Source organism: Trichomycterus rosablanca, chromosome 6, assembly GCF_030014385.1.
Source record: "Trichomycterus rosablanca isolate fTriRos1 chromosome 6, fTriRos1.hap1, whole genome shotgun sequence".
NCBI lineage: Eukaryota > Metazoa > Chordata > Actinopteri > Siluriformes > Trichomycteridae > Trichomycterus > Trichomycterus rosablanca.
Window position 1 is genome coordinate 33,185,651 of NC_085993.1, and position 72,089 is coordinate 33,257,739.

The window sequence follows — 72,089 nt, forward strand, 5'->3', positions numbered from 1 at the left end:
ATACCCTCTATCCCAATCCAGACCCCTGACCATGATCAGAAAAAAGTTGTTGCTTAAAATAAATACATTTATATGTATACACCGATCAGCCATAACATTAAAACCACCTCCTTGTTTCTACACACATTGTCCATTTTATTGGCTTCACTTACCATAAAAAAGCACTTTGTAGTTCCACAATTACTGACTGTAGTCCATCTGTTTCTCTGCATGCTTTGTTAGCCCTCTTTAATGCTGTTCTTTAATGGCCAGGACTCTCCCAGGACTACAGAGTAGGTATTATTTGGGTGATGGGTCATTTTCAGCCCTGCAATGACACTGACGTGGTGGTGGTTTTAACAGTTTTAACGTTATGGCTGATCCTTGTATAATTTGGTGTTTAATTAGGGTCAAAGGAGTATGGCTATTCCTAGATTGTTCTTGTGTTTAGTAGGTAATTTAGAATTCAACTTTAATACATTTATGTGTGAGTGTGTAATGCACTGCTATTGACTGATACCAGAAACACACCTCAGGACACAGGGCCATTCCATCCTAGGGCAGTGCATACTAACCTGTTTTCTCATTTACTCATTCTATGAGCCGTTTAAATGGGTATTTTAGCCAATTCACCTTTTGCATAATTTAAGAGATGGAAAAGTCCATGGAAAACCCACACTGATACAGCAAAGACAAGCTGTAAAACCAGCAAGAATCAAATCAAGGAGTTATGTGTGGCACCCACCTAGCCATCTAAAGATGGATGCATGATTAATATGTAAGTGAATAAATAAATGAATGAATGAAAATGACCTGTTTATGGGGTGATTTAAATCCATTTTCAATTTTCTGTCCTTACCTATCAGAATGTATCTTTAACCTGAGGTGAAGCATTAAAAAATGCAGCTAATATTACTTACGCAGGCTGGCTGTGTAAGTCTACCAGCGATTGCTATTTGCTGACAGCAAAGAGCATTTTAAGCCGACCCATAAACCGAGCAAGCTTTTTAGCCACATTATTCATCCCCCTTGCTGGGTTACCATCACAAGATGCCTAACACACAACATTCACTTTTAACAGTTATAATTGACATTTCCCTTCACTCCCTTCAGCTATGATATATCAAAGGGGGCATCACCCAGCGCAAGAGCAAAACATTAACGGGATTAATAAAGGGGAGGGACGCATCGCAGGAATATAGATTACGAGCTTGGCAAGATCAGTAAAATAAGATCTGTCAAGCAGCCATGCAAACAGATTGTATTTTTCCATGCATGAAAAGCAAGAGGGGAACACAGTGGTTATATTTTCCAAGATAAGCTTTCAACTTGAAAGCCTGCCTTTGTTTTGGAAGACATTTATTCATTTATTTTTTATAGCTGGTTTATCCTGGTTAGGGTCTCAATGAGTCCAGCACCACACTAAAAATGAGTGCACACTATCATGACCCAGAAAATGGTTGTTGTCTTTAAAACTATTCACTGTTTAATCTTTTTTTCCATATTTAACTAATAATCATTTGTATCAGTTTAAATGTATTTATTTATTAAGATTTTAATGTCATGTTTTACACACTTTGGTTACATTCATGACAGGACAGGTAATTACTGGTTACACATTCATCAGTTCAAGTCTTTTAATGTCAAACACAGTCATGGACAATTTAGTATCTCCAGTTCACCTCACTTGCATGACTTTGGACTGTGTGAGGAAACCAGAGATCGCAGAGAAAACCTATGTGGACACGAGGAGAACATGCACACTTCACACAGAAAGGACCCTGACTGCTCAGGGTTTAAATGAACACTGTCAGACTCTCATTATGACCAAAATAAAGAAAACTGTAAATACCTAAAAAAGAAAGAATTTATCACACGTTTAGTACTAGGTGAAATCATTTTGGCAGCAGTAACAGCCAGTAGTCTTAATGGATATGTTTCAAAAAAATATCTTCAATGCAACTGAGCAATTTTAGCTCATTCCTCTTTACAAAACAACATGCAAAGATTTGTTGATAACTGCTGGTGTATATTATTTGCTTCTGTATCACTGCAGATGTTTAATGGGGTCTAGATAAGGACTCTTTGCTTTGGGTCATTAGGTTTCGAAAGACAAACTTACGGCAAATGGGGAAAGGTTTTAATCCACACCTACTGCTAAAATGTGTATAACATCAAATGTATAAAATAATTAATGCTTTCAACTTTGTGACAGCAGTTTAGAAAAGACAATTTTCTTTTTATCATGACTGTGCCACTGTGCACAATAAATGTTCATAAAGGTTTGAGGATGGATGGATGAATGAATGTGTGAATAGATAGATAGATAGATAGATAGATAGATAGATAGATAGATAGATAGATAGATAGATAGATAGATAGATAGATAGATAGATAGATAGATAGATAGATAGATAGATAGATAGATAGATGGCTGCTGCTCGCAACGGTGCATAGTGTAACATCACTTTAAGATAAATTAGAAAAATGCCTGTGAGCCAGGCATTCTTGTCCATCTGTGATTCACCTCACAAATGCTCTTTTGACTGAATAGGCACAAATTCCCACAGTCACAATCTACAATCTAGTGAGGGGTCTTCACAGAAAACTAAAGGCTGCAACAGCCTGGAAAATGGGGGGAGTTATATTAATTGTACTAGGTTTCAGAATGTGTAATAGGATTATGGTCAGGTGTTTACATATTTTTGACTATACAGTTTATATTCGGTATACTTTTTAGATGGTCTTGCATATTTCCACATTGGTGCTCCTCTATTATTAAATCCTTGACTTTCTTTATAAGCTCCTTCAGTTTTTTTTTTTACTTCTGTGGAAATATCTACACAGTGATAGACTTAAAAGTGAGATGATTCTTACCAACTTGGCAGGGTAATGTGTTAAATGAGATTAAAGCTAGACTTGCAGGTGTAAGGATTATGCATACTTTTAAAATGTCAATTTTTAATAAAAATTTTTTAATTTGACACAATGTGAACAGTTACCGTATATAGAAGAACAGAAAAATGAAACAATTAAACATAAACATAGTTCAGACTACATCATTTTCCAAGGCATTCTAGTTGCAACATTGCAGATGATGCTTTTAAAAACAAAGCTTAGAATTATTGTGCAAATACTTTTCTCTCTTATACCTGACATGCCTTTCCAGTCAGTGCATGATTGTGTACGAGTTCACCTTTAAATAGAACAGTTCATGGCATCGTCATTGCTTGTAAAAGAAACTAGAGCATAAATGAAACAAGGCTCATGATGTAGTGTGCTGTAGAGCAGCGTCTCATTTTAAACACACACTTTAGCCATTATCATTAGGCTTGTGTGCAGCAGCCCACTCCTCCTCCATCTACCTAAAGATAGCTCAGCTTATGTATCAGTTGTGGCTTTAGGCTCTTTCGATTTAGAGATGTCCCATAGCTAGAAAGAATAAAGGGAAATGTGAGAACGTTCTGCTGTGGAGGAGTGGCGCTTCATACAATTTACCTGCCTGAAGACTAAACAGAGAGGATCTTTGTGTTTTATTAAATGAGAAATAAGAATTACAGTATATGGATGGTATTGTCACTGCACTTAAATCACTTTAAATAAATAAATCACGTTAGCTGTTTATTAACAGGAGTGATTAGAGACATTTATACCTGTGGCAAAACCGTCACAATCCAAAAGCCACAGTTTTATCACTTATTTTAATTAATTAACTAAAAAGGAAAATATGGGTAGAGTGGCGTACAGCTTAAAACTGATGTTACTGTTTTATTTTATTTTATTTTATTCACAACTTTAAGCCAATTACAGCTGAGATACAAATACAAATGATTATAGAATAAGTAGGTTATTGGAATCTAGAGAGCAAGTTAATTGGTGTGAGTTAACTAGCCTGGACACTGCTACATGTGTGCCAACATTCATTCCATCATCTTTTGTAATTAATTTAACCCTAGATTAAATTCTAGTACACTGCAGAGCATCATTTACTTAACCATGCAATTATTTACACTAACAAGCTGATTTAAACTAGCAAATAGAACAGTGTAACAACAAGGCTGCGAGCTCTGACACAACAATACAACAACAATAATAACAACAATGACACTAACTATAGTAATAATAGGGCGGCACGGTAGCGCAGTGGGCAGCGCTGTCACCCCCAAGCCCCCCCAGTGAGATGGGCCTGAGTCCCTTTTGTGTGGAGTTGTTTTCTTTGCATCCACATGGGTTTCTTCCAGATGCAGCCAGGCCAGTTGGAGTGAAATTGCCCTAAGTGTGTGTGTGTGTGTGTCTGCCCTGTGATGGACTGGCAACCTGTCTAGGGTGTTTCCTGCCTTTTGCTCAGTGAATCAGACCCACCGTGACCCTGACCAGAATAAAGCAGTAATAATACTAATAGTAATAATGATGATGATGATTAAGAAATGGTAATGAACCAGGATTGGGTTTGGAAAAACATTTTAATAAAATTATTTACAATTAATAACAGATTAAAACACATTGTGATTGCTACAAATACTATAAAAAATTATAATAATAACAATAACAATAATAATAATAATAATAATAATAATAATGTGCGCCCAGGTGGCGCAGCGGGATATTCCGCTAGCACACCAGCACCAAGTTTTTGAACTCCTCAGTTCGAAACTCCGTGTTGCCACTGGTCAGCTGGGCGCCATCTGGCGGGCATAATTGGCAGTGCCTGTAGCAGATACTAATTGGCCACCGTATCTGCAGGGTGGGGGCCGGACTATGTGTGGGTGGGTGGGTCTTCATACACTGTGTAAGGACCCTGATAGGTGGAAGAGATGCCTGTGCAGAATGCAGGGGCGAGAAGAGGAGGGCTGTACACGTGTCGGAAGAGGCGTATTTAGGGACATGCTCTCCTTGGATGCAATCTGGTATCTCTCAGCAGCGGAGGACAAAATTGAGTGTGCTTTGTAGCCTACGTTGTAGCCTAGTGGTTAAGGTACTGGACTAGTAATCAGAAGGTCACCGGTTCAAGCCCCACCACTGCCAGGTTGCTGCTGTTGGGCCCTTGAGCAAGGCCCTTAACCCTCAATTGCTCAGACTGTACTGTACACACTGTCACACTAATGTAAGTCGCTTTGGATAAAGGCGTCTGCTAAATGTCGAAAATGTAAATGTAAATGTAAATCGGGAGGAAAATGGAGAGAAAATGCATAAAAAAAAAATAATAATAATAATAATACAAAAAACAATAATAATAATGCATTTAATGACACTGTAAATAGAAAAGGTTGGACACGTAGATTTTTAAACTAGTTTAAAAATAGTTACTATTATTTTATTAAATATATTAATACTAATTCATCAACTACTGTAGACAACACTACAAATTTCCTGCAGCAAATAAAAACTTGGATATTAAAATTTCTCTTACATATACCAATTAGTAACACAAGCTAGTTTATTAACATGCATCCTAATTTTGAACAAACTGGGTGGCATTGTTTAATCATTTTGTACATTAAACAACGATGAATAAGTGTCATACAGTGCAATTCATTGAGCTCTGTATAAGGTGAATGACTGCATTGCATATAGTGTTTCTAAGTGGCACCAAACATGATTATTATTAATAAAAAGATTATTAAAAAAATCGGTTTAAAATAACCAGCCGAGTTGCACTTAATAATGTGTGTAATAAAATATATAACACAGCTGCAAAATGCAGAAAAATGTATCGCCATTAGTCTCTCCTCACACATCTCTTGAATTTAAATGTTCACACCAACTGTCAGCTTCTATTAGTGCTCTCTTTACACAAAGCCAGTGTCGGCTTTAATTAGGAGTTTCAGGTCAGTGCAGTCTGTGCTCAAGGCAGCAGGCGTAGCCAGACATTTGCAGGAGCCTCCATATTGCTCGATCAAAAAGAAAAAATAGGCCATCGAGGAGAATGGCCATGTCTCGACACCCCACCAACAACATGTGCGGCTATGTGTTTGTGTGTGTGGTTATTCCCTGTGAGCCATCCATCTCCCCACAGCGGGTGGTTTTGGGTGGAGCGCACATAATCACAGCAGTCACTGTGCACCTGGAGGTCTGAAAAGTACTAACCAGCATTCAGGTGTCGGCGTCCCTGTGTGTTTTGATGTGAGAGTGCTGTGCCTTTTATAAGACTGGAAGAAAACAACATGAATGCTATTCATAGAAATGTAATGAAATGCTAATAAAGCAAAAGGCAGGAAAACATGCACTGTTGACAGTAAGCAAATGCCAGCATGCACTCTTGTAGGCTAATTAACAGATTAGTATCAATAACCACAGATGTGCTTTGGCTAATTATTTGTGTTATTTGTGTTTTACTAGTTTGGATTGAAATGGAAATTTAGTTTAATTCCTTATGTATGCTGGCAAATGAGCACTATTTATATCTTGTTGAGCACATATTGTAGCTCGTGTTTGCTTCAGATTCAGCTAACAGTAGTTTTTTATTAGGATTTTAACGTCATGTTTTACACACTTTGGTTACATTCATGACAGGACAGGTAGTTACTCATTACACAAGATTCATCAGTTCACAAGTTTAATGTAAAAACAGTCATGGACAATTTTGAATCTCGAATTCACCTCACTTGCATGTGAGGACTGTGGGAGGAAACCGGAGCTCCCGGAGGAAACCCACACAGACACAGACCGCACCACCTGGGGAGCTAACAGTAGCAGGCAATATGGCACTAATCCACTATATGTGGACACCCCTTGTAATTACCGTCTTCTGGTGTTCCAAACACTCTCATATAAAAATCAATTATATAAAAACATTTTATGCTTCCAACTTTGTGGCCACAGTTTGGATAAGGCCCTTTATTTTTCCAGTATGACTGTGATCCTGTGCCCTAAGTGAGGTCCATAAAACATGGTTTGACAAGTTTGGTAGGAAGAACTTCAGTGGCCTCCGCACACATTCAAACCAGCATCCAATCTGACTTCATGTTTTTGAAGGAGGAAAAAACTGCAGTACTTGGAATTAACCCACACAAAACTTTTCAAAGGCAAGGATAGAACCTTGGTCCCCACAACCCATGTTGCTGTGCGACAAAGAAGTCAGATATTTAATATATTGTCACCCCCTGTGAACAAGCTGTTTTGGAAATTTCCAAAATTACAATAAAGTATGTGGGGATTTTTGCTGTACTGTACTCAGATCTATTTTGGTATACTGGTTCCAGGCAATCACAGGACACACCACCAGTCAGACTGTGGCATTATTGTGCAGTCTACAAGTGCATGGCCTGCTACAGAGGAACAGGACAATTTAAAGACCTGGGGGAAAGCGTGGGAAAGCTTAAGTGAGGGAGTGTGGCAGTGGAAAAGCAAAGTGGGCTCCAGGCATTCCTCTGTGATTACCACATCTGTGAAAAAGCAGGCCAGACATTCTTTCTGCCATATCTGAAGCCTACTGACTTCTACCCCCGATCCCTCCATCTCCCCCTCTTCATTAGAAGAAAAGGAACCTTTTCTTCTAGCTTTCAATGTTGTGTGGGCTGAGGCTCTGTAGCGTTCTTCAAAGCATGTGTTCCTGCAGCTTAGCTCAGTCTTGAACACCTACAAGTTTTCATGCTTGCTTGATCTTGGATAATCCTGATGCAGTGTTGCCAACAGAAAATACGCAACAAAAAAGCAACCTATACCATATTAGAAAATCATTCAATTCAATGTCCAGCGACATTCAAAATGACAATAGACAGCCAAAATGTGCAAAGCCTAGTTTGCTTTAGTTTGTATTTTTGTTCTACCCTATTTCTGGAAAGGCTTCAAGCTCCAAGATGGCACTGCATGAGAAACTGTCATGATAATGTGATGAATATAGCAACATGGACTTCGGAAAACTGTTGTTACTTGACACTGTCTGTCGAAATGCTACTTGAAACTCTATTACACAAATATAAAGCAGAAACCTGTGCTGTGGCCAGATGAGTCCACTGACATTTACATTTTCGGCTTTTAACAGCTGCTTTTATCCTAAGCGACTTACATTAAAGACAGTATACAATCGAAGCAATTAAGGGTTAAGGGCCTTGCTCAAGGGCCCAACAGTGGCAACCTGGCAGTGGCAGGGCTTGAACCAGCAACCTTCTGATTACTGGTTCAGTACCTTAACCACTAGGCTACAGCTGCACTTGTTTTGTGCTGTGGCCAGATGAGTCCGCATTTCAACATTTCACACACACAGTCTAAACTAATGCTTATATTACAACCCATACGTCTTTTTCTTTTCACTCTCTGAATCAATTTTGTCTATTGCACATATCTTATTTTGTATTGTTGTTTGTAAATGTTTTATTTGAAAAAGAAAAAAAACAATCCCTTTTCTTGTCATCTCATCTTCAATCCATTTCCTATTAATTCATTTTAATAAGATTTGTGGTGGTAGCAGCCTGAGTAGATTCTTCAGGTCCAGACTTCTCTATCCCTGCCATAGATTTTAGCTTTTTCTCAGAGGTCCTCAAGAATTCCCCAGTCATGTGTGATATAAAATCTTTCCACCAGATCATGGGTCTGCCATCTACATTTTTGTGAAATGTTTAAACCACTTTTACTCTGCCAAGGCTTTCATCTCCACCTAATTTTTGCCACTTGTAGCTGCAACTTTATATTTTTAAACACTTCCCACAGACCATGACCATGGGTAAGGATGGTGATGCAGATAAAGCTTCTGCTAATTTCAGCTACAATTGTGCTACCACTGATTCAATGATGTACCAAAAAGAGTTAGAAAGGCTCACTGTGACATGATAAATGAATGATTTAAAATATTGGTTTGTTCAAATTAATTTATGTAAGGTCACAATGTTCCATGCACTCATGTTTTATAGAGTTGCCCTCTACAATCAAATTTTATATTAATTTAAAGCAGTACAATAAAGCAAATAATGTAGTTGAAAACAGGGCCTCGTTGTCTTTGTTCGGCGAAAATCAGGAATGTATGAAGCACTGTGACTATACTATAAACCTTACAGGAAAAAAAACAACAGCAAAAACAAAATGCCTGGGGCAGCAAGTTGGCTTCAGAAGGTAACCAGGCTTATCTGCTCAGGCTTCATTTGGTTTAATGGTTTAACTAAATTTGAATGTTGGTTGAGTTAGTTGTAGTTGGCTAGGCCTAAAAATCTGCTTGAAAACTAGCTAAACCAATACCAACTTACATGGGAAAAACATTTATTTTAAATTGGTTAAAGCTGTTTAAGCTGCAGATAATTACTTAAGAGAGCTACTGTAAATGTTTATAAGAATACAGTATGTGGCAATGCAATTTACAGTTTTAACAACAAAACTGAATACAGAATACTGTAACTATGGACAAATATTACCACAATTTAGGGAGAAAACAAGTTACTTTTTGATATCTCATTATTGAAATATCAAAATTATATAATATATGTATATATGATATATTGTTAATATTATATATAAACTTATATAAACTATATGTAAAAATATACCATATATCAATGAAGTGGAAAATGTGACTATCCACATTTACAACAATGAGAAATAGCACTGTATGCTAAACTCAAACAGAATCAAAACAGCTTACAACAGCAATACCCATTCGTATACATACGATGTTAATACCACATTAACATGTTTATTAGCATTACTGCTTTGGCTTGTAGTACATAAATCAAATAGTGCTGTTTTATTTGAATTAATCTTTCATTATCATATTTACAGCATTAGTAATTAGCTTAGTGATATGATAAACACCATGTGGCTTTTTTAAAAGTGCAATTCAGGGTGAATAAATGATTTCATGCCGCACAGCGCCCACCACTGGCACATTGTACAAATTACACAAACCTTTCTGTTTACCAGTTATTGTGTTAAGTACATTTACATTTTAAATTAAACAGTACATTTTTTATCAATTATTTTATATAGAGGTCAATATACACTATACAAACAAAAATGTGAATTAAACCTTATTTAAACCTTTATTTAACCTTAACCTTTATTTAACTGACAAAAGTACAAAAATGTATTTCCAATGTTTTGGGAAAAAAATAATATACAGGGGAGAATAAGAGTGAAAAGTTTATAGAATATTTAAGTTACACCATTACACAATTCTGAAACATTACACAGTAAGCAGGGGAACTGTTGTAACCTAACTCAGTTTTTTGCTGCATCAAGTCATGCAAGCTACAACTCTATTACACGAAGAGAAGGATGTACATCAAATACATTCAGAAATGCCACCAAGGTTTCTGGGCCTGAGCTCATTTCAGATAGACAGAAAGACTTTGGACACATGTGGTGTGGTCAGATGTGTCTATGCTTCAAAATAAAACTGAAAAAAGAGGATGGATGTGAAGTTTTCTATGCCAAAGACAAAAAGGACCATGCAGATATCAGTGTAGGACAAGAATCAAAATCTGTCATGGTTTGACAGGATAGATGGCTTTCATACATGTGTGCAAGCAAGAAGACGTCATTTCCCTGTTAATTCGCCAGTTCATCATAGGGCAAACACATGCACCAATTAACCTGACTGCACGTCTTTGGACTTGTGGCAGGAAATCAGAGCACTTGGAGGAAACTCACACAGACACAGAAAGAACTCTACACAGAAAGGACCCAAACCACTTTACCTGGGAATTGAACCCAGGACCTTCTTGTTGTAAGGTGTCAGTATGGTAACAGGTGACAGTGCTACCCACCGTGCTGACATATATATTTCTTCTATTTCTGAAAATGTTACACTTATATGTTTTAGGTCACCAAACTACATTTAACATTAAACAAAGATAACCCAGTATGCTTTTTTAATTATGATTTTATTTATTGAAGGGGATAATGCTTTTCAGCCCTACCTGGCCCTAAGTGTAAATAGTTACTGCCCTCTTAGCTACAAACATTAACCGGTTAACCAAATTCAATCAAATTGGGTTGAACTTCACTAGCCACACCCAGGCATGATTACTGCCTGTGGAATCTAAACATCACTTAAAAAGAACAACTGGCAATGTGAAGCAGGCTAAAAGGTCTTAAAAAAGTAGCACATGATGCCACATTCTAAAAGATTAAAATTCAGATGTGAAACATTTAAATCTACTGGAAAGGGTTCCAAAGCCATTGCTTAGTTTCTGGGACACCAGTGAACCACAATGTCATTATCCACAAATGAAAAAAAAACTTTAAACACTGGTAAACCTTCCCAGGAGTGGCTGGCCTTACAAAATGTATCAAGAATGTAAGGATACCTTTTATACAGATACATTTGTGGGTATACAAATACTGATTGTTGCTAATCTGTTCTCTATACACTTTGTATTTTTAAATACTCTGTGAACTTACTGGCCTTTTAATTGGAAACACATACCCTATTAGCAAGCAATTGCTGTAGACAAGAGATGTTTTTTCTTGCTTTAATCTTTTCCCAGGATGCATTATGTCCAGTTCAATAAAATCTATGAGAATTTATGCACTTTTGCCTAAGACAGTGACTTAAGGTAATGTTCAAACCCAAGTTTCAGGGACCTGGAGCACCCACACCATCTGCTGCACTACTATGCCAACCTACACCAACATGAAAAATAACACGAATAACAACAATAAACTTCAGCATTAACATCTCGTCATTGCACCTTTTTAATGCCATAGAGAAACATGATTATGTATTTGATACTGCACGTTTGGTCGGTCAACATTAGTGACTGTGACTCTTTTCAGTGAGTCATTTTAGCTGATTCAGCTAAGAGCCGACTCTTAGAGCTCTTTACTGGTTTGTTGTTCTTCTACAGACTTAGGCGATTTAAACCATATTAGAAAATCAGATAATTGTTTGTTTTGTAAAACTATAACTTTTTACCTAACAAAACAACATTGAGTGTGTTTGCTATTGCCTGATCCCTTATTTAGGAGTCGCCACAGCGGTTCATTCTGCTCTGTACACCTGATTTGGCACAATTTTTACTTCCTTCCTGATGGAACCCTCTTATTTTTATTCAGGCTTGTGACCTGCACTGAGAGTGCACTGACAAGTGCACCTTCCAACGGCTAAACTGTTCGCCACCCCCTCTACCCAGGACAGAGCGAATCATGCAATTAAATATGAACACACCAAGAAGCCACAGTACCTATAACCATAGTTATAATAATAAAAGGCCACACAGCAGAGCTTTCTAACGCACTCTGTGGACTATTTGCAATGGAAAAGCCTTGATATATAAATTAGAGCAATGGGTCATTACTGCAAACTGTTTTTTATGTTATATTTATTTTTAAGTTAAAAAGAAAAACTAAGTATGTTTTTAAATACTGTGGAAATATAAGGTTTATTGCAATATATGTATATATATATATATATATATATATATATATATATATATATATGTACAGTATATACAGCTACTGTTAAAACTCATACGGTCAAGGTCTCAGTGCTAAATATAATACTGCAGTACTAACTTGTATGTCACAGTAGTACTTCAGCAATGGTGTTGTTAATGCTTTTTAAACATGTTATTTATTGTGTGTTTTGATATGCGGCCCTCTCCGGAGGAAACCCACGCAGATATGGGAGAACATGCAAACTCCACAAAGAAAGGACCTGGATATATATATATATATATACTGTATATGGTATGACTTATGATTGATTTTTAATGTTTAGATTGACATTAGACATCTGAACATTTGTTATAAATTTATGGCTTGTCATGAAATCACTGTTTTCATCTTTCAACAAAATTTCATTGAATTTTTTATCAAATTGTTTTATGTTTTTATCAGTTTTAGGTTTTACCACTGTCCTATCCTGGTTAGGGTTTTGGTGAGTCTGATTTCTCCAGAATTACTGGGCACAATGCAGTAACACACCCCAGACAGGACAACAATCCATTGCGGGCCTCAAGCCACTATAGTCATAGATCATGTCTATATGTATCAACAGAGTGCCTTTTAACAACATTAATTATGTTATTTACTCCATGACATTATTTTTCTTTTGTAATAAATATTGAATTTTATGACTTTTATGTTGTATATTTTTTTATTATGTTTTAACATCATGCTTTATGCTTTGGGCATATTCATGACAGGACAGGTGGTTACACGTGTTTTATTATTTCAAGTTGTATTTGTAGTAACATTTAATTAAAAATGAAAAAAAAGAAAAAAAAAATGTTTTATGATGTATATATTTCATTTTATATTAGCCTTTCTGAAATTAGATTGTAATATGTGTATGATTTGTATGCTTTACATGAGAATGTTCTTGTTTTCCAAAGAGTCGATTCAAGGAACCGACTCATTCAGGACGAGACATCAGTAGTTTACAGATCACATGACATGCTCTATATCAACACACGGAGCGCCGTTAGTGGTAATAGCAGCACAGAACATAATATCAGGTGAGCCACTTTACTTTCTGTAGTAATGACACTAGCCACGTTACAAATTCCAATTATAAAATACTAATGTATAATGTGTGGTGGAATATTTAAAAAAGGAAAATGTTAAACGAAGTTGCTAGCAAGCTTTATTAAATAGTGTTTTGCTGGCTGCAAAAAGTGGCAGTTTGTAGCTAACGTTTAAAGCTACTGTTAAAACTCATACGGTCAAGGTCTCGGTGCTAAATATAATACTGCCGCATTAAATTGTATGTCACTTACAGTAGTACTTCAGCAATGGTGTTGTTAATGCTTTTTAAACATGCTATTTATCGTGTGTTTTGATATGCGGCCCTCACTGGGCCTAAAGTTTTCGCTAGCAAATGCACTAGCATAACACAACCGTGTGCAGTTTATAGAAATATATAAAGAGTAATGTAGGGTTTGTTCGACGTCTGGGTTTTAATCAGTCCAGTGTGTTATTTTTAAATTGTGTAACGTTAGTTAGATTGTAATTTTGGTATATTTTGATGTTCGTACACTCTTTGAGTTCGCACGCTACCAACTGTATTTATAGTCCCTTAAGCAGTTGGATTTTGTTCCAACAATGCATTTGGTGTGCAACCCCGGACCTAAACATGTTACCTACAGGCCAGAGGAATATACACTTAATGGACATTTTATAAAGGTTACTTATTTGTCTGCTTGATGTCCACGTTAATGACACACATCTACCAGAAGATCAAGACTTTGCCTTTGACTTTTAAACAAGGTTGCTGTGCAGATCCTGATAATCCCAACTGATTGGCACTTGTTAGCCCAAGGTGTTTCAGCTTTAGCTGTACTAGAAGAACAGGATGAACTATTTTCTTACAAAAACAACTTTATCAAAACATAAGGGTGTGTATCAGTGCAGACATGCTGTGTCAAACTCTGCAACTTTATTTTAAGTATATTAACAAAAATGCTAAGTTTTACCATCATATGTGCATGAACACTGTCACTACTAGCTACTAACTGGTTTATGGAAAAATAGAAGTACCAGTCTGTTACAAAGCCCAATAAAAGAGCTTCAACTAGATCAAGCAATATTATGATTGGATGATACCACATTTTGATGACTTGAGATAATTATACAATTTGTTTGTGTCACTGGATAAAGGATAAATCCAATATTGAACAAGGTGATTCATTAACTTTTAAAATACTTACTGAATGTATTTAAGTCTGTATATATATATATATATATATATATATATATATATATAGATATATAGATATATAGATAGATAGATAGATAGATTAATAACTTGACTATAATGGCTATAATGGCTTATTATTTAAGAAAAGTAGTATATTTTTATACTTTTGTTTCTGAATTGTGGTAAACAAGAGGTAAGGGTGCCCTATGCACCTGGAGTATAAATTTCAATTGCACCCTAACAGTTTCATTAATTAGATACAAATACTTTAAATAATTAGATAAGTAATGTGTTCTTTTTAATAAGTGATTATAACTGCATGATAAAGTTATTGTTTATTGTGAAATATGTACATCATGGACATTGTTGTCAATACATATGTATTTGTAAACATGGACAGTCCTTTTGCAGAAATAATTATTGGGTTATATTGCAGAAATACTGGTGCTATTGATACTTTTACGTCTTGATGAAAAGATGGACATTTGGGTGCCACATTTCAAGATTGCAAAAGTAAAATCAATTTTAAAGAGAGGTGTAATCATGGACTGACCTCTTCTAGAAAGCCCTAAGTAATATAAAACACAAGAGAATCTTCCAGAAGAATACAAGAGCTAATCAGTTCACTTTGATCTAGTTGGTTTGGTAGTTAATAGAGTTTATGTAAAGTTTATTAACTTTGTAGTTTGTTTCAGTGCAATATTGGGGCTGTGTTATTGCTCTGCAGTTTAAGGTTAAATAGCAGCAGGCTTGTTTGTCGACTGAGAGTTGAAACTAGTGAGGGACTGGCAGCCCATAACTTGAACCACTCCAGCAAAGCTATTTTGATACTGGACTCTAGATATATTTATAGAGCAGCTGATGGTGGGTTTGTTTTGCTGAGTCTGTTCACAGGAGAGGAAATATAACCAACGTATGAGTTTTCAGAAAAGTTTGCACTATGTAAGAAGTCAAGGTTAAATGTGTGGTTAACTATCCACTGAACAAAATGTTCAGGTAATTTAAAAATGCTGGTGCCTTGTGGTGTGGATGTTATACATCCAAATCCAGAACTATCCATTCTGTTCCTAATTGTCCCTGTCTAGTTGCTCAAGTGACTGTAGTGGCGTTCTCTTCCAGACGCAGAGAGAAATATGGCATGCTAAGCAATAGCAATTGTAACTAGATCATTTTTTGTTTGTTGTGCTGCAGTTGTTGTGGTCTCAATTTTCTTTCTTTCTGTTTATTTTTTTATTTAATTTTTTTTAAACGGCTCAAGTTCATAAATTCTGCTGCAGTTGGGTTTTAAATATGTTGCTTGTATCGTCTCACTTGATCCTGTGATGTTTACATTTGCACTCCACCCATGCAGCCCACTTTTGTATGCTTGACCCTTGATCAAGAAGGACCCAAATTACGTGCAAGTACTTTTTGTTCTAGTATGAATAACTTGGCATTGGAAACAATTCCAAAATATGCGATCACAGGTTTGCAAAATGTACCATACCGTAAGGCACATACAGTGCCTTGCAAAAGTATTCGTCCCCCTTGAACTTTTCAACCTTTTGCCACATTTCAGGCTTCAAACATAACGATATGAAATTGTAATTTTTTGTGAAGAATCAACAAGTGTGACACAATCGTGAAGTGGAACGAAATGTATTGGATATTTTAAACTTTTTTTAGAAATAAAAAACCAAAAAGTGGGGCGTGCAATATTATTCAGCCCCTTTACTTTCAGTGCAGCAAACTCACTCCAGAAGTTCAGTGAGGATCTCTGAATGATCCAATGTTGACCTAAATGACTGATGGTGATAAATAGAATCCACCTGTGTGTAATCAAGTCTCCGTATAAATGCACCTGCTCTGTGATAGTCTCAGAGTTCTGTTTAAAGCGCAGAGAGCATCATGAAGACCAAGGAACACACCAGGCAGGTCCGAGATACTGTTGTGGAGAAGTTTAAAGCCGGATTTGGATACAAAAAGATTTCCCAAGCTTTAAACATCTCAAGGAGCACTGTGCAAGCGATCATATTGAAATGGAAGGAGTATCAGACCACTGCAAATCTACCAAGACCTGGCCGTCCCTCTAAACTTTCAGCTCAAACAAGGAGAAGACTGATCAGAGATGCAGCCAAGAGGCCCATGATCACTCTGAATGAACTGCAGAGATCTACAGCTGAGGTGGGAGACTCTGTCCATAGGATACAATCAGTCGTACACTGCACAAATCTGGCCTTTATGGAAGAGTGGCAAGAAGAAAGCCATTTCTCAAAGATATCCATAAAAAGTCTCGTTTAAAGTTTGCCACAAGCCACCTGGGAGACACACCAAACATGTGGAAGAAGGTGCTCTGGTCAGATGAAACCAAAATCGAACTTTTTGGCCACAATGCAAAACGTTATGTTTGGCGTAAAAGCAACACAGCTCATCACTGTCAAACATGGTGGTGGCAGCATCATGGTTTGGGCCTGCTTTTCTTCAGCAGGGACAGGGAAGATGGTTAAAATTGATGGGAAGATGGATGGAGCCAAATACAGGACCATTCTGGAAGAAAACCTGTTGCAGTCTGCAAAAGACCTGAGACTGGGACGGAGATTTATCTTCCAACAAGACAATGAACCAAAACATAAAGCAAAATCTACAATGGAATGGTTCACAAATAAACGTATCCAGGTGTTAGAATGGCCAAGTCAAAGTCCAGACCTGAATCCCATCGAGAATCTGTGGAAAGAGCTGAAAACTGCTGTTCACAAACGCTCTCCATCCAACCTCACTGAGCTCGAGCTGTTTTGCAAGGAAGAATGGGCAAAAATTTCTGTCTCTCGATGTGCAAAACTGATAGAGACATACCCCAAGCGACTTGCAGCTGTAATCGCAGCAAAAGGTGGCGCTACAAAGTATTAACGCAAGGGGGCTGAATAATATTGCACGCCCCACTTTTCAGTTTTTTATTTCTAAAAAAAGTTTAAAATATCCAATAAATTTCGTTCCACTTCACGATTGTGTCCCACTTGTTGTTGATTCTTCACAAAAAAATTACAATTTCATATCGTTATGTTTGAAGCCTGAAATGTGGCAAAAGGTTGAAAAGTTCAAGGGGGCCGAATACTTTTGCAAGGCACTGTATACGTAATCGCTGTGTGGCCAGTTAATGGGTTGCTTAAGCTAGTGCAGTAAATCTAGGAACAAATAGTGATCTTTAAATAGATGTGTTAATGCAGGCTTTAGTGTGTAGACACAATAGCATGTATCTTTTGAGGATATTAATAATCCAGTTTCTTTTTAAACTAAGAAACTATATGAACTGCATTCAGTCCCTGCTTCTGCTATCTTGTTGAAGGCTCTTCTGAAGGTTAAACACAGCTGTGTAAAAGTAATCAGTAACCAATCTGAAGCAGTCTGTATTTCAGGCACGTTAAGAGGAACTAATTCAGACAGTTAAGACAGTTATGCTTGCAAGAGTTGACAGTAAAAGAGGAACCAACAAGATAGATGGATGCAATTATAGGCACTATATAAGAGCCAACAAGAAGCTTCGATTCCCAAACAGAGAACAGAATACTTTAGAGAAACACTGTCCATATGATCGTCAAGGGGTCGGACTTGACTTGGCAAAACTTGTAGCACCTGAACTATAGTCTACAAAACTACCACAAACTGTCATGTTTTTGTTAAACATTTATTTATTATGCAAAGAGTTCATTACACAAAATAGTTATGTGACTATGCCACTTTAAATACAGGTGTATTCACTAGAAATATTTGGTTATCATAGTTTTTATAAGGATTTTGACTGACTACAATGCATAACTTTTCCATTTTTGCATAATTTGCAAGATTATCACAAATGTCTGACCAGCCAGGTTGCAAAGTTGGTGATAAAATTGTGGCATTATCATGGTGGGTTTTTTTTTTGGTACATAACTTGCAAGCTTTATTTATTGAATCGTTACTCCTGTATGGTTGCTTTGATTTTTAAAACTCTTCTTTACTAGCTGCTACGACTTTTACTTCACAATTCCTTCTGCGTTTTTGTTCTCCTACAGTGCCCTTAGCAATGGATTCAAAGCCTCGTCGACTGCCGTTCACAGTCTCTAGTTCTTCCTCCATCTCTTCAACTTCATCCTTCTCCTCTTCAGCCTCAGCTCTCAGTGCCGGTCGACTTTATGGCAGAGGGACTGTGTTGGGTAGTGATCGCTTCAGCAGAGGAGCCACAGGAAAGTTAGACTCAGACTACCAGGTACTAAAACCAGTATCAGCTTCTTGGGTTGTTTTATCATTTAAGGTTTGCTCATACCAACCTCTAAAATGGCAAATCAGTCTACTAAATTAGCTAGGGTCATTTAACAAATTCTAGAAAAAAAGTTGTTTTTGACAAAATGTGGTAGCTGCTGCTTTGTTTTGTACACACTTCAGTCGATCCGTTATATTCCGTGCATAGTAATTTATTATTCCATAAGCGACATCCACAAATTCAATAAAACGTATTATTTTTGGTTCATACCAGTCACACTAATCGGCCTCCTTTTCCTCATTATCTAACAGAGCTTGCACAGATTTGTGTAAAGCAGTGAACTCGGGGTGAGATAAGTACTAAACAGTGCAACATGTTTATCTATTGTTTCTTTATCTTCACCAGCTTCAAAAAGAGCGTTTATTTCATTTCGTTTTCTCGTTAAAACACCAAGCTTCCCCCTTCGCTTAGTGATTAACTTTAAAAGTTTCCTTTCCTCCTCAACCACTTATTTGGAAACCTCTTTCATTTCAGTTTTAAACAAGTCCACTTTAAACCGTGGTTACTATGCACTCTACATCAAACCACGCGAGCGCGGCGGCTCGTTCTTCGTGTTTACCCGTTTACTCACGATTTTCTGTATCTATTGTCCAGCGTGCCGTAATCCATCCAAAGCGATCAGTTTAGACTTTAAAAGTGGTAGCTGCTGCTTTGTTTTGTACACACTTCAGTCGACGCGTTATATTTCGTGCATAGTAATTTATTATTCCATAAGAGACATCCACAAAATAAATGATCATCTTTATAGGTTCCAGTACGTTGCGAAGTGGTCTAAACTGTTATGTTCCCACAGCGTGACCCACATTTAGCACCCCATAAACACCTTTCTGCCCCTTTTATCACGTGCTCTACGTGCAGGTGTGTAATGTGTAAAACACGCCCCCCAACTTACGTAATAAATCTATGTACACAAAATCAATAATAAATACAAAATAATAACCTCAACTTAGTTTAACCCTTTTTTTTTTTAAACTACTAACGGCTACCACACAAACTGTCAGTCTATGAAATTAGATGCAAAAACAAGTGCAACCACTGTGTGATGTGACTCAGTAACCTTTCCTGCCGAAACAGACATGTAGTTCCTAGAAAAATACATTGTCTTGACTGCAGCATATGCCTCTCCAAAATACCTCTGCATAAATGGTACCTTCACATATATTCAGATCACCCATGCCACATTTTTGGTTTTTTGCCTTCTGATGGTCTTTTTTCATCTTTGGCCTGTAGAGTCCAACTTTGGTTTTTCCTATAAACAAGCTGAATTATGGCCTCAGAACATGTTTCCAGAGTGTTTTGATTCACAGGTTGCAATTCTTAATTCAGCGGTGGACTGTTACATGACGATGAGTTTCTAAAGTACTCCAGAGCTTTCACAGTTATATCATGGTAGCATGACTGTTTTTCAAACAATGCCACCTGAGGGCTTGATGGTCACTGACATTCAGCAGCAGAGTCCACCTTTGGCTCTTGCCCACAAAGATTTTCTTTTGCTTCCTAAATCATTTTATGATATTATAGCCTGTATATGGTGAATTACCTAAATTATTTGCAATCTTGTGCTGGTAAACGTGCCAAACTTTGAAATGACTGAAAATTCTCTCACAAAGGTAAAGTGGTGAACCATGACCCACCCTTGCTTGCAATGGTTATATTTCCAGTTAAACTGCTAATTATGGAACCTTCCACAACAGTGTTAGTTGTATGAGCCCAATCTTATTTTGCCCCTCTTCCGACTTTGTGTTGCAGGTGAGTAGTAATGGTTTTTTTTTTTTTATATATATATATATATATATATATTTACAAAACAGTCAGTGAAAGACATCTCTTTATACTTTTAGTTAAATAAAAGTTCCACCAATTTAACAAATTACAGTTTTTAGTGTCCCAACTTCTTTGGAAACAGGGTGTGTACATGTCTGTCATTTCTACTGACTCTACTGTAATAGTGTAACCGGTTAATTACCAGGTATGACACAGAAGGTTATTTGCTCCCAGTTCATTTGGAGCGTTGTGCTTTTCTTTCCACACAGTCCAAGTAAACACCTGTCGGCTATTTTTGGTGTTAGTGTGAACTCCTTGAACTTGCTGTTCTTTGCATGAGCGGTTCACAGGGTGTTACCTAGGCCACTGACTTGTTTGGTATTCTTTGTAAAATGTATTACTCGTTTGTATTGTGTGGTCATTTATGCCTCAGTTTCTTTTTCAGCAGTTATTACACTGAATATGTTATGAATCTTAATAATAAAGGGTAAAAAGGGTAAAACGCCTTCCCAGACCTTACAGGTTTTTTTTGTTTTGTTTTTTACCAGGGGTAACGGTGTGTACTGTTCATTTAAATTGCTCTGTTAGCAAGTGTTGTAACACTAAGTATTTTTGAGCCTTAATTTTTTATGTTCCTCTTTTAGTAGGTGTTTGTTTTCCTGTCACTTTTCTGTCTGTTTTGTAACATACTAATACACACATGCAGGTTGCTTCTTGTTTGCTTGGTAGGGTCTACTAAAGTGATCAAGGAGCATTTTGCGGCGGTCAGACTGTTGTTCATTCAGATACTGTAATTAATTTGTTGCTTGCATAGTACTAAAGCACCTCTTAGACATACAGGGGTTGGACAAAATAACTGAAACACCTGGTTTTAGAGCACAATAATTTATTAGTATGGTGTAGGGCCTCCTTTTGCGGCCAATACAGCGTCAATTCGTCTTGGAAATGACATATACAAGTCCTGCACAGTGGTCAGAGGGATTTTAAGCCATTCTTCTTGCAGGATAGTGGCCAGGTCACTACGTGATGCTGGTGGAGGAAAACGTTTCCTGACTCGCTTCTCCAAAACACCCCAAAGTGGCTCAATAATATTTAGATCTGGTGACTGTGCAGGCCATGGGAGATGTTCAACTTCACTTTCATGTTCATCAAACCAATCTTTCACCAGTCTTGCTGTGTGTATTGGTGCATTGTCATCCAGATACACGGCACCGCCTTCAGGATACAATGTTTGAACCATTGGATGCACATGGTCCTCCAGAATGGTTCGGTAGTCCTTGGCAGTGACGCGCCCATCTAGCACAAGTATTGGGCCAAGGGAATGCCATGATATGGCAGCCCAAACCATCACTGATCCACCCCCATGCTTCACTCTGGGCATGCAACAGTCTGGGTGGTACGCTTCTTTGGGGCTTCTCCACACCGTAACTCTCCCGGATGTGGGGAAAACAGTAAAGGTGGACTCATCAGAGAACAATACATGTTTCACATTGTCCACAGCCCAAGATTTGCGCTCCTTGCACCATTGAAACCGACGTTTGGCATTGGCACGAGTGACCAAAGGTTTGGCTATAGCAGCCCGGCCGTGTATATTGACCCTGTGGAGCTCCCGACGGACAGTTCTGGTGGAAACAGGAGAGTTGAGGTGCACATTTAATTCTGCCGTGATTTGGGCAGCCGTGGTTTTATGTTTTTTGGATACAATCCGGGTTAGCACCCGAACATCCCTTTCAGACAGCTTCCTCTTGCGTCCACAGTTAATCCTGTTGGATGTGGTTTGTCCTTCTTGGTGGTATGCTGACATTACCCTGGATACCATGGCTCTTGATACATCACAAAGACTTGCTGTCTTGGTCACAGATGCGCCAGCAAGACGTGCACCAACAATTTGTCCTCTTTTGAACTCTGGTATGTCACCCATAATGTTGTGTGCATTGCAATATTTTGAGCAAAACTGTGCTCTTACCCTGCTAATTGAACCTTCACACTCTGCTCTTACTGGTGCAATGTGCAATTAATGAAGATTGGCCACCAGACTGGTCCAATTTAGCCATGAAACCTCCCACACTAAAATGACAGGTGTTTCAGTTATTTTGTCCAACCCCTGTATGTCAACATATTTTCAGACAGAGAAAAGCTGAACGAAAAGACAAAACTCGAAGTGTCTTAGAAACTGATTGTTCTGCCATGTTTTAAGGATGAAAACCACTGTTAAATGCATGTGACTATGAAGCCCTTAGGTGGCATTGCATGAGAAATTGCTTTTGTAATAAATCTAGCCACAGAATGCAAGTACTCTGGAAAACCTTTTTTAGCAAGGAATGCAACCTGGAAATCTGTTACACTAGAGGCAAAGAGATCAATTCTAAAGTGACTAATTTACAAACCCCATTCCTAGAAAAGTGTATTTTAATTAACTGTTTTAATGTTAATTATCTTGAAACTTTATAAAGAATTAACATGTATATAAAGAATTAACATGTATAAAAAAAACTTTCACTAATGGACTTCATTATATTTTGTAAATATAAACAAATGTAGAATTTTATGCCTGTGACTAGCTCCAAAAAAGATAGGTAGATGGGTCAGTCAAGTCATATACACTTGAGGACAAAATTATTAGCCCCCCTATGAAAAATTCATTGTTTTAAATGTATTTCCCAAGTACTGTTAAATAGAGCAAATAACTTTTAACACAGCCTTTTCAAACATCCCAGTTTTATTTTGAATGATTAAATCATTTTACTTTGCCCACAGAAATTAAATTATTTCACAAAATCAAAAACTACCACGGCCAAAATTATTAGCCTCCCTGATGCTAATAGTCAGTTGTGTATCCTTTTTGCTGGATAACAGCCTGCAGTCGTTTACTGTAGTTTTCAACAAGTCTCTGACACATCTCCTGAGGAATCCCAGCCCATTCTTCTTTGGCAAATCTCCCTAGCTCCTCCAGATTTGATGGCCTTCTGGCATGAATCTTCTTCTTCAGTTCACCCCACAGATTTTCAATGGGATTCAAGTCAGGGCTTTGTGCAGGCCAGTCAATAACGTTCACTTTGGTCTTCTGGAGGTAGTTCTTCACCAGGAGCGATGTATGTTTTGGGTCGTTGTCATGTTGGAAGAGAAAGCGACGACCCAGACCAAGTTTTGCTGCTGACTGCTTAAGGTTTTCTTTCAAAATATTCACATATCCTTCTTTCCTCATGATTCCTTCCACCTTGACAAGATTCCCAGGTCCAGATGCACTGAAACATCCCCACAGCATAATACTCCCACCACCGTGTTTCACTGTGGGGACGGTGTTCTTTGGGTGATAAGCCTCCCCCTTTTTCCTCCAAACATAAGCAATGTCTCTATGGCCAAAGAGCTCTACTTTTGTCTCATCTGACCAAAGGACATGCTTCCAGTATGCATAATCTTTCTCCAGGTTGTCCTTAGCATACTTCAGTCTGGCTTGAAGGTGTCTTTTCTGCAGGAGTGGAGTTTTTCTTGGTCTGCAACCTCGCAATTCATTCCTGTGCAGGGCTCTAGTGATTGTCTTTTTTGAGACAATTATTCCTGACCTGGCTAAGTCGTTCACTAGTGTCTTGGCAGTTGTTCTGGGGTCTTTAGACACATCTCTCACTAGTTTTCTTTCCAGGGTCTTTGATATCTTGCGCTTCCTACCTCTGCCAGGCTTGTTCTGAATTGTGTGGCTCTCTTTGAATTTTTTAATAATACTTCTCACTCCAGTTCTTGACACTTGGAAACGCTGTGATAACTTTGTATATCCTTCTGCTGCTTTGTAAGCATCGATGATTGTTTTTCTCAAGTCTAAACTGATTTCTTTTGTTTTTGGCATGATGCTTTCTCAAGTGACAGCTCAAATGCTTACTGAAGCTTTTATACTGTGTGTAAATTGGGAGATAACCCTCAGCTGTGACTTGATTTAACGAGCTTTTATCATTACAAAGTTAAAGCACACCATTGCACAGCAGTGGTTTGTGCTATGGCTCAATAAAAAAGTCAGTTCTTAAGGGGGCTAATAATATTGACCCCGGTGATTTTTGTTTCTTTTGAAATAGTTCTGTTATAGTAAGCAAATAAAAATAATTTATGCTTTCTAAAGAAAACTAGTATGTTTAGAAATGCTATATTAAAAAATCCCTGCTCTGTTATAAAATGACTTTGGGAAATTTGTAAATAACTTTAAATTTCATAGGGGGGCTAATAATTTTGTCCTCAAGTGTATGCCACCATGTCAGTGGAACCTTTACTCATATGTAAATCATCTATGCCGGTGCTGTTTGTTTTGACTTATGTTCTTCTTTGTTGATACATAGCATGTTTTTGTAACTCTGTGTTCCAGAGCTCTCGTATTCCAGGATCCTCCAGGGATTACAGCTCCTCCGAAAGCTACCACTCTAGATGGAAGCTGTCCATGCCACTCTCTTCTTCCTCCTCCTCGTCTACATTTACTTCGTCTGATCGGCCATGGGCAGAGTCCTCCTATGGAGGAAGAAGCAAACCTGTACGTAATGGACCTTGTTTTGTTGGCTTTATGCAAATGTGCATGCTTTACATCCTCTGGCTTATTGGCTCATTTATCTTTACAGGTTGAGTCAGAGAGAGGGTTTGTATCATACTCCAACCTTCTTGGCACAACTCAAGATGATGAATCCAAAAGAGCCAAACTGTCGTACACAAATCGACAATCCTACAGCAGACACTCAACCACATCTACTCCCAGCAGCACATACTCAAGCCTGGGAGGAGGCATGTCAGGTACTTATCAACTAAACCTTGGATCTAGGCTAGTTTTATGATGGCTGTACAAGGTCACTATGCCATTCATATGAATCATGACTATAATTATATGATTATTATATAAATTATATTACTACAGACAGTCTGAAGCAATTTTTAGTATGTAGACATGCATTCAAATTCATTGTATTTTTAGGTCTTGCACTAATTTTTTTTTAACTTAAATGACTATTTTACATCCAATGTGTGTGATCGGAATCAATAGCTATAGTCATTAGCTAGTCTTCAAGCTATATTGTATAGCTGCTGTGTTGTGTGGGTGAAATTAGTTTTTTCTAATGATCTAAAATATCTCAAGCCCATCTCAAGCCCATTACAAATACTAGTGCTTTAGAAAACTGTTGCCACCTAATGAAGTGTGCCAATACAACCTGAAAATGTTACCTAAAAAAATTATACATAAATTTTGTGCAGAAATGCTAGTTATCTGGGTTCCTTCTGATCTTAGATTGACTAAAAGACAGTGGAAACGTGTGCTCTGGTCACATTTCATGGTTCATCCCCCCTCATCATCCATCATGGTATAAGGTGCATCAGTGCCCACAGCTTAGGTGTTTTGTATATGTGTAAAGGTAGAAATTGCACTGACTCTTTAGCAGCTGTTGTATTAAGCAAGAATGGGCAAACATTTCACTTGCAAACAAAAATTTGCAATTGCAAAGTGCAATTAATAGCAAAGGTGATGTAACTTAGTGGAAAACATGTCTGTTCCAATGTTTGAAGTTGATGCAAGCATCAAATTTTAATTTTGTTTATTTTTACTAATTATAATTTGGCTGGTCAGTAAAAGCTTTGAAAAAAAAATTCTATTTTTTCAGTGATTCAGGTAAAATGAAGATTGAAGAAAAAAAACAGAATTACAAATTACAAAATGTCTAACTTTTTGGAAATGTAAGAAATGTTTGTATTTTTGTCAAATTGCTTTTGTTTTAATTAACCAATAATATTTCACTGTACACTTATGTGGGCCCCCCTATTTGCAGCTGGGTATATTAACAATGTTTGTCTACTTTGTATTTTTCTGATATGCAGGTGAATAATAAATTGACCTTGTGTTTAGATTCTCTGTGGAAATCGAGCCTTAGCCCACTGTCCAGGTCTTCTTCATCCTCATCATCTTCATCGGATGATCTGTGGGCTCGCCGAGACGTAGACAAGAGGACAGACTCTGGTCTGGGAGAGGCCAGCTATAGACCCACATCACTGTCGTCCTCACTGTGTGGGTGTAACTTTAAAATCTAAGCTTTGAAGTGAAAGGGCTCTGAGAGACCTGCCTCTGGCAAGTGAAAAGAAGTGGTTGGTGGCTTCTGTTTCAGAGGGGGCTTGTGATGGTGTGTGTCCCTCCTTGATCATTGCTGCAGCAGTGGGAGAAATTGGATACAGCTATATTGGTAAAAAATTGAATAAATATTATTGTAGGTTTACTGTTTGAAACAATGTCTATATATTCCATAACAGATATTGATTAAACTTGTCAAACCTAATTGAGGAGATTGTGCCCACACTCGGTGGCTTTGTGGCATCACAGACCTACCTTCTCGTAACAGTAAATTCTGTTTGCTCCCACAGTGGCACATGGTTCTGCTTATTATTAATGTGTAGCTCAATCTAAATCTACACACAAAGGTTTTCTTTTTTTTTTTAATTCTCAATTTGCATTGTGTTTTAGATCGCCCTGAACGTGTGACCTCCACTTATGCCCAGGGAGCCAGACCTAAGGAAAGCCTGTATTCCTCATCCCGCAGAGAGAATAACTCATCCAGCCGTCGTCTTTCCTCCGATTATGTACCATCCTCACACAGGCTGTCTTCTGACTACCATCCCAGTCCTCGTCTTTCACTGAACTCTGCCCGAAACTCCTCATCCCTCTCTGACCCATCCTCTCTCTCCTCCTGGAGCTCTTCCCCTTACACACCCCTGGCATCACGTAGCTCCAGCCCCCCTCCATCTAGCCCTGCCACTGTGCCTAGCCCCACTTCTGAGAGTGGAGACTCAGACGGTAGGAGCACAACTCGGCGTCTGTTGTCCCGCCTCTTTTCTAGACGGCCCAGCCAAGAATCAAGCTCTGCCTCTGTTTCCAGTTCAGCTTCAAGATCTTTTGACTCTGCTCTTCAGGAGGCTTCTCCATCAGATGCCCAGAGCACTCCGGGCAGGGAAAGCACAGACACTGAGCTAAGGAGCTCCTGGCTCAACTGGAACCGTTGCAACCCACTGTTTTCACGACGCAGAAGAGAGGGTCGGGACGAGAGCGCTCGAATGGAGGCTCACCCCACACTAATCCCCCTCAGCAGCCCTGAAGAGAGAAAAACAACCAGTCAGGACACAAGTCGTGGTGAAGGGGAAGACGAGGAGGAAGAGGAGGAGGATGAACTGTCTGAGGGTGCAACAGCTGCTTCACCCCCCAGAGCCTCGGGACTCTCTTCCCTCTTGCAGGAAGCTGCCCGTCTTCCAGGGCAAAATCCTGGCATTGCCAGGGTGATGACTAGCCCTCTCTTCCGTATGCCCCAGAATGTGATTATTGGATTGAATGCTGCCGTGGATGGGCAAAGTCAGGCTGAGGTTAAGGAGAATGAGAGGCCAGCCCCCTCCAGAGATCCGGAAAGACTTAAAAAGATTCAGGAGAGGTGAGGTGGTTCTTTACACATGATCCAAAATTTTCAGTTTACACAGATTCACGATATGGAGCTGAAAAGAATTTGTAGAAATTGATTTTCTTGCTTAAAGCTAGACATTAGCAACACTATCTATAAAATACAGTGCCTAGCAAAAGTATTCGGCCCCCTTGAACTTTTCAACCTTTTGCCACATTTCAGGCTTCAAACATAAAGATATGAAATTGTAATTTTTTGTGAAGAATCAACAACAAGTGCAACACAATCGTGAAGTGGAACGAAATTTATTGGATATTTTAAACTTTTTTTAGAAAGAAAAAACTGAAAAGTGGGGCGTGCAATATTATTCAGCCCCTTTACTTTCAGTGCAGCAAACTCACTCCAGAAGTTCAGTGAGGATCTCTGAATGATCCAATGTTGACCTAAATGACTGATGGCGATAAATAGAATCCACCTGTGTGTAATCAAGTCTCCGTATAAATGCACCTGCTCTGTGATAGTCTCAGAGTTCTGTTTAAAGCGCAGAGAGCATCATGAAGACCAAGGAACACACCAGGCAGGTCCGAGATACTGTTGTGGAGAAGTTTAAAGCCGGATTTGGATACAAAAAGATTTCCCAAGCTTTAAGCATCTCAAGGAGCACTGTGCAAGCGATCATATTGAAATGGAAGGAGTATCAGACCACTGCAAATCTACCAAGACCTGGCCGTCCCTCTAAACTTTCAGCTCAAACAAGGAGAAGACTGATCAGAGATGCAGCCAAGAGGCCCATGATCACTCTGAATGAACTGCAGAGATCTACAGCTGAGGTGGGAGACTGTCCATAGGACACAATCAGTCGTACACTGCACAAATCTGGCCTTTATGGAAGAGTGGCAAGAAGAAAGCCATTTCTCAAAGATATCTATAAAAAGTCACCTGGGAGACACACCAAGCATGTGGAAGAAGGTGCTCTGGTCAGATGAAACCAAAATCGAACTTTTTGGCCACAATGCAAAACGTTATGTTTGGCGTAAAAGCAACACAGCTCATCACCCTGAACACACCATCCCCACTGTCAAACATGGTGGTGGCAGCATCATGGTTTGGGCCTGCTTTTCTTCAGCAGGGACAGGGAAGATGGTTAAAATTGATGGGAAGATGGATGGAGCCAAATACAGGACCATTCTGGAAGAAAACCTGTTGCAGTCTGCAAAAGACCTGAGACTGGGACGGAGATTAATCTTCCAACAAGACAATGATCCAAAACATAAAGCAAAATCTACAATGGAATGGTTCAGAAATAAACGTATCCAGGTGTTAGAATGGCCAAGTCAAAGTCCAGACCTGAATCCCATCGAGAATCTGTGGAAAGAGCTGAAAACTGCTGTTCACAAACGCTCTCCATCCAACCTCACTGAGCTCGAGCTGTTTTGCAAGGAAGAATGGGCAAAAATTTCTGTCTCTCGATGTGCAAAACTGATAGAGACATACCCCAAGCGACTTGCAGCTGTAATCGCAGCAAAAGGTGGCGCTACAAAGTATTAACGCAAGGGGGCCGAATAATATTGCACGCCCCACTTTTCAGTTTTTTATTTCTAAAAAAAGTTTAAAATATCCAATAAATTTCGTTCCACTTCACGATTGTGTCCCACTTGTTGTTGATTCTTCACAAAAAATTACAATTTCATATCGTTATGTTTGAAGCCTGAAATGTGGCAAAAGGTTGAAAAGTTCAAGGGGGCCGAATACTTTTGCTAGGCACTGTAAATACCATAATTAGTATGGGCTTATGCAAATAAATCACTTTAATAATTGATGCATTGTCTAAGTAAATTATTTACTCTGCAGTACCTTAGCCCAGTGCACACGTCTTCAAATACACTATTAATGTGTTTTTAATTTATCAGGATATGTTTCTTGTTAATTATTATCACACATGTGAAAACATTGTGTTATAAAAGCAAACACATTTTAGTGATGTAATGCAACACCAGTAAAGAGGGGCTGAGATTTGGCAAAACTACTAAGTGGATATCAGCATCAAATTCGTATCAGTTTTGACAGATGCTTGGACCACTAATATCTAGATTGGAACTTGGAAAAAATATGCAGTGGATATGTGCTTTTAATTTTTTGTAGTTATACAACCTCACAGACTCAGGTCCCACCCAAAACAATCAAAGAATTCTAATTTCTCTATTTCAAGTTTTATATACTTTTAAGATTCCAAATTTCTGCCAAAGCCAGTATTTACTTTAACATTGTCTTAATATCATGTCTAATATGTCTAATATACACTCCCCTCCAAAAGTATTGGAACAGTGAGGCTAATTCCTTTATTTTTGCTGTAGACTGAAAACATTTGGGTTTGACATTTTGTCTGAACCCACCCATTTTTCTTGTGAGCAAAAGTATTACAACAGATAAACTTAAAATAGGTTAAAGTGAATAAGACTTAATATTTAGTTGCAAATCCTTTGCTTGCAATAACTGCATCAAGCCTGTGACCCACTGACATCACTAAACTTTTGCATTCCTCTTTTGTGATGTTTTTCCAGGCTTTTACTGCAGCCTCTTTCAGTTGGTGTTTGTTTTGGGGGGTTACTCCCTTCAGTCTCCTTTTTAGCAGGTAAAATGCATGCTCTATAGGGTTTAGGTCTGGAGATTGACTAGACCAGTCCAAAACCTTCCACTTCTTGCCCCTGATGAACTCCTTTGTAGTTTTGGCAGTGTGTTTTGGGTCATTATCTTGCTGCATGATGAAGGATCTCCCAATTAATTTGGTTGCATCTTTCTTTAAATTGACAGACAAAATGTTTCTGTAGACTTCTGAGTTCATTGTACTGCTGCCATCATACGTGACCTCATCAATGAAAATTAATGAGCCCGTCCCAGAAGAAGCCATGCAAGCCCAAGCCATGACATTGCCTCCACTGTGTTTTACAGATGAGCTTGTATGTTTGGGATCATGAGCAGATCCTTTCTTTCTCCAAACTTTAGCCTTTCCATCATATTGGTAAAGGTTCATCTTTGTCTCATCAGTCCATAAAACTTTGTCCCAGAATTTCTTAGGCTTGTCTCTGTACTTCTTGGCCAATTCCAGCCTGGCCTTCCTATTCCTCTTGCTTATTAGTGGTTTGCATCTTCTGGTGAAGCCTCTGTACTTTTGTTCATGAAGTCTTCTGTGAACAGTAGATTGTGATACCTTCACTATGATTGTGATACCTTGCTGATGTCACTAACAGTTGTTTTAGGGTCTTTCTTTACAGCACGCACAATGTTTGTCATCAACTGCTGCTGTTTTTCTTGGTCTACCTGTTCGACATCTGTTACTTAGTACACCAGTGATGACTTTCTTCTTCAGGACATTCCAAACGGTTGTACTGGCTATGGCCAATATTTGTGCAATGGCTCTGATTGATTTTCCATCTTCTCTCAGCTTCACAATTGCTTGTTTTTCACCCATAGACAGCTCTCTTGTTTTCATGTTGGTTACTCCTCTAACTATAACTGCACAGTCTGCACAGGCAAAACCCAAATCTGAAACTGAGTGTAGACGTTCAGCGCTATTTATTGTTTGAATAATCAATGTAACAGGACACACCTGGGCAACAAAACACACCTGACAGTCACATGTTCCAATACTTTTGCTTACAAGAAAAATGGGTGGGTTCAGACAAAAGGTGCTATTTTCTGAAGTGTGTATCAGATCCAGATGTAAATACCTGGAAATAAAAGCTGAAATGTTGATCTTTTGTCTCATATTCTTCTTTTAATGTCAAACCCAAATGTTTTCAGTCTACAGCAAAAATAAAGGTATTGACCTCACTGTTCCAATACTTTTGGAGGGGAGTGTACGTCCTACTGCTTCAAATTCAGCTCACTATTACAGTTATGTTTCCGAATTCTCATGCTAGCTAACTAATTAGATCTGTCTGGTTACTTTAGATTGTAAACTACATACATATATGAAGAAAATGCTGGTTATAGTGCCTATTGAAAACTAACTGCTTATTCTGCCCTGTAGCTTGCTGCTGGAGGACTCTGATGAAGATGAAGGTGATCTGTGCAGGATCTGTCAGATGGGAGAGACCTCAAGCTCAAACCCACTCATTGAGCCATGCAGGTGTACAGGCAGCCTGCAATACGTACACCAAGACTGCATCAAAAAGTGGCTTCGCTCCAAAATCACTTCTGGTAATGACTGCACAAGGCATAACAGCATGGCATTTGTAATAAGCTTAAGGATAAGTAAACAGCACTCTTGTGGTGCAGTGGTAAAACATGCTAGCCCACTACTGTTAAGATCTAGGGTTCAGATCTCAGTGGTGCTATTGGTCAGGTTTCTACGCGGACATGATTGGCTGTGTCTAAGGTGGAGGGCGTGCTTGAACAGCTTAGCCATCGTGAGGTTACTTGGCAGTGTGCTCTCAGTTCTGTCCCAAGCCCTGATAAAAAAGGAGGGTTGTGCCAGGAAAGGCATCTGCTGTAGAAACTGTGCCAAATTAAGTGTAAGGACCAGACTGATATGCTCTAGTGAACCCAAAATATGAGAGCAGCTGAAAGGAGAAAACAGGAAAGGAAATGTATATGTAGTTTTTTTTTTATTAATTTTTTTAAGATGTTCATCACTTAATCCGTAACTGACGTCATTGTTTAGTAAGTGTTGTTGGTTAAATGTATGTAACAGTTGGCAGCTCAAATAAGAGTGAAGCTAAGGATATCACACATCAGAAGTGTATAGAAAAAGCTGATGCTAAAATTTGTAACTCAGCATTCCACACCAGTTAAATTTATAATAATCAGCAATGAACTTATTATTATACTGTTTATTAGTCAACTTTCTTTTGAAGTAAATGTTTAAAACTAGAGATGCATGAGTACCGATACTGGTATCGGGTATTTGCCCGATACCGCGCTCATTAACTTGTACTCGTACTCGCAAACGAGGCTCCGATACTAAACATCCGATACCGTATGCCTAGTGCACGTTGCTGCGTTACGCCTAGTTCACACTACACGATTTTTGCCCTGATTTTCGCTCGGCGCTCGGCGACCGGATCGAGTTTTCTAGCACGTCAGATATCTGATCTCAGATGTGCGACTGGGAATGAGTGACATGTCGAACAGCCAATGAGAACGCAGGATACGGTGTGAGGGGAAACGCAGGAGAGGAGTGTAAACAGGTGGGACAGGGGGATAATATAGTTTATATCAGAATACACCAGCACACACACGTTTTACAGTATTTCTGACCTGATCGTTCTCTACAAAACATAACAACAAAACACCAACATTGCAAAAATATTTATTAACCTCCAACTCACTACAGAACAATCCATGCTATTCGTGTTGCCAAATCCACTTAGATTCATTTATTTTCCTCCTTGATTTCATCACGTCAGCGCACAAACACTTTGATCACTCGCTACTTGTTGACGTGCATTTTTGGACGTGGTATCATTAAACTTCTCGTCACTTCTCACGTGTGTTTTTGTTTAAAAAAAACGGTATTCTAAATAGGTATTGGTATCAGTATCGGCAAGTACAAAAATACATGAACTCGTACTCGTACTCGGTTGGGAAAAAATGGTATTGATGCATCCCTATTTAAAACATTACCCCTCAAACAAATTTAATACATGCATTTTGAGGGCTTTCCTTTTAATATTGGTACAAACTTGTCCGTGTCTAATCAGTTAATGTAATGGTCAGCTATATGGTAATGAAAGCTGATTGTCATTATCTGTTAAATACATTTCCCTTTCGATCCTGCAGGTTCAAATCTGGAGGCCATCACAACGTGTGAACTGTGCAAGGACAAGTTGCACCTGAACATTGAGAACTTTGACATTAATGAACTCTATAGATCTCATGAGCGGGTAAGAGCATAAGAGTTTCACTGACAACTGGAATTGAAAAGAGAAGTGGTGTTGCATACATAACTCTCATCCGATCAATCTTCGTGCACACAGGGTATTGGTCCTAGTACACATGTTAAATGCAGCAGATATGTACTGGCCTACAGACCTGAGTGACTTTGAACAGGGCCAAATAGTTATGGCCAAATAACTGGGTTAAAGTATAACATTGAGGAGGGCTAAATCACAAACCACTGAAAGGTTGTCAGTCAGCCAAGACTCATTGATGCCAGACAACATGAGGGGCATGGTGTGCGGTGGCTAACAATAGGGCTTCTGTGGCTCAAATTGCAGATTATTTTAATACTGGTGATGAGTGGAATCTGTCACAACACATAGTGTAACAGACCCTTTTCTATATGGGGCTGTGAGTGTCGGTGTACTTTGGCCTGCAACTTGTCATTGAACAAATGTTCTTTAAAGTCCCATTTATTAAGACTTTTTTTGTTTTTTAAGCTCAGTTCTGTAGATTGTCTCTCCTTGTACAAGTCAACGAAAAACAAACTACCAGCTCTTTTTTCTGTTTCCATTTTAAATGGGTTTTGACACAGAAGCATAATGATCATTTTAAACTTTCAGGCATAATCAGGACAGATTATACAGGCATGGTGACACAGACAGTTTGTGTTTTGAATGCCAAAGCGCCCCAAACAAAAAGTGAGTGAATGCTTAAAATATCAGTTATACTTTTTCAAATCGTCTGTTATGTGGGGGGTGGTGGGCAACAGACATTTTAGCAGCTGTTTTTTGCCATACACCATCAATTCATTTCATTATTAATGTAACATTGCCATGCTGGCTACTTGAAGTCCATTATTTAAGGCCATATGAACCAAATGCAGAGTGCTTTTTGTTTCTTTTTAATGTAATAAGGAACAATTAAATACTCCAGCACACTACTGGTGTACTGTATAGTAGTTAAAATGATGCAAATTATCTTAGTTAAACTGAAGAAGACCCTTGTCTGGTTGTCATAAAGCTACAATATTACAATGTGTGTATCATAGGCTGTTATCAATTATAAAAGATTAGGATCATGTATGGGTAAAAAACAATTGTCTGAGGCTATTTTCGTGCTACTTTTTTTCCTTAATAATATATGTTACCCTTTTGTAGTTGTTTTATGTCCATAAAATATGCACGTTTTAGTCGCCTAGGTGGCGCAGCGGGATGTTCCGCAAGCCCCATTCGAGTCTCGGCTCTGCTACCGGTCGGCTGTGTGCCATCTAGCGGGCACAATTGGCAGTGCCTGCAGCAGACACATTGGCTACCAAGTGGGGTCTTCAATCACTGTGCAAGAACCCTGGTTAGTGGATAGAGGCAGAAGCACAGGTGTAATGAAGGGGTCCTTTAGGACTGCACACGCTTTGGAGGGCATGTGAGCAGCAATATACACTTCATTGGATGCGATCAAGGATCCACAGCAGCGGAAGACACATTCTAAGCATGCCCTCATCACACATTTTACATATTGCTAATGGTGTTTTACGTCTAGATTTCTGTAGTTCTTGATAAGCTTGTGAAATGATTATTCCACCATATCGGTGTTATGTATTCACTGCATCAGTGTTGTGTATTGACATTTTCTTATGCTGTTTATTTGTTTGATTAGTCGGAGTATGAGTTCATCAGTTGTGGCCTTTACCTGGTGGTTCTGCTGCATCTGTGTGAGCAGAGATTCTCTGACGTGCTTGGAGCTGTAAATGAAGCCGGGGTAAGAGCTGCAACGAATAATTTTATGGCTAGAATCCATCTCGGCCTTAATCTGTATTTCACATAGCTTATCTTCATATACCTTACAATTAAGCTTTGAAATGCAATACTGTGTGTGTTTGATTTGGAAAAAAAATTCTCCCCTCTCTCGCTCAGTTTTTCAACTTGGCGAGAACTCTTCATGAGCACATGGACAATCTTGAAAGTACGTTGGAAACAATTTTCTATTTCGGTTCTACCTCTTTTTGGTGTTGTTTAAAGCTGGCTTTACACTATGGTTTTTAGGCTGTAAAAATTCTATAGTTAGGTGGTGCAATTATTGTAAGTGTGTCTTAAATTCTAAACCAAAAGTATGAACGCTGCTCTTACACTTACTTAAGACTAAGGAGTTTGGGATTAATTTACCAGGCCTAGTATTTAGCCTTGTCCTCCCATTTATTCACCTACAGGAACCTAATGTGACCCCATTTACTTACCAAAAAGGCTAATGGACACAACGTATTAAATGTTACATGCTTGTGTTTGATTTAATTAAATAATATTTACACAATAAAGTTCCTAAATTATATGTTATATTTTATGACACCTCTGCTATTGTGAAGTGGTATCAAAGTTGTACCAGTAATGGTCTTATTTTACTTGTATTAAATAGAACAGGCATTCCACGTTAACCTAGTTGAGAATGATTCAGAACAATTAAAAGGTGAAGTAAGTTTGATTTAGGACTTAACACCAGCACTTATTTTAAGGGCTTGTTTTTGCCTACACTCCCATTTTTGGGGTACCAGAACACACAGATTATGCAGCAAAATAACTACTTGCCTCAAACTGTTATAGAATCTTAATACAAAATCATGCTGCTGAAATCTTTGCAGATATGTCAATTTGTTTAATGGTGTAACTTAGACAGCTGAAAATGCACAGTCTTTAAAACTTAGATTTGTGGGTAAGTAGTTAAGCCTGGTAAAATGTAATTTAACAGAAGTTAAAAGTAAACATGCACTGTAGCAGACTTTTATTGTAAGTAATGACAGTCTTGATCTTTAACCGTTTCTGCAACTCTTCTTCTGCTTCATCGTCCAAAAAAATGTGGTAAATGTTTGCACCCATTAAAAGGTTTTTTGAACAGTGGGCCAAAATCAGGAAGATCCTGAGAGGCACAAAGTCAGATGTGATTGTGAAACAATCAGAAAATAGGTCTGTCTTGAATTAGAAGCTGTTGAAACATGAGTGACATGGTCCATAGTAAAGCAGGACTAAAATCATGATGGATTTGAAGGCCTGACATGCAAGAAATGGGCTTCTGCTCAAAAGTGGACAGCATAAACCTAGACTAAAGTTCTCCCTTCTGATGCAATCACTGGAATGTAAAACATGCTTGACTCTGAACAGGGCCATGTTTCAGCAGCTTTCAGTTCCGTACAGGTTAAATAACCTTTTTTTCCAGAAGATAACTGTTTTTACAGATTTGTGGCATGTGACCACAGCTCCATGTGCTTTTTTTAATGGGCACTTGAAGTCACCAGCTCTAGTTGGTCATCATCAGTAGGAATGCAATGATTAGTGTTTTCCCCTTTCAGATTTTAATGCCTAATCCTCAAGTATCAGCCAAAAATTGATGGTACAGAAATCAACTCTGTCTAGAATAACTTAATTATTTAGCTGCTTTGTATTTAGGGGTTGCCAAAGTGGATCATTCTTGTCCCCGCATACCTGATTTGGCCCAATTTTAATGCCAGATTCCCTTCCTGATGCAACCCTCCTTATCTTATTTGGGTTTGAGACTGGCACTAAGATCGTACTGACGAGTGCATTTTGTTGCAGAAATCATTAAAATGCAAGAATATGAGACATGTAGAGTATGGCATTACTTTTCTAATTTCCATTTATGTGCACCCATTAACATGCTTAATAAATCCAATATATCAACAATTGTACTGATTACCAAGTTGTAGTGCTCTCCTGGGCACTCTTATTTGCTGTCAGTTTTATTCTAAAGATGACTCTCAACGCTGTGTTAACTATGAATCTCTTTTCTTTTCCTCCATTCTTATGCCTATTCACTCAGGCTCCTATGCTGAATCGGATGAAGAGGCACGTGACAATAGGCCAGCCATTGACTTTGGTGACCTAGAGGATGAAGACGAGGAGGAGTTTTAATCATGACTAGAAAGAATAAGGTGGTTAAAATGGCAGAGAGGCTCCACCTCTGCGCCTGTGCAGCGATATGAGACTCTAGGCGCATTGACAGCACTGTAAATACTGTCTTCAGTCCTGAGAAGGGCTTTCACAATATGCAGAATCACCCATCTCAGGGGTGTGTGTCACCTACCCAACCTTAGAATTAAAATATTTCTTTTTCTTTTGTTTGTAGATTTTGCATCTAAAGTTGCTGAGTGCACTATACAGCTTTATTAAATGAGCCATGAACTATAAATAGTAGCACACAGAAAGATGGTTAAGTGAGGAAGATTAGATGGTGCTGTGGATGAACAGTAGCGAGGCACGTTGAACCTGTGCAGGGTTATATAAGGGCATGGTAAGATTGAATTTAATATCAAACATTGTGGAAATATAATAATCTTTTAATTTCTTTATGTTTGTGACATGAATTTGCTTTAAAGCCAATTTAGCAAGAAAAAAGTGAGCAGAAGGTGAGACTGTTGAATAAAGTGCATGGTTGGCTTTCCATTGTCTTTAAATGTTGCTTTCTAATGTAATTTGCCCTGCTTACATGTTTCTCCATTATTTCAATAAAACTTTGATGTAAAGAGATGCATCACGAATTTGACATGCTAGCATCTTTTGTAATAAGTCAATAAAAAAGATTTTAGGCAGAAATGTTATGGGAGGGAATCAGTTTTTAAAAAATCTGGAAAAAGAGTACATCCAAGTGAACAAAAGGTTGTCACATTTGTTCAGCACAACAAATTTCTTTAGGAAGTCTGTTGGGTATTTATGTAATTATCCAACATTCAGACATGTGGCAGCAGCAATTAACAAATTCTTACATACATAAATCACATTTTCACCTATTTTAATGTATGCCAAGCTCAAACAGGCTGGTTTCAGTGTGTCAATTTAATATTATGTACAGTCTTACAGAATTGGTTGTGTATTGGGGACATGTTGGTGCTGTGGGTAAAGTTGACATCAGGGCTATGGTAACTTAACCACTATTTTACCTGACTATTTTACCGTGAACAATGAGGCAGGTGGATTTATTGATACCAATAATTGTGAATTGTTGCTGACCATGTGTATTGTTTTACAGCCACAGTATGTGATGGTTACCTCCAGCATGATAATGCAAAAGGCACACAGTCATCTGAAACTGGTTTTATAAACAGGACACTGAGTTCATTTTGCTTTTAATGGCCTCAACAGGCAATAAATCTCAACTCAGTGGGGCTAACACAAGTCAGACTTTTAGCTATTTTAAATAAAAATACTTAGCATTTAAAATTTAAAAATTTCCTTCAGATTCAAATATTAACACCAGTAATTAATTAATTAAGGCCAATAGCGTTTACTGTGGTTTGATAAGTTAAAGTTGTGTAGAGCTGAGGCTAATTGTTTAATCTTTACATACAAATTTGATTTGGTAAACCTTTACAAACAAATGTAGTTTTGGTTGGAGTCCATATAAATTTAAACAGTTTGAAGATGTATTTTGGCTACAGTTTTGGCTTTAACGCATCTAGTGATGTAAAAAAATTAAATAAAAATGTTTGTACTTATGCTCACTTCTCATTCATGTAACTGAAATCCTGCCTTCCAGCTTTATTTTAAGCAACACCGTGAGTTAATAAGTTAATGCTGTTTCACATTTAATAGCTTAAGTTTGTTATATTAGCTAGTAATGCTGTTTGGTTTCTATAAAGCCAATGCATTGCGTACTCAGCCTGTGTTGACCTAACTATAACTATAGCCATGACCACGAACATTTCAAATAGTTTGTGCAAAAGTGGTTTAAAAAGAGAAACAAATTATTGACTAGGTTAGCTCTGAATGTACAAGATACAGTAAGATTAACTGACCCAACAGTTTATAGGATTATCCTTACAATTTTAATGTAATTGCCAGTTGTGTCCGTCACTTTATTTACGTTAACAAACTTTTTAGTGAAGATCATGCTTTTTCCCCCCACAATAAGGCAGGTTAAATCATAGTGGCCACTTACCACCGGAATCTACTGCATTATTTGTAGAGAAGTATATCAGTCTGTGGGTAGAGTAAATGGCTCTTAGGAGCAGACAAAAAAATGTAAATGATCAATTTAAAGCACTTGGATGATTTGTTTGTTTGTTTTTTTCACTTTATTGTTTAATTAGAGTATTTAAGTAATTAAGAGTATTAACCTAATGCATCTTTAAGAATCTGAAAAATACTCAATTTAGTATAAAATCACAATTTTCAAATAACTGTAAATGATATATTTACTGTCAATAAAAACAAAACAAAAAATATTACATGATGAAGCTGTATCTGTAGCCCTGTCCTGAATACACTGGGACCAAAGCAGAAATTCACAATGGACAGGTTGAACCGAGCATTCCAGTCCAATAGCATATTTCCATTGTATTTGATGTTATTCATTCAAGAACGTAGATCATACGTAGATAATCTGATTAATCCAGAGGCAAAACATAAACATTCCAAGACATTTTTGGCAAATTAAGACAAAAACTTAATTTTCCAAAATATTGGAATTTATGTTGACTTGGCCTGAATGAATAAATGAATAATAAAAATTCATTCAAGTGCAGACATGATTCCTAAAATGATCATTTGTAAGGAATTATTTTATTTAGTACTTGAGTAATAAATGTAGTAAAACACAGGGTGCTAAACAATTGTTGCAGATTTCCCAGCCTCATAATAATAAAATGCATAAATAAAGATTTAGGCCAGTTTGAACAAGCGTTTACAAATGAGCACATATATGGACACCCTGCTAATTTTCAGGTTTAGGAGTTATAACCACACATATCGCTTAAATAAACCAAATGCTTACAAGTGCAGAAAGCAAAGTTAATAAAGAAATGGTTTAACATGATATGTAAGATATGTATGCATTTTGAGAAAACAAAATACACGTCAATAATGACTATTGAAAAAAGCCATTATTCATTCTGGAGCTCAATCAGAATCAGCTTTATTCACCAGTCGTGTTTGCAAACACAAGGAATTTGTTTCCAGCTGTTGGTAGCTCTGTACAGTATGCAGACAATGTACAAATCTTAACGTCCTAGGTGAAATTTTGCATATATACAAAAAGTGCATTTAGGTGTGGAACAAGAACACATTTCAACACAAGCCTAACAACCACAAGCCTTATTGCAGTCCTGACTTGAAACCCATTTAAATGTGCAGTTCATGCTCAAAGCCTTCTAATCTGGATAAATTAAAGCAATTTTGCAAAAAAAAAGGAATGAGCCAAAATTTCTTCACTGTGATGTAAAACACTGATTTTTAATTATTAAAGTATTTGGTTGCAGTTGTTATTTCTAATGGTAGCACAACAATTCCTTCATGGTGATGTAAAAGACTGATCTTCAGATGTCAAAAGTATTTGGTTGCAGTTGTTGTTTCTAATGGTAAAACAACCATTTATTAAGTTTAGTGACAATTACATTTTGCACATGGGTGATTTGCACAGGGACAGTGGTAGCCTAGTTGCTAGGGCTTTGGGCTATTAACTTAAAAGTTTAAATTCCAGCTCTGCCATGCAGCCACTGTTGGGTCCTTAACCCTGCTCCAGGCTCACCATACAATGACTGACGCTGTGCTCTGACCCCAGCTTCCAAAAACAAGCTGTATATATGACAAATAAAGGCACTCTATACGTGTTGCATAAACTTTTCCTTCAATAACTAAAATGATCATTTTTAAACTTTGTGAAACTGTTTTACATTACATTTTGTTTGTGAAATTGAAAGTATTTAGGGCCAGTGATAGCTCAGTGGTTAAGGTACTGAACTAGTAAACAGAAGGTTGCTGGTTCAAGCCCTGCCACCACCGAGTAAGTCGCTTTGGATAAAAGCATCTGCTAAATGCTGTAAATGTAGTGTGACAAAACAGAGTAAATAAAGAGGGTAAAATATTTTTTACCAGTACTGCAGGTGGCACGGTGGCTAAGTGGGTAGCACTGTTGCCTCAAAGCAAGAAGGTCTTGGGTTCGATCCCCAGGTGGGGCAGTCTGGATCCTTTCTGTGTGGAGTTTGCATGTTCTCCGCGTGGGTTTCCTCTGGGTGCTCTGGTTTCCTCCCACAGTCCAAAGACAAGCAAGTGAGGTGAATTCTTCTTTTTCCTCGGCCTTTGTCCCGTTCGGTTGCGGGGTCGGCTCTCGGCGGATCATGATCCGCACTGATTTGGCACAATTTTTACGCCGGATGCCCTTCCTGACACGACCCTCCCTATTTTATCCGGGCTTGGGACCGGCACTACAATGCACTGGTTTGTGCATTTTAGCGGCTAGGTGCATATAGGACAATTCAGTGTCTCCAATTAGCCTAGCTGCATGTTTTTGGACTGTGGGAGGAAACCGGAGCAACCGGAGGAAACCCACGCAGACACGGGGAGAACATGCAAACTCAGCACAGAAAGGACCCGGACCTCTCCACCTGGGGATCGAACCCAGGACCTCGCAAGTGAGGTGAATTGGAGATGCAAAATTGTCCAAGACTGTGTTCGATATAACCTTGTGGACTGATAAACCTTGTGTAATGAGTAACTACTGTTCCTGTCATGAATGTAACCAGTGTAAAAACATGGCGTTAAAATCCTAATAAATAAACAAACAAACAAACCAGTACTGCAGTTGTAACTTCTGCTTGGGGTTTTATACAGTACCAATCTGGCAACCCGGTCAAAGTGCGTTCTCAGCCAGCAGATGGCGCTGTGATACAGTGAGGAATAATGACAGAATGGAACCGTTCGGGATGCTGTAATACACTGTGATCGTCATGTTCATGATCGCGATGTGAGCAGAGCAGTACAGCACAGCGGAACAGGAGTGTTATTAGCAGTGATGTCTCTGATACACCGCGATCTGCCGCCATGCTACAGCAGCTCTTATTCCACTCGCTCTTGTTTACCACCATCCTGATCTCCTACTGCGCGCAGCTGAACGGCCTACAGCACAATGCAGCCGAAGAGGACACCACCCACACCCTCACCAGCCACCTCATCAGCACCCTCACCAGCTCCGAGACAGAGACCCCCTCCCGCAAAGCACGCCGGGACCAGCCTGCGACCGCGCCTGCGGGTAACAATAACATCATCAGCAGCATGCGTGCTTTATTATTCAGCCTTTCATCACTTTACCTCTTATACACTTCTGCTGGCTTTCTGAATATTACCTTCAGCTCAGTGTTAGATGTTTGCTTTTATCTGAGTGGATAGATCAGTACATCTGACTGATTAAGTACATGTGTAGTTTATATGTATCTGGCAAGACTGCAGCTGTATTATCACAACAATAGCTTATTTTCTCAGCTTAAACAATAAATCAAATGTTAGATTCTTACTAAAGGATAACATCAAGTGTCAGATTTCATATAATCAGGTAATTATTATATACATGTATACTGCGCAGTAAATAAATGTAACTTACAGTATTTTACAGGACATGCAGTTTAGATAGATAGATAGATAGATAGATAGATAGATAGATAGATAGATAGATAGATAGACATGCAGTTTAATTGCCTTCTTTGGATAAATATTATGTGGTTTAGAAATGGTTAACATTTATAACACATAGCAAGTGATTCCATTTAAAGTCACTTATAATTATATATATATATATATACTGTTCAATTAATTGAGGATTAAGGACCTTGCTCAAGTACCCAACAGTAGAAACCTGGCAGTAGTGGGGCTCCAACCAGTGACCTTTCAATTACTAGTCAAGTACCTTAACCCCACTGCTCTGTTGACATGCCAGACTGCATATATTAGTATTTAATATACTATACAGTGCATGTCCACTTTAAATTCATTCACCCTGTCTTTGAACTTGGACTTTGTCCTTATGAATATTAACAAAACAATATGTATAGTATTTAAAGAGACAAATAATTACATTTTTAAATAAATACTAGGTATATGAATGAAAGTATTCAGATTATTAAAATCGTATACATGTAAGAAGATTGTGAAAGATTTAATCAAGTTTTAGATATTAATGCTGCAACTCAAAACAAATGAAAACTGTTCCTGTGGCAAATTGCTTCTGGTTCTATTTTTAAAGATGTTGTAGCACTCACACTAAAGTTGAAGATGCTTGTGGGACATTGTTGTCTGGGACAAAATTATTAAACACTTACACAGGAAAAGAAACATTCTCATCAGTCAAAAAACCAAATCTGGATGTTTTAAAAAGACAACAACCTTAAACAAAGAGCCAAAATAACTAAACACTGAATTCCAAACATTAGTAATGGATTAAAATGTATTTACAACAAGCATTTACAACTTTGTAAATCAATTCACCTCACTTGCATGTCTTTGGACTGTGGGAGGAACCCGGAGCACCCGCAGGAAACCCACACGGACTCGGGGAGAACATGCAAACTCCACAGAGAAAGGACCACCTGGGGATCGAACCAAGGACCTTCTTGCTGTGAGGCAACAGTGCTACCCACTGAGCCACCGTGCCGCCCCCAGTGTGCATGTAGACCCGCCTTGGTTAAAAAGAAAAATCAGGGACCGCCTTGACAGGTTATGATATTTTGTACTTTGTAATGCTGCCATTCATTTTCACAACACCTAAAAGACAAGGCAATGAAAAATACCAAGTGATTACGTGTTTTAGGTGTTATTTTGTCCCTTCTTTCTGCAAACACGTCTTAAGGTGTGGGCACAGGTCAGGACTTGCAGGCAGGCCAGACCAGTACCCATACCCTCTTCTTTCGCAGACATGCCTTTGTAATGTGTGCAGCATGTGGTTTTGCATTGTCTTGTTGAAAAATGCATGGACCTCCCTGGAAAAGATGACGTCTTAAAGGCAGAAAATGTTGCTCTAAGATCTCAATGTACTTTTCTGCATTAATGCTGCCATCACAGAAGTGTAAATGACCTTTGCCAAGGGCACTGACACGACCCCATACCATGACAGACCCTGGCTTTTGGACTTAGATATACTGTAATTAGTTATCATAATGTACTTGGCCAAAACCCTGAAGGAAATAACCACTGACATTTAGGTGTAGAAAGATTTCATCCAATACCTCGATTCCCAATTTCTATGTTTATGTTATACATCATTGACTTTTAAGGAAGGTTTGATGTTACTTACATGATTTTTACTCTACCTCTACTGATTGATAAAATCATAAAAATTGGAGCTCCTTTCATTTTTAATATAAACTGCAGTTAGGGGAAAATGTCTTTATAATAAAATGTCCAGTTGTTTACATGTACTTCAAAGTTTACATTAAGTGGTACAGTCACTGCATTACATTTACACATTTGTTATGATATTATTCTTACGCTTTCAGTAAGGATTATAAAAAGAATTGTATTCTTGCTCATGGCAAATTCAATAAATTCACAATGAAGGTATATTGTCTTGGTATTTTCTGATTTTGGTTGATGTAGTGTGTTTAATTCTGATGAACTGGTGAGGGAGCTTCCTCAGTTTGGTCTACTTCAGCTGGATCTGCATCAACAACTAAATCAGAACCTTTCATAGTTGCTGTCTGCTGACCTTTGCACTTTTGTAGTAGGCAAATCGAATAATTGTCCATTCTCAAAAACACAACGTAGACTATAGGCTAAATAGAAAATAAAATAGATCTCTATGACATCACAGGAAATCTCCCATATGCCAGTAGTCTATTGATTTTTCTGTCCCATCACGTGTGCTTCTTTTTTACTCTTCTCTAGTAATTGCAACGGGATCCTCCACTAGGCTTAATGAGGTCCCTGATTGAGAACCACTGTTGTAGCATATACAGATGAATTTTGAAGGGTTATGTACACAATGACCAAAAGTATGTGGACACCTTATCATGAGCTTGTTGGACAATTATTCTAAAACCATGGGCAATTACAATATATGGAACACCTTTTCTTTGGGATATCTTTCCACAAGTTTTGGAATTTGTACCCATTCAGTCAAAAGAGCATTTGCTAGGAAGTAATGCACTTTATTCTCTGTTTGTAGGACTAGAGACATAGTGTAAAGCCATAAATATTGTGTAAATCTGCATATCATGCAATGCAAGCATGTCTTCATTCAAAGGATTAAGATACCCTAGATATTTTATAAGATTTCACTTTTGAATTATTGATTGCTTGATCGATTTTCATTCAAACTTTCTATTAATTAAAACCAGTTTTGAATAAGAGGAATACAAATTTTAATGCATGTTACAGCTTCCACCTTATGATCATGTGCAGCACAGACAGTTGGCACTTTGATCTATTTTTAAGTGTCTCTGGCGGAGACGCCAGTCTCTTTCTCATTTATATTTTATGCATAAGATAAGGTTAAAGCAAGACATCTACTGCCATCAGCAAACATCAGCAAACAGCAGACAATGATAAACTCTGTGTCATTTTTGTAGTTTCATATTTCAGGCTCTTTAAGTTATAAATAGGAATTTGTTTAAATACACTACAAGACCAGTAGTAAGTGCACACACCTCCTTATTGTTTGTTTAAGTGTTTGCTTGAATGTTAACCTGCCACATGGGGCGGCACAGTGGCTCAGTGGGTAGAAGGTCCTGGGTTCGATCCCCAGGTGGAGCGATCCGGATCCCTTCTGTGTGGAGTTTGCATGTTCTCCCCGTGTCTGCGTGGGTTTCCACCGGGAGCTCCGGTTTCCTCCCACAGTCCAAAGACATGCAAGTGAGGTGAATATGAGATACAAAATTGTCCATGACTGTGTTTGATAATAAACTTGTGAACTGATGAATCTTGTGTAACGAGTAACTACCGTTCCTGTCATGAATGTAACCAAACATGTAAAACATGACGTTCAAATCGTAATAAAAATAATAACCTGCCACACCCATTGCTAACATTCATTTATTCATTAATTTTCTGAAATGCTTATCCAATTAGGGTCGCGGAGGGGTGCTGGAGCCTATCCCAGCTTTTCAATGGACGCAAGGCACACAGTAACACCCTGGATGGGAGCTAGTTCATCGCAGTGCAGACACACACACACACACACCCATTCACTTATAGGGCAATTCAGTGTCTCCAATTAACCTGACTGCATGTTTTTGGATTGTGGGAGGAAACCGGAGCAGGGAACATACAAACTCTGCACAGAAAGGACCCGGACCGCCCCGCCTGGGGATCAAACCCAGGACCTTCTTGCTGTAAGGCGACAGTGGGTAGCACTTAGCCACCGTGCCGCCCATTGCTAACATGTATACAATTAATTTAATAAATAAACTATGTGCTTCCAAAATTCGGTAACAATTTGAGGAAGGTCCTTTACTGTTCCAGCATGACTGTGGTCCTCTGCACAAAGTGAGGTTTATAAAGACATGGTTTGACAAGTCTGGTGTGGAGCCTTCATCGTAACCCCTATTAAAAAATTTTGGGATAAGTTGGATGTTCATTGCAAGCCAGTTTGGCCCCACAAATGGAACAGATTCTTACAGACACACTCAAAAATATTGTGGAAAGCCTTTTTTCAGTGGGATGTCCACATACTTTTGGTAGTAGTAGTGTACATTTTACTGTGTAAACAACAAACAAATGGTTTAATTTTTTTTCAACACCATGTGATTCATCTGTTTGTGAATTATGCCAAGAGATAATGACCCTAGCTTTCACTGCTCCTTTAGAGCTGTCATCTCTAACACTGAAGGTGTGTGTAAAGGACGGGTCCAGCCAGCGGTACCTGAGCGGCGCTTCAGTCCGAGTCTTTGTGAATGGATCTCAGCTTCAGTCCAGTCAGACCCAGCAGAATGGAGAGGTGCTTCTCAATGTGACCTATCAGACGGGAGTCTCACTCACTTTGGTGGCCAGCATGGAGGCTTATGTACCCACCCAGCTACCATGGAAGACCACCAAGATGCCAAGTAAGTCTGAGTCCCTGATCTTGATCAAAACTCATATTATTTTGTTTTCATGTCCCTTGACGCCTTTATTGAAAAACAAAATTGTATATAGTTAACTGTAAAGTTAAATCATGTCACAGTTTTACATTTCTATGCTTCATACATGAATGCCTTATTGAAATGCAATCATTACCGTAAAAATAGTTAAATGCAGCGCAGACGAGATTTTGTTTAAATTGACTGACATGTAAAAAAGTGTCACTTGACCTCTTAAAAGAAAAACAATTCATGTAGATTCGCATTTAAAACACCTCACAGCAAGAAGGTCCTGGGGTTAATTCCCTGGTTGAGCGGCCCGGGTCCTTTCTGTGTGGAGTTTGCATGTTCTCCTGCTGTCTGTGTGGGTTTCCTCTGGGAGCTCCAGTTTCCTCCCACAGTCCAAAGACATGCAAGTGAGATGAACTGGAGATACAAAATTGTCCATTACTGTGTTTGACTCTAAAAACTTGAACTGATGAATCTACTTGATTGTCCTGTCATGAATGTAACCAAAGTGTAAAACATGACGTTACAACCCTAATAAATAAAAGAGTGAAATGCTGAATTTGTGTCAGAATAGCAGCTGTACTGTATTTCACTTTTTTTTTTTGTGGTGCTTTGAATGTGCCAAACCAAAATACAGTACAATCATTGTATTTTAGTCCAAGCAGTGCAGTATTCGTGCCAAAATCAAAAGTAATCATTAACAAATTGATTACCTTTACCAAATTTGGGGCGTGGCTTCAATTTCTGGTAAGTCTTTGCCGCTGACTGTGAGGACCTGTCCAGTGTTTTCTAATTGCTACTCAGCTTGAATTAAAGTGTTTATTTCCTCTTTTACTCTGTTCTGAAAACACATTTTCTCTGGATTAAGTTACAGGTATAAGCGATTACTTCTGTCTGATTTCTCAGCCATGCCTCAAATTCGATTAGAGGTACTTATTTTGAAGAAGATGTTTCTTTTTTTGCTCTGCAGCCTCCATTTAAAGTGATGATTATTTAAAAAAAGTGGGACAGTGGTAGCCTAGTAGGTAGAGCTTTGGGTTATCAATCAAAAGGTTGAGAGTTTAAATCCAGACTCTGCCATGCTGCCACTGTTGGGCCCTTGAGCAAGGCCCTTAACCCTCTCTGCTCCAGCAGCGGCATACAATGGCTGACCCTGTGCTCTGACCCAAGCTTCCAAAACAATGAGCTGAAATATGCGAAAAAAGAATTTTGTTGTACTGTACACCTGTGTATGTACAGTATATATAACAAATAAAGGCATTCTGTTTATCTTTGGACAGTATCATCTGTGTTTTTAGGCACATTTGTTTTTTGGTGATTGTTGTAAAAGTACATATGACCATTTAGATATTTTTCTCATAAAATGAGTTTTCCGGTTCTGAATCATTTTTATTGCTCTATTTCAGTATTCTCTGCAGTTACAATGTCTCTGGTCCCTCAAACCCAAGGGAACATTTGGCTTTTTGAAGACACTGTGTTGATCACTCGAAAAACATCTGGTACGTAAACATGCTATATAATGTTTGTCATCTTCTTTGTATCTAGAATTGTATTTATTGAGTAAGTGGTGTTTCGTACAAACCCCAACACTTTGTAAATATATGGCTACACACTCTGAGGCACACTGTTGGGAAATAGTCATATTTAGGTGTTACATCAAGTTATTTTTATTAAAAACCTTTTCCTAAAGCATATTATATACGCTTTGGGAAAAAGTTGTTGCAGTTTTGCAAGTGGAATTTTTGCCCATTCTTGCTTGATACGAGACTTCAGCTGCTCAACAGTCTCTGGTCACCGGGTCTAAACTGCAGGCAGGCCAGTCAAGCACACACACTCCAAGTCTACGAAACCACACTTTTGTGGCACGTACAGAAAGAGGCCTGGTACTGTCATGCTAAAATTTACCATGGACATCAATTTTGCCTGAAAACAAGCTAAAACAAGGATTTATCTGAGCATAGCATAGACTTTCACAATTTTTGGTCCCCTTTTCGCATAGAATTAATTGATGTCTTTTGCTTTACATAACATTACACAACATTTCTTGATGTAGTGGGAGACTGTTAAGTGACAAAGGTCAATGCAATGCTGTCTAAGTTCTTGAAGGTCATGTGCATTCAACAGTGGTGTCTGGCCTTATCCTACATGTACTAGGATTTATCCAGATTCCATGAATCTTTTAACAATATTATGTAAGGCAGATTGTGACAGTCCTAAATTATTTGTTATCTTGCAATTCTCTCATGAAGCCCATCTGTGCTTGTAAAGACTGAGCCTTTTTGTGGAACATTTCAAAATTATGCCATAATAAAACAGTAAAGATCACTTCTTTGTATCTATTTCAGTTAATTAAAGAGAATTCAGGAGGATGAACAAATTGCAGATTATTACTGTTGTTGAATTACACTTTTTATTTGTGGTTTGTATTACACTTACAATACAAATCATAAGCTTGTTGGACATTCCTTTCCAAAACCACAGACATTAATATGGGGTCCACAACACCCACCCTTCTTTGTAAATATAATAGCCCTCAATATTCTGAGAAAAACTCTCAATGTTGACACAAAGTTTGAAGCATATCATTTATTTAATTTAATTTATACACATTATACACTTAAACAGCAGTTTATTTATTGTAATTTTTGTTGACAAATGAAACTGACATGTCTTACTTGTATTTTTCCTTTTCACCATCTTGATAATCTGCATTTATTAAAATGGTTTTCTACCAAAGTTTGCAACTTTTTGCATGTCACTAAGCCCTAGGAGAAATTTTAGAAGCCATTTTTAGGTGACCATTTCTAAACACTTACCATGGTTTCCACTATTTGGAGATAGACCTCTATTTGGTCTCTGGAGTCCTAGTACCATACCAATTAAGGTTAATGAACTTGTTTATTGAATAAACAAGCAGTCAGTTACTTTTTCCATTAGGGTAAAAGGTGTGGAAACCTTTGTTCCTTTAATGAATAAAAATGTTCAATGTTTTTTAGCTTTGTGAAATCATCAATCATAGAAGCATTTACTTTTTTTTTACACTACTTTAAGTAATTAATTGTATTTTTTCAGCAGACCTGTCATCCCAGCCGAGTGTCCAGTTCCCCAAGAGTCTTCTTTTGCTGCCAGAGAATACCACTGTCTCCATGGTGACTGCCTATCTGACAGTTTCTGCCCCACCTTTAGAGAAAGATAGTCATTTCTTCTTCTACAACAATGGAGGTACACAGACTTGTAGAATGCTTATGAATATAATATCAGACATATTTACTTATGCTCTGAGAAGGCTATACAGGAAATATTTAGGGAAGAAAGGTTCCGCAGTTTGAAAAACCTCACAGCAAGAGTAGAACCTTTATAGCAGCAAAGAACTTTATATCTTTTAGAATTGTATTTAATTAAAATGATTATGTCTGGAACTGTTAACAATCCAATAAATGCTTGAGAAATCTTTTCTCTAACAGTATACATTTTCATTTTGTTGCTTTATTTGGTATGAGAAGTATCTTCTACTGTTGTAAACCGTTTGTCTAATGTGTGGCTAGAGCAACTCATTGATAACTCCAATGTTTTACTGATTTATTGACCTATTGGTCTACTTATTTCTTTGGGTAAAGTGCAAATTAATAACACCAGGGTTGAGGGAAGCTTTTTAGCCAATACCAGAAACACCAGTTTGCTGACTTTACCAATTTCTGTTATGTTCTTTCCCCAGTTTCAGGATACACAAGTGTGAAATTGAACCCAGTGGCAATGCTGAGTGTCCAGTTGCTGTCTGATGGTAAAGAGATTGACATTAGAGGACCCGTTCAGCTCACAGTACCTTTACCATACCACATCCACCTCAGAATCAACGACTCTCTGCCTGCCTGGACCTTCGACATGACTAAAGGTTGGTGGATAACATTCAAAAAAATTATCTTGAGCAATCTTTAGTGTATGCGTTCTCTGAAAGGCAAATGTAAATATTGGTATGGTGTAGCTTTGTCTTTTGTCCCATGTGGCTTGCCATTTTCAGCAGCTTAGTTTTGAATACGATAGCAGTTTTAGGCCAAGGCCAATTTACACCAGGTTTCTTTATGCAAAATATATAGTAAAAATAACATTCTTTTTTTTAATTGTTTTTTTTTATTAAATTTTTTTTTTTTAATTAAAAAAAAAAAAAAAATTTAGCACGTCCAATTTCGTCCCATCTATCATCCTCTCATTAGTGCGGATTCCTGCTCCTGATTGGGGCTGACGAGGCCGTTCCACGCCTCCTCCGAAACGTGCACAGCCAATCGACTGTCTTATCACCCACACTTGACGAGTGTAGCGTGGAGGATCACACACTCCGCCACACCCCCTCCCGTCTCCATACAGGCGCCACCAACCAGCCAGCAGAGGGCGCAACCGCCCCGTTCCTGAGAGAGCATCCCCTACGGTCTCAAGTCCCGCCCCCCACCCGGACAACAGGCCAATCGTTGTCCATAGCCGCCCAGCCTCGACCGTGAAGGCAGAGCTGGATTCGAAACGACGCTCCTTCAAAATCCAGCTCTGGTTGCAGCGCGTGTCTTTTACCGCTGCGCCACCTGAGCGGCAATAACATTCTTTTTAATAGAATTTGTGGCAAAAAGCAGTTTCCCAATAGCATTTTCCAGGAAACATGTCTGTGATCAATAGCTTAACTGCTCTGCTCAGTTTTTCTGAATTACTATATTCTTTTGACACAGGTACCTGGGTGAATAAAAGCACTGGCTCAGTTCAGATGGTGAGAAAAGGTCTGGTTTGGACCTATATGGCTCCTCATTTTGGAAACTGGATTGCGGCACCTTATCCGACCTCCAATGGTATGACAAAGTATAGTCATATCTTTATGAATACTTTATGGATACTTTATGAATACTTCATGAATACTTTTTATGAATACAAGACATTTGTTTTCACAACCCATTTAAAAGTTCATATCCATAGTATTTGTAGTAAACAACCATAATCTACACTCATCACTAAAAGATTATTTTCACTAATATAACAAATTGTACTTTATATGAGGGATCTTCAAAAAGTTTCTGCACTTTTATATTTTTGTTGGAAACAGAGGGAGGGAGGGGTATTAATTGGACGTGTCTAAGAGACTGAGAGAGCTTATAGTCCGGATTTAGCGGCATTTGATTTCCACCTTTTTGAATGCTTAAAGAACCTGTGAAGATGTGAAGATGATGTGAAAGCAGTGGTGCATCAGTGGCTACACACTCAACCAAAAAAATTTTTTGCTGATGGCATTAAAAAGTTAATTTGAGGATGGAAAAATGCATCGGAAGGTGACTATGAAGAAAAGTGATGTAATTTGTTTTTAACATTTTTAATAAATAGAGTTAAAAAAGTGTGGAAATATTTTTAAAGAAAAAACCCTTGTATGTCTTTGATTAATTATTCATTTATAGTCCAGGCTTAAAATCTTTTTAAGGGATGTAGAAGTGCCCTGACATTTATAAAGTTCAGTAAACACTGAATCTGCTTTTCTCAAGAAAGATCTGTTTATGTAAACCATGTCTCAAGATTAACAGCAAAGCTCCTACAGAAATGTCTAAAAATATTCTGTTTAGTTTGAAGGAATACTGAACAAAATTTTGCAGACAAAGAAAAGTTCCTAAAAAGCATTGCTACATCTCAGATTTGCAAAAGACCATTTGGATGGCCTACAGTGTATCCAGGTCATAATCTAGCAGGAATTCACTTTATTGTACGTTGTTCAGATCCCAAACTAATATGCTTCACCAATCATGCTTCATATTTGGAATACAATTTGGCGTCATTACAATATTGCTTTAAACATTTACTGGAGAGCTTCAGAACTCCAAAATGTGCTTGTCTATTATAATGTGAATAAAAATCTGACCACATTTATGTAGAATTATTGCAGAAATTAAGCTAAAAATGTTCACAAACATTGATTTGCACATTTGTTGTACACTTTCAAACCAGTAACCTGATGTTTAAAATCTAGGTTACATGGGACATACAACTTTGATGGATTTCATCCTACATCATACCTACCTTCTTGTGGGCATCTTGGGTGGGACTCTTGTGATCGTTATTGGATTTTTATCTGTGATTTTATGTCACTGCAGGTAAAAGATTGCTCTTATCACTTACCTAGCTTTATTGATTTACAGTGACTTAAAAGTACATACAAATTTCACTGTCTGGTCTAACTAGAGGTGATTTGTAAGTGATTGCTCTAGTAAACAAGGATCTCTTTGTTTTGCAGGGAGGTCAGCCATGAGACTAGGAGAAATCGATGGAACTCCACTAGAATGTCAATCCTTAAGAAAGACCAAACCACATCCACCAGCTCAGTAGATGTCCATGAACCCTTGTACCATAATGGTGACAGGTCTTACTCAATGGCCACGAAAGGTGATGTATCAGCATCCCCTCGAAATCAAGCCAACTATAACATCTACGTTGAAAATGTCTGCCGACCAGCAGGAAACCTTTATGAAAACATTGGTTCTGCAGGTCTTGAGAACCTTAGGGCTCCAGTGCCAAACTTGTATGTAAACAGTGATGAAGTAGCAAGGCTTAGAGAGATGTCTGAAAACAGCAGCTCAGGTCAAGCTTCCTCTGCTAACATATTGTATAGAGACAAGCTGTTCCACATCTACAACCAGCCTGTGGCCATTGTTCAGGCTCCAGAGCTTTTCCCTACCCAGGCTCAGGCTGACCTCACTGGAAACAGATGTGCCACCTTTCCTCGGAATGGTACGGAGCACGGAGCACAGACCGAATGTAACCTAAAAGACAGTTATACGCAGACACTGCCCAAAGTCCCTCAGCAAGACAGCAATGTTCAGCCTGTTCTGGAGGGCCCACAGACCTCCACTGCCAACCCAGGAATCTGGGGCCGCTATAGTCACCTGCTCGAGTCTGTCTCTGTCCCAGGAACCCTGAATGAGGCAGCTAGAATGGGTCCATTCCATGGTGAGCTCCAGGGAATCTCAGAGCAGACTCTGCTCGAGCTTTCAAAGGTCAAGCCTTCTCCTCGAGCGTGGTTTGTGTCACTGGATGGCAAACCAGCAGCCCAAGTCCGGCACTCCGTAATCGAGCTTCAAGGAAGGCACAGGCCAGGCAGTAGCAATGACACCAGCCTGGATTCTGGGGTGGATATGAATGAACTTCAACATTCATTGCGAAAAAGTGAACAGGAGGGACCTTCTATTACTAACATGCCCAAATTAGCACGAAGTCGATGCCATGAGGAGCAGGATTTGAGCAGCAGTGAAATCGGAAGTCCTGAGGATACGTCTCTGAGGAATACCTTAGAGAGCAGCAGTGCAGCTATCCCTAACATCCCAGAGGATAAGGACACATGTGACACATCTAGTGAGTCTAGGTCTACTCCACCACCCAGGAGACTGCGTAAGGTACGGGAAAAAAAGCCTGATAAGAAAACAACTCGACACATGAGAGAGGAAAGGCCACAAACAAAACGCTAGTCCCAGATTCACCTTGTTTTTTTGCTTAAGTGGAGCTTTTTTTGTGTTTGCCATATATATCTGCTTTTATTAACTGCTTTATTATTTTGAGTTGGTGAGAGCCAACACATTGCTTCTCTAAGACAAATGAAGCTAGCCGATGTATCTTCCTAAGCTGTTGTTATTGCAACGCCATCAGGCAGCTGATTACTCTTGGAGGGGAGCATTACCTGCCATAATCTTTTTAGATTAGTTTTAGATTAGTTTATGGTTAGCTAGCATTTCTCTGATAGTCAGGGAATACACAATCACTCCTACAAAAAGCTCAGCAAATTTTGCTCTCTAGGACTTTAGGTCATTAATGACTGTAGTGCAGTGTAGCTTTCTGAAGGTACATTTCTATGCTGTTTATAAGTTTTATATGCCATCTCTGATGCCCAAATGTTTTTAAACAACAGATTCACCTCTCGCTACTGTACATTGTTGCCAGTGTCGTGTTTGTTCAAGGTGCACTGCAGGAGTGTACATTTTTATTGAGTTTATTCCACTGTCAGCACTATAAGCACATCTTCTTATCTTAAAAGAAATTTTTTTTTTTTTTTTAACTCAATACTGGCAATAGAGAATGTCAATAATATTTTCCATATGTAACAGTCTAATGCGTACGAATTCTATTTAATTGAAAAGAATATAATTTATTTTATTATTATTCAATTGTGTAACAAAATCATGCACAGCAATGAATTACTTTAAACTAGGGCTGTCACACAATTAAAATTTTAATCGAGATTAAAGAACCAAATTAATCGCGATGAATCGACTGCAAAAATAACTAAACAAAATTTGAACAGTTATGCACATTTTTATTGCAAGAACATGCTTACCAATAAAAAAATTAATAAAATTATGATACAATTATTAAATCAAAATTATTTTTAGAAAGCCAGCCAATGCCTATATAGAGTTGTTAACAGCTACCCAGCTTTTAGCCAGTTATTTCAAATGACAAGTCTGTTCACATTATCTGGCAAATGTGAGGATTTTTTCCTGTTCGTAACCCTGCCACTGAAAACAGGCGCTCAGGGTACTACAATGAACCATTTCTAGATGCAACACGTATAACGTCATGTCGACCCACATCGTTTACTATGTTAAAGCGTCTACAGTACATTGCGATCCATTTAACACCAGTGTTTGTAATGTTCCCACGACGTGTACAGTCGACAGCCCTATTTTAAACCCTTAGGTACACTTTTTATCAAAGAAGAAAGCGCTCATAATGAATTCAAATGTAAGTGTTGAAGATGCTTTCTCTATGCTTCCCATAAAAACATGGGTTGAGGTTGATATAAAACACCAGAAATCTGACCTCAACCCCATTAAATAGCTTTACGCTGAATTGGGTTTGCCCTGCTGTCTTGTCCCACATCAGTGCCTGACATTACGTGTGCGCTTTTGACTAATAGAAGGTTCATAGTTGTAAAGGAGGACCAATCCATATTAATGCCCATGGTTTTGCAATAGGTTTTTTTAACAAGCTCATGGTTAGGTGTTAAAAGTCCATAGAAAGTAATGCTAAAACGTGTCATAGATTTTTACAGTTAGCTAGTCTGTTTTTATTTATAAGGACATTCTTTCACAAGCGCATGTTGTAATAGTGACACAATACATTGCACAAGTTATCAGGTACAAGTATCAGGTTACGTTATTACTATTAAGTGCTGTGCAGTTGATTCCGACTCCTGGCGACTATATGGTTAGTGTTTCTCCAGAATATCCTGTCTTACTTTTTTGTGTCTTCATGCTTTTGAATGGCTCATTAATTGTTCCTTCAATAGTATCCATCTATCTTGTTGCTGGCCATCCTTTTCCTCTTTGACCTTTAACTCTTCCAAGCATAATTTTCTTTTCCACTGTTTGGTTTTCCTCAGAGCTTCAGTTTGGTTATCTGGTCTGGTCTGTACTACATATTGGCCGGTACTTTATCAGATATCAGTGTTGTATTGAAAGGAGAAAGGTGTAAATATATGAAATACAAAAAATTGTATAGACTGAGTTCATGATTACTTAAGATGTAATGTTATGTCATAGTGGCTCAGCAGACAGTATTAATGCTTTACAGCTTTAAGGTCTGGGGTTCAAACTTCAGTTATTGTTTGTTTGAAGTCTGGCCCATGTGGGTGTTCTCCGCATACTCTTTATTTTGTCCTGTCTCCCAAAAACAGTGTGTACATAAAGAAATGTAAAATTCGTCATAGCTGGTATGGTGTAGTGTATAAACAGGTGGTGTTTATACCTTACAGCTTCAGGATCCCATGTTTTCCCTATGGTTATGTTTTCTCCACATGCTGCAGTTTTCTCCAACATCCTAAACCATGCCAGAAGGAGAGTGGGCTACTCTTAATTGCTTCTTGCTATGAGTGAGTGTTTAGTGTTCTACGATGGACTGTGTTTCTATTCCAACAAACCTATTAAAAGGGTTAATAAAGTTGAATGATAAAATTGATAAGTTACAATTCCAATACGTGACTAAAACAAAGATTGTCCTTTGTTTAACTTGTACACAAAGAACTGAATATTGGCTCTCAGGAAAAAAGAACTAAACCTATTTAGATATTCATTCAAAGTCCTTTCAGGTCAAAGGCTTTCTTGCGCTTAAGTCATTTCTAATGTTTGAAATTGCATGTAATTCACTGTGAATTTGATTTATTTATTTTGCATTGTGTGTGAGAATGTAGCAACACATATCAAGGTTTTGGCTCAGGTTATGTCTTGTTTTACCAAGGCTCTGGCCCTGACCAGTTATCTAATCATACATTCAGCATTTACCATAATGTTTTATACATAACTGTGGATGGTATCATTTCATAAAAGTGACCACAATATAATCTGTTCACTTACTAAATGTGATTTTGTTTTCAGTGTAGTGTTCATATTTTTATAACAGCAAGAATGAAACCGAGATAGGATTTTACCAGATAGAAGAATAGTGTGGACTGAGGTTTGATTTGATTTTGATATTATGCTGATAAAAAGTGATGCATGGCTGAAAGATGCATATTCTTAGTAAGTAGTGTAACCCATATGTGTTTGGGCAGTTTTCATAATGTACTGTGTGTTATTTATGTCAAATATTTCAGTAGTTTTTGAACATGCCACTTCAAAACATGCTTAAGAGAAAGTTCTTCTATTTAATGAATGCTTGCTGACCTGTTTGTGATTTGCCATTTTTGTGCACATCAATAAAGAAACTAGCCAGTGTTCATGCGTTTTTCCTTCATGTTTAAAGAATTACTGTAAGAGCTTTAATGAATCACTGTTATTGAAGATGCCATAGATGTCAATATTAAAAAGCTAAAAAGATGAATAACTAACAATGCTGACAAATAGCCTTAAGCACAAAACAGTTTTATAATAGTAGTAATAATACTGATATTAATAATCATAATGAAATAAATTAGTACAAAATTTCTTGAAACTTAAGAAATGCATTTTACTTTTTAAGTATATTTAGTCTGCAGCCTGCTTATTTTACACAACAACAGTTACAAGAAGACTTAATGGGCTTTATATTGCAATTTAAGTTTTAAATGGCCGACAGTTTATGAGCGTACAAACACAAAGGTACCTCGTCAGTGAAGTCACAAATGCACACATAACTGTAAAGCGGAAGTTAGCAAAAGTGGAGACCGGAATATGAGTGACATCAATAACGGCATTTGCTTTCACACAACTGGCATATTACCTTGCTATAGAGCAAATGTGTCAAACTCAAGCGAGAGCTTAAAATACGTATGATTGTCTTCAAAATACACTGTAAAATCATACATAAACTGCATCTCCCACAATGCATGCCGATTTTGTGACCCGCAAAGTGACTGCATCCCGCCACTAGATGGGAGTGTTTCCACATTAGCGTTTAACTGAGGCGGTTTTCCAACAAGTGATGTTGAGAAATATTTACAAATAATCTCAAAATGTACAAGAAGAGAAAATTGAAGCAGAAGGAGGTAATTTAATGAGAGATGGGAAAGTGAATACAAGTTTGTGCGTCAAGAAAAAAAACCCAGTAAATCTCTTGTGTTATGATGCCGTGCCTGTGGTAAAGAAGTACAATACTTAAAAGGCAGACTGCAATCACAGCAGGATACGTTATAGTCGGCCCTTAATGCAGATGTGGCTCTCGGTGAAAATGAGTTTGACACCCCTGTTATAGAGCATCACATTACAAATCCAAAGTTGTCAATCATTATACTATCATTGTGGTCTGCAACTGTATTAACTCATCCAAAGCAACCTTTCAAAGCAAACCCAATGCTTTCTGTGCCTTAACCTATAACCAAAATAACTTATAATAATGCAAAACAGACTCACCAATGACGTTCGTTGTTTGAAAAGAAAAGATACACAGCAGTCGTTCCTCCGAATAACTTTTCTGTTGACGTCCACCAATCCATGAATAAATTTGTTTCAATTGATTTTGTAATTAAAAATTCAACTTTTCAATTGTTGTATTAAATTGTGGACTTGAACCATTATATCACATTGCTATTAGTATTATGGCTAACAGAACTGTAATGACTATGGCTAACTGTAATAACGCAAGTACTGTTAACTATGTTTACTAAACGTCATGACGTTGGCCTGAGTAAATCTGTTTTTTATTGGCTGCTCTCAGCATGGGGCCAACATGATTGTGCTCCACAGCTAATTTTAAAAAAGCTCACCAAAGACTGCTAGGAGAAGTACTGGCTTTTATGTAAGAATTTATTGGAATAGCTATACCACTGTCATATGTAATAAAAAAGGGAACAATATTTGGTATGAAGATATACTGTATACACGGATCAGCCATAACATTAAAACCACTCCTTGTTTCTACACCCACTGTCCATAAAAGCACTTTGTAGTTCTACAATTATTGACTGTAGTTCATCTGTTTCTTTACATATCTTTTTAGCCTGCTTTCACCGTTCTTCAATGGTCAGGACCCCCACAGAGCAGGTATTATTAAGTGGTGGATCGTTCTCAGCACTGCAGTGACACTGACATGAGTGGATCAGACAGCAGCAATGCTGAAGTTTTTAAATATGGTGTCCACTCACTGTCCACTCTATTACACACTCCTACCTAGTTAGTGCACCTTGTAGACATAACGTCAGAGACGATCGCTCTTCTATTGCTGCTGTTTGAGTTGGTCATCTTCTAGACCTTCATTAGAGGTCACAGGACGCTGCCCACAGGGCGCTGTTGGCTGAATGTTTTTGGTTGGTGGACTATTCTCAATCCAGCAGTGACAGTGAGGTGTTTAAAAACTCCATCAGCGCTGCTGTGTCTGATCCACTCATACCAGCACAACACACACTAACACACCACCACCATGTCAGTGTCAGTGCTGAGAATAATCCACCACCCAAATAATACCTACTCTGTAGTGGTCCTGGGAGAGTCCTGACCATTGAAAAACAGCATGAAAGGAGGCGATCAAAGCATGCAGAGGAACAGATGGACTACAGTCAGTAATTGTAGAACTACAAAGTGTTCCTATATGGTAAGTGGAGCTGATAAAATGGACAGTGAGTGTAGAAACAAGCAGTTGGTTTTACTGTTATGGCTGATCGGTGTATATATAACATTTATTGATGTGCATATCTCCACAGTGAAACATCTGGTGGAGCCAGGCCCCACTGGCCCCTAATGTAGAGACTGGTAGCAGTAGTAGTAATTGTATTACTAGTATTAACATTATTAGTATTTTTTATTCCATGTAAAACACCATGAAGTTAAATAATTGTTCATTTGCAACATAAGTTATCCAGGGGCGGCTCGTTCCTTAGGGCGATCGGGCGACGCACCACCAAAGGGCGAAAGGGAAGAAATTTTTCTATCACAGCTGTGACTGTTCTGGACAGTCTCTTGTCTCGGAATATCGTAGTCCAATCAGCGTCGAGTTGTGTTGCGTACAGTACCGCCCCTTCTGGGGCGATTTCAGTCTGACTGAAATTCGCCCCGGATTGCTCTCATAGACTCTCATGTTAAGGCTCTTTTTTTCGAACTGCAGGCGCTGCAATACATTCTGAATGGGTTCCGGGAGGGCACGCACTTACGTGCATGCATCACACGTAACCTTGTGTCGCGATCTCGTCACCATGACTACCATTACCTCAGTTCGGAGCAACTCCATCATGTAATCAGGATAAATTAGCAACTAAAGAATTAGGGCCACCCAGACCAAATTTAAACATCAAGCATCTACAAAGGGGGGGGGGGGGATCATATAAGTAACAAGTAAATTACAAGTAAGTAATGTAATTGTTAAATTGTGAATTGTGATTGCACTTATTGTATCTCCCCAATTGTTTAATTGTACTTCTTTATTCATTGCACATCAGCCCCGATGCCAATCTTTATTCTGGATCTGCTGCACCTAAAATAAAATGCTATCTGCTGAAGACTGAATTAAATTGTTAGTGTGAAGGCTTTACTTAATTTTATGATGAATGGTAAAGCTGGTCTCTCTCCATGTTCGAAGTTATTTGTGAGGGCAAACTGACAGATGACTAAAGATGTTAATTATTTAAGCTTTAATTTACCCATTGAACGGGTCACCTTGGCCATCATCGCAACAATTACCCCCCCTGGGAGATTTGGCAGGAGCCGCCACTGAAGGTATCTTTTTCATGTGTTGTGTGAAGCGTTTAAAATAACTTAGATTAAAAAGCTGTACTGTCTCTTTAAGAGCTGTGAGGTACTTTGCCGCGTTTTCTCCTTTAGTCGGCGCTGAGAGCTAAAAGGTAAAAATATATTAGTAATAGTTATTATTACTAGTATTAAGAAGCTCTAACTATTCGAGAATGGTTTTCTTACACAGCAATACTTAACTGTAATGAAATATTTACCAGTTTAGAACTGGTTTTGTGGTCGAAAAAGTGATTTATGTCGAGTGATTTAGGCAGGGTAATTAACCAGTTTCAAATACAGGTAGTTTAGTCTGTATTTACAGAGATATTAAGAATTTGTTAATTATTTAATTATTTAATTATTGCCAATAACATCGCGGCTGTGATTTGGTCGCAGACACGAGCCCAGTGTTGCCAACTCCTCAGTAAGGAAAGTAGCTATTGGCTGTCCTAAAAGTCGCTAGAAGTCGCTAAATGACGTCATTGCCTAATTTGCATATGATCCATTTGCATGTAATTGACGCTGTAGAAGAGGAATAACATCGTGGGAAAGACAAAAAGTGGGTAAAAAAACACCCTAAATATGTTTAGAACTACAAATGAACATTCTTCTGTTAATTCGTGGTTTGTTTTTGTTTTTTAAGAAAATACTGAGCTACTCTGGGCAGGGTTGCCAGATTGCGACAGTAATTTTCAGCCAAAATGCATGAAAAAACGCCCAAAACACAGGATAAGCAGATGATGTTTAGCATTTCACAAATAATAAACCAGTTAAACCATCATGACCTACAAATTAATATCTTAAAATGTACAGATCAGTAATTATACATTATAAAGGACAAATTTTTTTTTTTTGCTTGCATGTCTTTAAAGTAGCCTGCCAAGTTTGTAAAATGCATTATTTGTTAGGACACACAACCCTTTGCATGTAAATAAAAATAAACTTGCAAGCAATGAAAGTTCAACCTCTCGTACATATGAGAGGTTGTATGTACGAGACTTGCTTACCTTCATATTCAACTCAAATCACTTGTCTAACATATTGTAGCGTCGGCACAGGCTTTACCCAGAAAGCCTTGCGGCAGTGGTGTCTAAGCTCACCGTAGCCGTGTATCCCGTTGTTGGGAGTGGGGTGGCTGCGGTGAGGGTTGGGTAAGTAGCTTATATGTTTGTCTGTTGTATGAATGTATGTGAGTATGAATGGGTGTCTGTCCCTAAACCACTGAATGAACTGCCAAAGGCAGCTCACTCGTGGTCCTGACGCTATCCTTCCTGCTCGCCAGCGCCACATTGGTGTCAGAAGTGGGATTGTGGCATATGGGTGGTTCTGGTGGTTTGGTGGGCCAATATGCCCGGTCTGTCCGAGTGCGCTAGCCCAGGTGGCTGTAGGGGCAGGGTGCCCGGTCCAGCAGTGAGTGGAAGAGTGACTCGGCAGTGTAATGGGGTGCGGTCCGGACATGGAGCCACCCAGTGGACGCTGGTGAGTAGGTCACCGGGACGGATGACCATTAGGGAGGGGGCAGTGTAGCGTCGGCGCAGGCTTTACCCAGAAAGCCTTGCGGCAGTGGTGTCTAAGCTCACCGTGGCCGTGTATCCCGTTGTTGGGAGTGGGGTGGCTGCGGTGAGGGTTGGGTAAGTAGCTTATATGTTTGTCTGTTGTATGTGTGTATGAATGGGTGTCTGTCCCTAAACCACTGAATGAACTACCAAAGGCAGCTCACTCGCGGCCCTGACGCTATCCTTCCTGCTCGCCGGCGCCACAATATGAATCAGTGTCTTGGACTGGAAAGAATAACCTGTCAATCAAACTTTTGACTGACTGTGATACTGACCGCCCGTGCTTGAGGACAGTAACTGCAGAACAATGTGTGTTTTCACGTTCGAGTCTCCAAAAGTCTCCAATAACACCAGAAAAAGTCGCTAGATTTGTCGCTAGTCGCTTTTTTGAAAAAAAGTCGCTAGAGGGGTCTGAAAAGTCGCTAAATATAGCGACAAAGTCGCTAAGTTGGCAACACTGGCCGTAGATCATCACAGCCGTGATGTTATTTGCGATAACACACGACCTCGAATGTTAAATAATAAACAAATTCGTAATATCTTATTTACAATATTATTGTAAATAATGCAACAGTTTTTACAAAATAAATAAAGAAAATAAATCAAAGAAGCCCTGAATTTCATATTAAATATGCTTTAATATTGACAATACCTTCCGCCAAAAAGTAGTTCCATAACGAATATAAAGTTTAACACTACAAAGCAGACATCCCAAGTTGCAAAAACTCATTTCAGGGAGGTAAGAACAACAAAAAGAAGAAGGCAAGAACCTCCGAAGGGAAAAAAAAAGAAATAAAAAACCTCTCGCACACACCAAAGGATATGGGTGAGAACAGAACTTCTAAGAGCTGTTAACTGGGCTATTAAGCTAACTATTCGCGTTACAAACACATTAATGTTCCCTACATAGTGCACTAGATTGTGTATCAGATAACGCATTCATGTTCACTACATAGTGCACTAGATTGTGTATCAGATAACGCGTTCATGTTCACTACATAGTGCACTAGATTGTGTATCAGATAACGCGTTCATGTTCACTACATAGTGCACTAGATTGTGTATCAGATAACGCGTTTATGTTCACTACATAGTGCACTAGATTGTGTATCAGATAACGCGTTCATGTTCACTACATAGTGCACTAGATTGTGTATCAGATAACGCGTTCATGTTCACTACATAGTGCACTAGATTGTGTATCAGATAACGCGTTTATGTTCACTACATAGTGCACTAGATTGTGTATCAGATAACGCATTCATGTTCACTACATAGTGCACTAGATTGTGTATCAGATAACGCATTCATGTTCACTACATAGTGCACTAGACAATATATTAGACAATTGATTTATGTTCCCTACACAGTGCACTAGATAACGGATCAGATAACGGATTTAAAACGTGATCGGAAAAAAAAGTCTGTGTCGCCTGTGTGCGCGTTTGTGTGCATGAAGCTTGTCGTTACTGGCAACGCGTCAGCGGAGTAATACAGTTGTGGTGTGAAAAGGCCGTGCTGTTATCACGAATATCAGCACGGTTAGAATGCTTCTCAACCAATCAGATTGTAAGGTCGGAACTAACTGTTGTATAAGTTATCTTAGATTTTGTACATTGTGACTTCTAACTGACATCAAACATTTATCACTGACTTTTTTATTTGTATTTTTTCACATTTTACACAACATAGCCAAAGCTCGTTTCAGTAACCCATTCAGGGCCAGGCTGGTTTTATATTTACCATTTTTTATATTCAAAATTCAAACCTTTTAAACACTGTTTCCTTAAAAGTCACAGACATGTGATGTATGTTTACATAGTTGATCAAACACTTGTTAGCAAGGTGGCTCAAACACCTAAACTCAACTTTTCTACTTATTCTGACCTTGTACACCGATCAGCCATAACATTAAAACCACCTCCTTGTTTCTACACTCACTGTCCATGTTATCAGCTCCACTTACCATATAGAAGCACTTTGTTGTTCTACAATTACTGACTGTAGTCCATCTGTTTTTCTGCATGCTTTGTTAGCCCCCTTTCACCCTGTTCTTCAATGGTCAGGACCCCCACAGGACCACCACAGAGCTGATATTATTTGGGTGGTGGATGATTCTCAGCACTGCAGTAACACTGACATGGTGGTGGTGTGTTAGTGTGTGTTGTGCTGGTATGAGTGGATCAGACACAGCAGCACTGCTGGAGTTTTTAAACACCTCACTGTCACTGCTGGACTAAGAATAGTCCACCAACCAAAAATATATCTAGCCAACAGAGCCCAGTGGGCAGCGTCCTGTGACCACTGATGAAGGTCTAGAAGATGACCAACTCAAACAGCAGCAATAGATGAGCGATCGTCTCTGACTTTACATCTACAAGGTGGACCAACTAGGTAGGAGTGTCTAATAGAGTGGACAGTGAGTGGACACGGTATTTAAAAAATCCATCAGCGCTACTGTGTCTGATCCACTCATACCAGCACAACACACACTAACACACCACCACCATGTCAGTGTCACTGCAGTGCTGAGAATGATCCACCACCTAAATAATACCTTCTCTGTGGTGGTCCTGTGGGGGTCCTGACCATTGAAGAACAGGGTGAAAGCAGGCTAAAAAGGTATGTAGAGAAACAGATGAACTACAGTCAGTAATTGTAAAACTACAAAGTGCTTCTATGTGGTAAGTGGAGCTGATCAAATGGACACTGTGTAGAAAGAAGGAGGTGATTGTAATGTTATGGCTGATCGGGTGTATGTCTCTACTCTACTCTCTGCCTTTTCTACCTTTGTATTTAAATGCACCCCAGCAGTGAAGGATAGTGGACAAAACATACTTTAATTTTTGTCTCGGTATCATCTTTTAATAGAAACCATTATGTCCAGATATATTATTATATTATATTCTTCCAGATATATAATATGTACACTGTTGCATGCTGTTTTTTCCAAAATATTTTACAAAATATGTACAGAAATATTAGGGCAGTTGTAGCCTAGCAGTTGTAGCCTAGCAGGTACTGGACTAGTAATCAAAAGGTTGCTGGTTTAAGTCCCATCACTGCCAGGTTGCCACTGCTGGGCCATTGAGCAAGGTCCTTAACCCACAATTGCTTAGATAATATTAGAGATGCATGAGTACCGATACTGGTATCGGGTATTAGCCCGATACCGCGCTCATTAACTTGTACTCGTACTCGCAAACGAGGCTCCGATACTAAACATCCGATAACGTGTGCCTAGTGCACGTTGCTGCGTTATGCACAGTTCACACTACACGACTTTCTGATTTGCCGGGTCGCTGTACAGTTCACACTACACGACTGAATCTTTTGCACTCGGGAGTCTTTCAGTCGGTGTACATTTCACACTACACGACTGATCGGTGATAGGGGGTTTCACACTACACGATCTATCACCAACTGGAATCTCAGGCGAGCTTCTCTGATCTCCCGAACTACGTTGTTTTTTTTTTGTTTTTTTTTACAAAATCACACGTGAGAAGTGACGAGAGGTTTAATGATACCACGTCCAAAAATGCACGTCAATAAGTAGCGAGTGATCAAAGTGTTTGTGTGCTGATGTGCAGCGTAAAATCTAATTAAATGAATTAAAATTAAATTAAATAAAGGAAAAATAAATGAATCTGAGTGGATTTGGCAACACGAACAGTATGGATGTTCTGTAGTGAGTTGGAGGTTAATAAATATTTTTGCAATGCAGTGTTATGTTTTGTAGAGGATCAAATCAGAAATACTGTAAAACGTGTGTGCGCCGGTGTATTCTGATATGAACTATATTAAGCCCCTGTCCCACCTGTTTACACTCCTCCCCTGTGTTTCCCCTCACACCGTATCCTGCGTTCTTGAGAGCCGAGTGTTGATCGCCGAGCGAACACCGAGTTGCTCCCGAGCCGGCAAATCTAGCGCTGAGCTCGGGAGCAACTCGGTGTTCGCTCGGCGATCAAAACTCGGCTCTCGATCGCTAAGTGTGAACTATCCAACAACTCGATCCGACCGGCTCGCCGAGCGTCAGATATCTGATGTGAGATGTGCGACTGGGAATGAGTGACATGTCGAACAGCCAATGAGAACGCAGGATACGGTGTGAGGGGAAACGCAGGAGAGGAGTGTAAACAGGTGGGACAGGGGGATAATATAGTTTATATCAGAATACACCGGCACACACACACACGTTTTACAGTATTTCTGACCTGATCGTTCTCTACAAAACATAACAACAAAACACCAACATTGCAAAAATATTTATTAACCTCCAACTCACTACAGAACAATCCATGCTATTCGTGTTGCCAAATCCACTCAGATTCATTTATTTTCCTCCTTGATTTCATCACATCAGCGCACAAACACTTTGATCACTCGCTTCTTGTTGACGTGCATTTTTGGACGTGGTATCATTAAACTTCTCGTCACTTCTCACGTGTGTTTTTGTTTAAAAAAAAAAACAGTATTCTAAATAGGTATTGGTATCGGCAAGTACAAAAAAACATGTACTCGTACTCGTACTCGGTTGGGGAAAAATGGTATCGATGCATCCCTAGATAATGTATTGTCACACAAAAATTTTGCAGACGCCTACTTCTGTCTGGCTAGTGTGTTAACTAGTTCACATTTCTGTAAAATCTCTGATTATATTCATATAATTTCACATTTGCAAAAACACTACAGTGTGAAATGCGCTAAACAACAAATCCCACTGAGAGGAATAATTTGGCCTGTTTACACAGGTTGTATCAGGTGCAGCGTTCACGTTGTATTCTAAAATAATACAGTAGTTCTGCCAACCGCAAGATGGCGCCATTTGCCATTTTATTCATTACATTTATTTATACTCGCTTGACCTTACCATTGGCGTTATGTGGAAGAACACAGCATCTGCTTTAAAAGCAGCACCTGAAGCTTAAGTTTATCAGTGATCACATGAACAGTTCAAGCAGACAGTTTGTTGCATTTGTTGCAGTTTTTCTGTACTGTTTCTTAAGCAGCTTCAGCATGACATCCTTCATCTGCTGCCATAGTCTGTCTGGTGTGTGTGGTTTCTCAAGTCTCTCTAGCTATTTAAATCTTTTGGCAACCTCTGCTTGGCACTTTTTGATCTGGACATTTATGATATTTCAACGTCCAGTGGCTTTCTGCTGAATCTGAGATTCATCGTCAGTATTACTAGATTGTGATCAGAGTCACAATCTGTATTGAGGCAAGTATTACCCAATTGTTTCCACTGCTGACTGAGCAGGATATAGTCAATTTCTGGTCTCTTGATTTGAACTCTTTCAAGTGTATCTGTGCCTGTTGTGTAGGCGGAACAGTGTGTTGGTGATAACCAACTTATGTTCAGCACAGAAATCCACTGTGTCTGACCTGTATAGTTTCTCGCACCATGACCATATTTCCCAAAAGCTTCTTTTTCTTTCACATCTTTTCAAGCACAAATAGGTTTTGCTTGGGAGTCACTGCAAGTATACACACATGTAACCTTTCCTAATTACACTGTTAATGGTTTGTGAACTGAAGAACTAATTGTAGCACTTTTGCATGTGGAATTTTTGTCTATTCTTGCTTGTCACAAGAATTCAGCTGATCAGTCCATGGTCTCTATTGTCTTATTGTCCTCTTGAATAATGCATATTCAAAGGAAACAGGTCAAGCACTCTGTCTTTCAAGCCTCACTGTTGGAGCACATGCAGAGTGAAACCTGGCATTGTCATGCTGAAATAGCCATTGACTTTCCAGGAATGACAATATCTTTAGAGATCTCTCACTAAAATCCTAATATACACTTCTGCGTCAATAGTACCTTCACACACATGCAACTCATTCATGCTGTGGCTGTTTCATTTGCACCATTCACTGATAATAGTCTGACCAGTCTTTTGGTCTTTGGCACCTGATGTCAGTTTTCCCTCAAAACTTCAAGTGTTTATATTTATCACAGTAGCATAACAGTTTCTCATGAGGGCTCGGTGGTCATACACAATCATCAGTGGTTTACAGCCTTGCCCTTCACAGACTAAGATTTCTCCAGGTTCCCAAATTTTTTTTAACAGTTTTATTTGTGATCTTGCATTGAGAAATGCTGTTGAGAAATGACAACTATCATAAAGTCTGATGCAAACTGTTGATCCATGATGCATGATCTTTTCTTGCAGAGACTGAGCCTTTGGTGGATTCTCTTTTTATACTAAATCACAATACCCTCACTTGTTAGAGTGGGGAATAGATATTAGATTAAGAAAATACATAAAGAATTGTGAAACTTGAATATTCTATAAACTTTTCAGTCTTTACATGTGTTTCAGGCATAAAATTAAGAATTTACAATGTACAATCACATTAGTCAGGACACATTGTTTACACTTTTGTCACTTTTGTAAAGGTTTAAAAGAAAGAACAAATCTCACATTCGTTTGTTGCATATATTTGTTTATACCACATGTGTCAAACTCAAGGCCCGCGGGACAAATCCGGCCCGCCACATCATTTAATGTGCCCCTTGAGACCTTAAAAGACGTACGATTGTTGTGATGGTATGAATAGTTACAGAGACGTACTCAATTTAATGGGACACTTGTGCCTTTAAGCGGCAACCATTCACATCATAGTCATGGCAACTAACTTCGACCTTTGCTAAAAAGCCGTCACTTTAAGTTTTAGCGGCAAAAGAACGCGGGGTAGTGTAGTCAATAGTGTAAAAAAAAAAAAAAAATAGAAGTTAATTCTCTTGCAATCCAATACAGAATCATTGTCTGTTATTAGTAGACATTTATGTTCTCGGTTGTTTGTAAATGTTTAGCGAGTATGTTACAGCGTTTCAGTTATGAATTTACCATAATTAAATATGATTATTACATTACTACAGCAATTAGTATTTTTACACAAAATACTAACTCGTTACTCGTTACTGCTAACTGTATTTTGGAGGGAGCTGTCTGTCTGTCTAGCTGAGAAAGGGGGAAAACTTGGCGAGGGCAGAACAATTATACTGTCTTAAAATATACTGTAAATCGTACATTAACTGCATCTCTCACAATGCATGCCGATTTTGTGACCTGCAAAGTGACCACATCCAGCCACTAGATGATGTTGAAAAATATTTTCAAATAATACCAAAATGTACAAGAAGAGAAAATTGAAGCAGAAGGAAGAGAATTTTAAAAGTGAATACAAGTTTGTGCTTCAAGAAGTATAAATTTGGCATTTTGACACCAAACAGAATTTACCCTCCAAGAAAAACAACAAATTGTCCAAGACTTAAAAGGCAATCACAGCAGGATACGTTACAATCGGCTCTTTGAGAGCCACCATAATGCAGACGTGGCCCTTGGTGAAAATGAGTTTGACACCCCTGGTTTATACGCAAATCAGCCATAACATTAGGCTAATAACCATCCGCCTAATATGTTGTCAGAACAGCTCTGACCTCCTGAGATATGAAGTCCTGTGGTATCAAGTACCAGGAGATTACTAGCAGGCCCTTTACCTTGTGTTTGTTTTGAGATAAATTGTCCTACAGTACACTCTAAGGACATCTCCTCTGTGGGTAAACAATGGCTGCCCTGGCTGTTTTAAAGAAATTACAATTTGCTGGACCAGTCAACCTTCTTTTATTGCTCAGATGTCCAGTTCTGATGCTTGCGTGTCCATTATTAGTGCTTTTAAGGTTAGACAGGGGTTGGCATGCACACTTTAAATAATCTGTTATTAAGCATCCCCATACACTGAAGTGTTTGATGGATTGTGTTTGTTGGCACATTCACCTTATTAATAGTATTAAAATTATTGAAATTTTAGACCAGTTGTTTGGCCAAAATGATTTGGCCTCTATAAAAGTCACACAGGTTTTTATGCTGCCCATATCTGCTGCGTTCAACATGTGTAGGATGAGTAATTACTATCAACCCTACATTTAATATTTATGTACAGTGTATCACAAAAGTGAGTACACCCCTCACATTTCTGCAAATATTTCATTATATCTTTTCATGGGACAACACTATAGACATGAAACTTGGATATAACTTAGAGTAGTCAGTGTACAGCTTGTATAGCAGTGTAGATTTACTGTCTTCTGAAAATAACTCAACACACAGCCATTAATGTCTAAATAGCTGGCAACATAAGTGAGTACACCCCACAGTGAACATGTCCAAATTGTGCCCAAATGTGTCGTTGTCCCTCCCTGGTGTCATGTGTCAAGGTCCCAGGTGTAAATGGGGAGCAGGGCTGTTAAATTTGGTGTTTTGGGTACAATTCTCTCATACCGGCCACTGGATATTCAACATGGCACCTCATGGCAAAAAACTCTCTGAGGATGTGAGAAATAGAATTGTTGCTCTCCACAAAGATGGCCTGGGCTATAAGAAGATTGCTAACACCCTGAAACTGAGCTACAGCATGGTGGCCAAGGTCATACAGCGGTTTTCCAGGACAGGTTCCACTCGGAACAGGCTTCGCCAGGGTCGACCAAAGAAGTTGAGTCCACGTGTTCGGCGTCATGTCCAGAGGTTGGCTTTAAAAAATAGACACATGAGTGCTGCCAGCATTGCTGCAGAGGTTAAAGACGTGGGAGGTCAGCCTGTCAGTGCTCAGACCATACGCCGCACACTGCATCAACTCGGTCTGCATGGTCGTCATCCCAGAAGGAAGCTGACACACAAGAAAGCCCGCAAACA

The 72,089-nt window shown here is 38.6% G+C and overlaps 2 protein-coding genes across 5 annotated transcripts; both read left to right on the top strand.

The window, feature by feature from the left end:
• Positions 1-13,315: 13,315 nt before the first annotated feature.
• Positions 13,316-38,413, top strand: marchf7 (membrane-associated ring finger (C3HC4) 7). 4 transcript variants are annotated; one of them, XR_010013165.1, is made up of 12 exons: positions 13,316-13,367; positions 18,577-18,770; positions 24,937-25,098; positions 25,184-25,352; positions 26,455-26,613; positions 27,064-28,018; positions 32,016-32,185; positions 33,767-33,870; positions 35,522-35,623; positions 35,779-35,827; positions 37,691-37,877; positions 37,997-38,413. XR_010013165.1 is itself a non-coding variant. In XM_062997704.1 (11 exons), the coding sequence occupies exons 2-11, from the start codon at positions 18,588-18,590 to the stop codon at positions 37,780-37,782; spliced, it is 2,145 nt and encodes a 714-aa protein (XP_062853774.1). In that variant the 5' UTR covers positions 13,316-13,367; positions 18,577-18,587; the 3' UTR covers positions 37,783-38,413. The 4 variants fall into 4 exon arrangements, 2 of the variants coding, with proteins under 2 accessions (XP_062853774.1, XP_062853775.1); XM_062997704.1 differs by having other exon boundaries at positions 37,691-38,413; XR_010013166.1 differs by lacking the exons at positions 35,779-35,827; positions 37,691-37,877; positions 37,997-38,413 and adding an exon at positions 34,489-34,566 and having other exon boundaries at positions 35,522-35,590.
• A 4,104-nt stretch (positions 38,414-42,517) lies between these two features.
• Positions 42,518-55,203, top strand: fam171b (family with sequence similarity 171 member B). The gene is made up of 9 exons (XM_062996863.1): positions 42,518-42,771; positions 42,838-42,892; positions 47,436-47,672; positions 49,103-49,195; positions 50,772-50,918; positions 51,412-51,588; positions 52,409-52,525; positions 53,686-53,809; positions 53,950-55,203. The coding sequence occupies exons 1-9, from the start codon at positions 42,685-42,687 to the stop codon at positions 55,175-55,177; spliced, it is 2,265 nt and encodes a 754-aa protein (XP_062852933.1). The 5' UTR covers positions 42,518-42,684; the 3' UTR covers positions 55,178-55,203.
• The last annotated feature ends 16,886 nt before the right edge of the window (positions 55,204-72,089 follow it).

Bases quoted from the DNA above. Each gene is read 5' to 3' on its own strand.
- fam171b (XM_062996863.1), top strand. From the start codon at position 42,685: ATGCTACAGCAGCTCTTATTCCACTCGCTCTTGTTTACCACCATCCTG. The intron at 42,772-42,837 runs GCAGCCGAAGAG...ACCAGCTCCGAG, and splicing joins TGAACGGCCTACAGCACAAT to ACAGAGACCCCCTCCCGCAA. The intron at 51,589-52,408 runs GTTGGTGGATAA...CTTTTGACACAG, and splicing joins GACCTTCGACATGACTAAAG to GTACCTGGGTGAATAAAAGC.
- marchf7 (XM_062997704.1), top strand. From the start codon at position 18,588: ATGGATTCAAAGCCTCGTCGACTGCCGTTCACAGTCTCTAGTTCTTCC. The intron at 25,099-25,183 runs GTACGTAATGGA...TTATCTTTACAG, and splicing joins ATGGAGGAAGAAGCAAACCT to GTTGAGTCAGAGAGAGGGTT. The intron at 28,019-32,015 runs GTGAGGTGGTTC...TCTGCCCTGTAG, and splicing joins CTTAAAAAGATTCAGGAGAG to CTTGCTGCTGGAGGACTCTG.